A 72089-nucleotide genomic window follows, 5' to 3' on the forward strand; every position below is an offset into this window, starting at 1 on the left:
TTGTTATCCGGTTCAGACGACGTAACAATCTCCACTTCTCTTCGTACAAACAGTAACAATGAAAAAATAAAAAATAAAAAATAAAAAATTAAAAGTAAAAAAGGATAAAATTGGAATTTTAAAAAAATTGTCGGGGTATTGGGATAAACGTAAGGGTACGGGGTATAATTTTCCATCAAGGAATGAGTGAATGGATTGGAATACTACTTCCTCTCTCGTAACTTATCCAAATTATTGATCATAAATTTGTAATTTTATACTGGTTAAAATTTTAAAATAGATGGAATAAAACCTTTTCCACGTAGTAGTATTAAAAAATCTAATGAAGTTGTCAAAAAGATATTATACATTTATTAAATTAATTTTATTAATACTTTAGAGTAATTTATAGAGTAATAATTAAATAACATGATAAAAATAATAATTAATTATATATTAAAAATGAGATTGAAATTCGTTTTGAGGTAAATTTTATTTGTTAAAATAAGGAGTGTTCAAAATCCAAATGATCCAATAGAAAATTGCAAAATCGAACTAAATTAAATCGAAACCATAAATAATCGCATTTGGTTCGGATGTGTTTGAGTCATTTTTTAACAAACCGCACGGTTCGGTATGCGGTTTGTATTTTACAAACCGAACCGAACCAAACCAAACTGCATTATGTTACAACCCTCAAACTTCAATTAACTTATATTCAGCTCAAACTCAAACCTATTATGCCTTAGCCTTACAATTACAAAGGATTTTCTCTTCCTCACACTTAAGGTTTCAGTTTAAGTCTTCTCAAATTTTTCATAGCGGTATTGCACCTTCTTCTCATCTTCTTTTCCAAATACATATCACATATTCTTTTCTAGTCTTTCATCTCTTAAGTTCTTTCCTTTTCATCTTATTATTTTTATTCTACTGTTCTCTCTTTCAATTACGTTTTTAATGTTCTTCTTATCTAATTGCATCTCTTCTACTATTTCTTTTTCATCTTCTCTAATATTTCATCTCTTTTTTTTTTCTATTTCATTATAATGTTTTTAATATTATTTTATGCTACTATTTTATGTTTTTTATTCCACTTTTATCTAATATTATTTTTGTATATTAAATAAAAAGTTGTTATCCAAATATGATGAATTTTGTTTTTATCCGATAACGCATAAATGACTAAATACAAAGTTATGTTGTCATCAACATGTGTATGTATGGCTCAATAAATTTTTGTAAAAAAAAACGAACCAACCAAACTAATTCAAACCGCATAAGTTTGGTTTGGTTTGGTTCATTTTTATTTCTAAAAGCCAACCAAACCAAATCAAACCGCACACTTTTTCCTCTTGCGGTTCGGATGATCTTTTACGTTAAAACCGCTCAAATCGCACCGCGAACACCCCTAGTTAAAATGATACTTATTTCAAAATTATTGAGAATAACATTTACTTTGAAAAAAACTATATTTGTTAAAAAAAACACTTATTTTGAAACTATTTTGGTGTGGAATAGAAGATTAATGATGTGTTATTGTGAAGCTCTCCGGTACATTTGTGCAAGTTCCTGGTACGGTGGAACGGGGATGTGTCTATAATGTTAACACTCCAACACTCGAAATAATGAGGTCACAAAGGTGTAACTTTGCGAGAGTGAATGAAAGTGTGTACATGTTATGGTGTCAAAACGTTATGGCGATTAAAATTGTCCCCGATGAGTGCAATGTTAATTAAGGGAGATTATTGGATTGGATCCAGCAGCTTAAAATGAGCAAGCGACTTCATTTTCGCGTGTGTCCTCTTGGCGAGAGTCCACATGTTCATCAAATTTGATACACTGGTGTATTGGATTAGGTATTCTCGTATTGGGTCGGTCTTATTAGGTATTTTAACTGCCCCGAAAAAGTTTCCTCCATGTTCTTGTCTCCAGGTATGGAGCCATCATTCAGATGGAAGCATACACGGGCCTTAAAGATTGTTTTCCTTCGTTTCCTTTAAGTATCACGATAAGTCCCCACCTTAGAGACGGGGTTGGAGACTAGGCAGGGCAATGGGGAGGGACGGGGACGGGTTTTATCTTTCCCATACCCAAACCCAAATTCTAGTGTGTGTGTGCGTGTGTGTGTTTTCCATTCATTTCTCATCTCAATGTCTCTTGCATTCATCTCAGTTTCTCTCTTAAATCCTTTAAAAATCAAGTCTCATCCAAATCCCAACTTACCATTTCTCCATATCCACACTTCAAGTTCAACATTTTCATCTCTGTATGCTATAAAGAAGGGCATTTGGCTTGATTTATGTGTTGGGTTTAGTGAAAATGTGGTAATTTGATATTCTTTGTTCATATTTAGCTCACCACTCATCATGTCACAACAAAATTAATTAGAAGTTGCAAAGAACAAAGGCTTTAACTGTGTTTCTAAGCGGCCAAGGGGTGAAAGTTTAAGAGCCCATCAGATAAATGATATGGTGTATGTCCTTCACAAGGTTCGTGAGGTAATTCTAGAAGAAGAACAAGTTTTCTACAGACATAATTTCTTCAACAACCCATACAATAGAAACAACTTCATTACTAAAGTTGTAGTAGAATAAGAAGGTTTGACATTCTTTAACTTCTTTGAAAGACATAAGTTAGCTACTTTTTTGGGTAGCGCCGTTCATGGTACGTTTCCTGAGAAAAAAGAACCAAACCAAATCATAGTAAAATTCACTCGAACTAAACCGAACCGTTTCAGTTTACTAAGAACTGAACCGAACTAAAATCATTGGTTTGGTATACTACATCGAAATTTCGAACCATATCAATCTACTTGGCTATTCAATATATGATCCAAATCTTTTCTCTGATATTCCTTGAATGGTATCTCTTTTATTGGTTTAGCCTGTTTTGAGCATTGTGTCATCTATGTGAACTTATGTGGATGTTTAATTGTGTTTAATTGTGTTTCATTGCGTCATGTTTTTCGTTTTATCATTTTTTGTCCCTCTTCCTTTTATGATTTTTTTCAAAGAGAGGAAAGGGTTTCATATGAGCTTGCTCATGCAAATGAGTGTTAAATGCAAGGGGAGCATAACTCTATGAGAGTAACTCCAATACTCATATTTTTCCAAGCATAGAAAAGGAGGGAGATTGAAATTGCACATGCATTATATCAGTTTACTCTTGGTTTTGATGATTTTCCTTTAGAAATCTATCTTATTTTGAGTTTTCTCATTAATCTCCTCACTCACAAAGTCAAAATGGGTTTCCAAGCATAAAATGTAGGTTTGAATTAAGTGACCCTTAAATGAATCGAGTCAAGGAGATTCATGATTCGAATCAAAAATTTATTTTTGCTGAATCGATTCAAAGCAAGTTGTAAATTGATTCAAATGACATTTTTTCAAATCCATGTGATCTATGTTTTTGTGATCCAATTCACACTTAGAATTGAACCAATTCATATATGACAAATTTAAGATGAGATTTCCTCTATTTTGTGATCTGATCCAAACCTTCTTTTAAATTGATTCATTAGCTAGATCTTTATGGCATGTTCTCATTTTGTTTTTGTGATCAGGATCATGATTCGATTAAATAAATCTCGTGATCATGATTATTATCAGGATCATGATATGATCATTTAAGGTAAATTTTGAATATTTTTTAAAAAATCAAAATTAACTTTAAATAAGATCATTTATGAATTTTTGCACCAAATATGTGTTATCTCTCAAGCAAATATATAAAGGTTATTTTCATTCTAAATAAAATACATATAAAAAAATGGCTAAATACCCTTTTTGGTCCCTTAAGTATACCCCGGGGTCCATTTTGGTCCCTTATCTTTAAAAAGTTCCAAAGTGGTCCTTTTATTATTCAAAAAGGTCCACGTTAGTCCTTTCCGTCCAATTTTCCCAAACGGCGTCAACTTTTGAGTATGTGGCATCTGACATGGCACATGTTTGTACGTGTGGCATCTCTTTAACATCAAAGGTAATAAAAATTTCCAAAAACATTTTAAAATTTATCCTAAGCTAGGATTCGAACCCAGGACACATTGATTGCAGCACAACATGTTTACCACTATACCACTTCACTTTTTGTAATGTAATTTACAAATGAGATATGTGTACTGTAAAAGAGCAAGAAACCCAGAAAAAAGGGTATTCATCACTTTCATCGCTTTCACACTCACACTCAAACATTATTATACTTTCAGAAAATGGATATTTTGTCAAACAAAATTAAAACCTAGTAAGAAATCCAGCAAGAAACCCAACAAGAAAAAGGGTATTCATCACTTCAACTCAAATCTATTTCCCACTTCACACATCTCGCCAGCTATTCCTCACCGGATTTCTCCGCCGCCGGCCAGAATCCAACAACAACAACACCAAAAGATAACCCCAACCTCCTCTCTTTGGGGATGGTGATTAAAGAAGACTGGAGAGATGAAAATGCTATGGGTTAATGATTTTGGTGGTGATGATAACATCACATTGATGAATATGCTTCTGGGTAACGTGTTGTTGATGATGATGAACAAACATAACAAAAAAAATTGAGTAATTAAAGATAAATAAGTTAGGTTGTTTTTATGTTTTTAGAGATAAATAAAATTGTGTTGTTTATGCTTTTAATTATTATCAATTGTGTTGTTTTTATGCATTTAATTAAAGATGAATTGAGTAATTAAAAATAAAAATGTTTATGGAAAACGTGTTTTTGATTTTTGATTTTTGGTTTTTTTTAAAGTGTCAAAAATTAATTTAAATAAAATTTATATTTTAATAAATATTAGGCTTAATAACACTTTTGGTCCTCGTGTTTTGACCAACTCACGAATCTGGCCCTTCCATTTTAAAACAGAACAAAGTAGTCCTTGAACTTGTCTAAAAGATGCAATACTGGTCCTAACCCCCAGTTCCACTCCAAAAAAACTGATGTGTCCAAATTAAGGGACTGACTAGACATTTACACGTCATTAAAACTGAATATTTTATTTAATAGTATTTAATTTAACATATCAGAAAATAAAGAAAAAAAATTATAACAAAAAATCATATTTAATTGAATTCTTTTCATTATCTTCATCATGTTCATAAACACTGTTGCTAGAAAGGGACTAGGGTTAGAGATTTGTGACCCATTCACGTTCTTTTTTCCCTTTTCTATACGAACGGCGCTGCGCCATTTTCCCCCGTCCCCGATTCCGGCACGCCACCCTCCGTAAACTCTTCTTCTCCGATCAACTTCTGACAGACAAACTCTCCCTCGCGCAGCCTCAAATCTCGTCCTCCTTTCTTTCTCGATTCTGGCTTTCTCGTTTCTCTCTTCTCCTCTGAGTTGCGTTGTTAGCTTTGTTGTGTTGGGTTTAACATGCAGGTTTAAGGATGATGATGTTATTTGTTGCGGTTCGATGATTCTGTGAATCGGTTTGGTTGATATTTGGCTCGGTGAGGAAATGTTTTGTGGTGCAGTGAAATGAAGATGATTGAATTTAAGGGTTTTGGTTCTGTATTCTGCGGCTGTGTTTTGCAGATGATGAACAGTGATCTCCCCTCTCTCCGACGTCTTCTTCTCCGATCTTGATCACCTCTCTCAATCTCTAGTCCGTGCGTTTTTGGATTCGTGTCGTTGTGGCTCGATTGTTGTTGAATCGTTGTTGTGATTAGCTGCTGCAAGTTGTTTTGAGGAATGGAAGATTTATGTTGTTGTTGGCGAGTTCAAAGATGGTGATGGATGTTGCTTCGTTTGAATTCATGTTGAACAGATGATGCTTTTGTTGACTTAATACAGTAACTTTCTCTAACATGAAGCTTGAAGGAAGAAAATGAAAGAAAAGATGAAGATGTGATTGAAAATTTTAAAGAAGAAGGAGGTTATTTTATTTGAGGAGATTAGGGAAGATATTATAATTCTGAATTAATAAATTACATCAATTATTTAGATGATGAATTAATAATTTATATTCCAAATATGCAATGCCACGTAAACAAACATTTGGCCACGTCACTTAAAATTTGGACACATCAGCTTTTTTGGAGTGGAAATGGGCGTGAGGACCAGTCTTGCATCTTTTAGACAAATTCAGGGACTGCTTTGTTCTGTTTTAAAATGGAAGGACCAGATTCGTGAGTTGGTCAAAACACGAGGACCAAAAGTGTTATTAAACCTAAATATTATTATATAATTAGAAAATATTGTGTTTACATTTTTTTAATAACCTTGAGGATAAATGAAGGCCAAGTCACATGCCAGCTTACAAACAGGTGCCACGTCAGATGCTACTGGATAAAATTATTGACTTTGACTAACGGTTTGGACGGAAAGGACAAACGTGCACCTTTTAGAACAAATAAAGGACCAGTTTGGAACTTTTTAAAATTGAGGGACCAAAATGGACCCAAGGGTATACTTAAGGGACCAAAAAGGGTATTTAGCCTAAAAAAATCAAGTGATATAGCTAGAAACACAACATCATCTCTTTCAAGCCTCTATTTTCTGTTGTTGAAATTGCTACGAAGACCTGCAAAATAAAAACTGATGAGATAGTCTGAGACGTGCTGACCGCACTGTCCTCAAGGATTTTCCGCGTATTATGCTAATCCTCCAGGATTTAACAGACTCTTCTCGAAAAATCAAGGATACAGAAACTTGCAAGAAAAATTATCTCCAAAGAGATATTGTCACCCAAAATACGTTAATTTTTTAAAAGAAGACTCTGGTAATTTTTCTCGTATATCTCTCTAATTTTCCATCTCAAAAAACTATATTTTTAGACCGGTTGTTTTTTCCTTTTAAAAAGAAAACTTTCCTATAAAAATTATTATAGGCATTTAAGACCCATTCCACTAAATGGAACGTTTCACATAGTAAGGTTGACGTTGGCAATCAAAAAATCAATTGGATTCAAAATCAAAATCATGAACATAAATATTCAACTTACAACAATAATTTTATTGAATTAAATTTACTATTAAAAACAAATCAACCAATTCACCATTCTTGACTGTCATTAAAGATATTCAATAAAAACATTCTAAAATATTTTGATTTATTAACTGCTGTTATGAAAGCACACGGTTAATTTTGAAAATCTTATAGCCTTTCATTTGTCATTATATTAATCACATGGAAACAAAAAGTAATGAATATTATTCCTATTCATAATTAACATATTCATGAAATTTAAAAATATGGATGAATTAAAATATTTTAATTATTATTTGTAAATGAAGGTTATATCAAAATAATTTCTAACTGACTTTAATAAAATATTTTTAAAAAAATTTAGTTACTTCTTTTATTTTTATTATTTATTTTTTAATAATTACAACAATCCCCACATATTAAAAAATAAAAAATATTATAAATTATTTATTTTTGGGTTAACAACATCGATGGATGCCTCAAACTGGTGTAGCAAGTTATATGAACCAGTTCTAGAATGATAATACTTAACACATCGTGACATTGGTGTAGCAAGCTATATGAACCAAAGACACTTAATGTATGTTAGAGGTATATCACTCGCATCACACCCCCACAGTTCTTGCTGTTGACGTTGTGGTGCGCTATTAGGCCGTGCGCGTGACTGGCTTTTCTGATGAGTGCTCTATAGATTTTGCCAAGATCCATACAAGCGGCCCCACTTAACACTCACGTAGGTGATTTCATCAAATGTATGCTGCAAATCATACACCACCCATAAGGGATATGAAATTCATTAAAAACTACAAAAGTTTATCCTCTATTTAATGCAGTTTCTAGCACTTTCTCACTCACACCATAAGAAGGAGACAAAGGAAAATTAATTAATTAATTTTTGGTGCTAGCAGAACTAACAAGTAACTTGTTATTACCCATATGAACCTTCTTCATGGGACCTCCAATCACAAAGGTTGGGTTCCCATCACTTGTTAATTTCAATCAACTTAAGTCCCATTCCCCTTAATGTGTCACAAATTACTTTCCTCCCAGGGGCTTTGTTAGAGGGTCAGCCAAGTCGACTTCTGACTTCACATAATTGATCGATATAGTTCCATCTTTTAACAGTTGTTTTACTACATTATGTCTCAATTGAATATGTATATTTTTACCATTGAATGACTTGTTCTTTGCCATGGCTATTATCGATTGACAATCACAATGCAACGACACTAATGGAGTTGGTTTTATTCCTAAAGGAATATTAGCTAAGAGGTTTCTTAACCACTCAGCTTCACTACCAGCCGATTCCAGAGCTATGAACTCTGATTCCATAGTTGATCTAGCAATAATGGATTGTTTGACTGATCTCCATACAATTGCACCTCCACCGAGTGTAAACACATAACCACTAGTAGATTTTGTCTCATCTGAGTCAGATATTCAATTAGCATCGCAATATCCTTCTAATACAATGAGAAATCCACTATACTTAATACCATAATTTATGGTACCTCTCAAATATTTTAGAACTCTAGAAAGAGCCTCCTAGTGATCCTAATTTGGGTTATATGTATATCTACTCAATCTACCTACTGCATATGCAATACCAGGTCGAGAAAAATTCATTAAATGAAGTAAGCTCCCAATAATTTGAGCATATTGAGTTTGATCAATATGATCACCTTTATTCTTCTTTAATTGAGAGTTAGCATCATAAAGGGTACTCACCAACTTTGAATCATAATGACTAAAATTTATTAGAAGTTTCTAAACACAATGTTCTTGAGATAGTATTATACTATCATCCTTCCTTATGATTTTAACTCCCAATAATACACTCGTTTCACCCATGTCTTTCATTTTAAATTTGGAAGCAAGAAAATTTTTAGTCCTAATTACAATATCAATACAAGTACCAAAGATGAGCATGTCATCAACATACAAACATATAATCACACATTCATTATTCACAAATTTAGTGTACACACATTTATCAACTTCAATTGATGAAAATTCGTCACTAATCAAAACTTGATTAAACTTTTCATGCCATTGTTTTGATGCTTGTTTTAAACCATATAATGATTTAAGAAGTTTACAAACTTTATTTTCTTGACCAGAAACTACACATCCTTTGGGCTGTGACATATAAATTTCTTCTTCTAAATCTCAATTTAAAAATGCCATTTTTACATCCATTTGATGAATAACCAATTTATAAATAGAAACAAGGGCTATTAAAATACGAATCGAAGAAATTCGGGTTACTGGAGCAAAAGTATCAAAAAAATCAATATTTGTTTTTGAGTAAAACCTTTTGCAAATAATGTAGCTTTATATTTTTCAATAGAACCATTAGGAAAATATTTTTTCTTAAAAATCCGTTTACAACCAATTGGTTTTGCTCCTTTCGGTAAATCTACCAAAATCCATGTATGATTTTTTGAAATTGAGTCCATTTCAATTTTAATAGCTTATTTCCAAAATTTTGCATCAGGAGAAGAAATTGCTTCATAAAATGTTTGAGGTTCATTGTCAACAAGATATGTATAAAAATTACTTCCGAATGATGTCTCGTTTCTTTGTCTTTTACTTCTTCTTAACTCATCACTTGAATTTTCACTTGAAATATCTAAAGGTGTTTTATCAACAACACTTTCAACTTTAAGAGGAAAAACATTTTCCAAAAAATCAACATTTTTAGTTTCAATAATAGTGTTATTAGCAAGTACATCACTTTTAAGAACAAGAAATCTATATGCAGCACTATGTTCGGCATAATCAATAAACAAACAATCAGATGTCTTAGAACCTATTTTCCTTTTCTTGGGATCAGGCAACATGACTTTTGCTAAAGACCCCCGCACTCTTAAATATTTTAAATTTGGTTTCTAACCTTTCCATAATTCATACGGTGTTTTACCGGTAATTTTATGCGGAATTCTATTTTGCAAAAAACAAGCGGTTAACAAAGCTTCACCCCAAAGGTTGTCTGGTGCATTTGAACTAACAAGCATAGCATTCATCATTTCTTTTAAAGTCCTATTTTTAATTTTAGCTACTCCATTTGATTGAGGGGAATAAGGGTGGTTACTTCATGAATTATTCCTTCTTTGTCACAAAAATCATTAAAAGAAATATACTCTCCTCCTCTATCGGATCTAACTCTTCTTATTTTTCTATTTAATTGATTTTCTACCTCATATTATATAAAATAAAATTATCAAATACCTCCTATTTATGTTTTAACAAATAAAATTTAGTGAACTTTGAATAATTGTCTATAAAAGTTATATAATATTTATTTCCTCCTCTAGATACAGTTTGCTTTAAATCTCCTAGGTCGGTATGAATTAGACTAAGAAGATCAAATTCACGTTGCACATACATACATGTTTTCTTTGTTAATTTTGATTCTAAACATATATCACATTTACCAGATTCATTGTTATTTAAAGTAATCATATCAAAACTTTGCATTCTATTAATATAAGAATAATTAACATGTCCTAGTCCAGCATGCCATATATCATAAGAATCAATCAAGTAAGCAAAAGAGGAAAATTTATTATTCATAACTTCAGAAATGTTCAACACAAAGAGTCCCTGATCATAATAACCTTTTCCCACAAACACATTATTCTTTGTCATTGCAATCTTGTCGGATTCGAATGACACTTTAATCCCACTCTTGCTCAAAAGAGCCACATCAATTAAATTAGTCCTAATGTGAGTTTTAACATAACTTTTCCTTTTCCTGAAACTCCAACAGTTCGAGAATCACCAAGATAAACTTGTTCTTCTTCATCCCCCACAGTAGTGTAGGAGGTAAAGGCATCTTTATTTACACATATGTGCCTAGTAGCCCCAGAGTCTACTACCCATTTGTTCACATCAGTCACAATATTTGCTTGAGCAATGACGGCTGCAATAATATCATCTCCTTCAGCCAAGTTAGCCTTAGGAGGATTGTCATTCCTCTTGCGATATCTGCACTGAGGTGCATGATGACCTGGCTTACCACAAACATAACATTCTCCTCTTATTTTTTAAAGTGGGATTAGTAACACGGGGAATAAAATTTTAATTATTATTATTATGACCAAGTTTATGATCGGGTTTGTGATCGTACCTCTTTTTGTGAAACTTATTCTGAGTATTATTCTGGACCAGATTTGCTCGAGAAAGAAAACTTTATGCCTTTGCAGCCTTGCTCTCCTTTCTGTTTGTATCCTCGATAATGATGTGTGTGATCAAATCTGCCAAAGGTAATTGCTTTTGCTTGTGTTCGAGTTGATTCTTGTAATCCTTCTAGGATTCCGGTAACTTCTCAATGAGAATTCCAGCAACAAATTGATCTGGCAGAGTAATGTTTTCAGTTTTCAGTTCTTCCAACAACTTATTGTACCCGTTGATCTGAAACTTGATATCTTTATCTTCATACATTTTCCAATGGTAGTAATTCCCAATAACAAATTTTTGTTTTCCAGCATCTTCGGCAGTATACTTTAGATTCATCGAATCCCATATCTCTTTTGCATCCTTGTAAGAGTAGTAGACATCGAAAAAATCGTTAGAAAGATTACTTAATATTGTGTGTCAGCATACCTTGTTTGCACGTGTTCATTGATCGATAACTTTTTTAGTTGCAGACGACGCTAGTTTTAGTTCGGAGAGAGCCGAGGCAACACCGTGCATGTCAAGGATGGAGTGAACACGCTCATACCATCTGCGAAAATTCTAATCGCCGAAAACTTCAATCTTTGACACATCGGGGAATGGTTTTGCGTAGTTAATCGTCGGCACAACAAAAGTTGGTTGTTGTGGAGTCTTCACTAGAATTGTCTTCGATGGCCATAAATCCTTGAGATTGTTGTTGAAATTGCTACGAAGACCTGCAAAATAAAATCTGATGAGATAGTCTGAGATCTGCTGAGCGCACTATCCTCAAGGATTTTCCGCGTATTATGCTAATCCTCCAGGACTTAACAGACTCTTCTTGAAAAATCGAGGATACAGAAACTTGCAAGAAAAATTATCTCCAAAGAGATATTGTCACCCAAAATACGTTAATTTTTTAAAAGAAGGCTCTGGTAATTTTTCTCGTATATCTCTCTAATTTTTCATCTCAAAAAACTATATCTTTCAGACATGTTGTTTTTTCCTTTTTAAAAGAAAATTTTCCTATAAAAAATTATTATAGGCATTTAAGACACATTCCACTAAATGGAACGTTTCACATAGTAATATTGACGTTGGCAATCCAAAAATTAATTGGATTCAAAATCAAAATCTTGAATATAAATATTCAATGTACAACAATAATTTTATTGAATTAAATTTACTATTAAAAACAAATCAACCAATTCACTATTCTTAATTGTCATTAAAGATATTCAATAAAAACATTCCAAAACATTTTGATTTATTAACTGCTGTTATGAAAGCACACAGTTAACTTTGAAAATCTTACAGCCTTTCATTTGTCATTATATTAATCACATGGCAACAAAAAGTAATGAATATTATTCCTATTCATAATTAACATATTCATGAAATTTAAAAATATGGATTAATTAAAATATTTTAATTATTATTTGTAAATGAAGGTTATATCAAAATAATTTCTAATTGACTTTAATAAAATATTTTAAAAAAAATTAGTTACTTCTTTTATTTTTATTATTTATTTTTTAATAATTACAACTTCTTCATCTTGTGCATGGAGAATAATCAACCTTTGTGTGTGTGTGTGTGTTTGTTTGTTTGTTTGTTTGTTTGTTTATGTGTGTGTCTATGTGTTTGTTTGTGTGTGTGTGAGTGTGTGTGCAATGTGATGATGATGATTGATTGTGAGGAAATATTAGTTATAATTGTTGTTGAATTGTGTAGTTTTCAAGATGTTTTATCTACTAGTGGAACTCAAGATTAAAGTTCCTTAGAAGAAAAACAGAGAGTTCTTCTCCATTGAAGTGGAGTTTTTTGTATCTATCAACCTATTGAAGAAAGGATTAAAGGCTTCCATGCAGGATTGAGTGAAGATTGATGTGGTGTTAATATTGAAGTCCATAAAATGATGAAGATTGGGATCAAATTAGTGATTAAAGTGCTAGTTCTAACACCCCGAAATCTAGAATTCTTTATTTTAATGATTATTTGTGATTTATTGTGAATATTATGTGATGTGTGACGATATGTTGTAGGGTGTAGATGATAATTAGAAATCATTTAGGTTTAATAATCTTAGTTTACGTTATTAGAATAATAATAATAAGAACTAAATTAGAATAATAGAATAATGAGGTGAAAGAAAGAATAAGGGCATATTGGTAAGTGTGGGCGATTAAGCGAGGGTATGATGGTAAAATGCTAATTAGGGACAAACAAATTAATAGAAAAAGGAAAATATGGGTATGAAGGATTCATTCTGTTTGATCATGAAAAATTGAGAGAACATGAAAAAAGAGGCTAGGCCAGAGGAACCAAGAGGAGACAACCATCCCTTAGAGCTTGAAGAGAGATTAAACTTGCCAAGAATTCAAGGTAAGGGTGGGTAATTGTGGTTGATTATAACTGTATGAGGGTAGGATAGATGTAGGGTTTTGATTCTTGTTGATTGTTGTTAATTATAATGATTAATGATGAAATTGATGAAAACCCATTGATATTGATGTTGGATGATTATGTTGTGTGGTGTTGTTGATGATAATCATTCTTCCGTATCTTAATTGTTTGATAATATATTCTTGAATCATATGTTGAATATATGAATTGATGATTGCATGATGTATTTATGATGTTAGGATCTCTAAACAGGTGTTGTAGGTTGTTATAAGTGTTATATAATGGTAGTATTTCGAATTATGAGGATGAGACTTTTTACGGAATCGAATTCGGAGGTCGGAAAGCCTCCAAGTGCGAAAAATCATATTTTTCTGGTTTGTCGTCTGGAGGAGTTCGTTGTAGCGAACTAGTAGTGAAAGTACCAAGTTTGTTGTCCAGAGGAGTTCGTTGTAGAGAGCTAGCCGCAAAATTACCCGTTTTGCTTTTGGGGGAGTTCGGTGTAGCAAACCAGTAGCGAAAGTACCTATTTTGCTTCTGTAATGAGTTCGCAGTAGCGAGTGATGGTAGAATGGGCGTAACGTTTGACCCGTAAGTCTGAATTGAATGTCGTTTGAAGTGTTAGAAAGATAATGCACTAAACAATAACATGATATAATTAGATGAATTATTGGAGTATCATTCCAGTACCTGATGTGTTTAGGGAGGTGGATTGTTGTGCGTTATGTGTGTTTTGATAACTTATTTTATGATGAATTGATGAAGATGTTGTGATGATGTTATTATGAGGATATTATGATGATATCTTGATGATGTTGTAAATTTCAAATATATATGTATATACATGCTATTGGTAATGATGAATATGATGCTGAATACACACTTGACTATATGTGTTGTTGTTGTTGTATGGTGAGAGTACATGCATACATGATGAGGGAACTTCGGTTCTGTTCATGATATAGCCTCGTTCTATGGTGATAGATCGAGTGCGAGTAGCAAGAATTCCTTGTCCAGGGATTTTTGTGAAGCGTTACTATGGTGATGGTAGCGATTTGTGATATGCTCCGGTTCCAAGAGGGAATCGATCCTATGGTAGGGATCATGGAAGGAAATGAACCAGGTGTTCATAATTGGTACCACATGCATTGAGTCGTGTAATTTCATAACATCTTGTGTGACACTGCATAATCATATTGATGATGTGTGTTGTGCTATGATTTTGCAAGGATTTAATTGTTGGATTAATTTTTTGCTTAACTCTTTTGTGAGATTATCCTGTTATGAATTTGATAGTTTGAGGATGTACTATGATGATAATTCCGCTGTGATGTTTTAAATGATTATTGAAGTTGCATGAACACCATGAATGTGTATAATTATGAAGAATTATTATTAGGGTTAATAGATATTTTTCCCCCTTCCATATGAGGCCATTACGGAAAAAAAACCTGTAAAAAAAAAGTCAATTGGATTACCCTAAAATTTGGAAAAACTCACTCTTAAAACATTTCCCAGGCCAAGTCACCCAAAATGATGATGTGTCAATTTTTTTCTTATTTTTCCACTTTTTTTAAATGCCACATGTGTTTAGTCAGTTTTGCTTGGACCATTTTTCCCTCATGTTCAATTCATAAAGGGGCCAGCACTGTTGGGTGGAATCCCTAAATTTCCCATACGTACAAGGAGATCAACTCTTCTCCTCCTCCGATCGAATCAACTCTTCTCCTCCTCTTCTCCTCCTCCGATCGAAACAAATGGTGGTGACTCCCTCCGATCTATTCTCTTCGTTTCGACCTTCGTCCCACTCTCACGCGTCCTCCGCCTGTATCCTCTCTCAGTCGTCGTCAGCAACCTTCTTCTTCGCTTTCATCTCTCATGTTTCGCATATTCGAGTTTGTCGCGAATTGGTGCAATGACTCTGTTATGACAGGAAGTTGTAAAATTGAAGAATGAAGGAGCGGCTTGAGTTGCAGGATGTGAAGTCGCTTACGTCGCTTTTGCATCGGCGTAGAAGGTAATTCGATCTTGATGAAATATTGCAACATTTGTATTTGTGTTGTTGAAGATGATGGGGACCGCGTTCGGTTGTGTTGATATGAGTTTGAAGATGGTGCGTCTTGCAATTTTTTTTGAGGTTTTGTTATTGAAGATGGAAGGAGGAGGTTTTCAAAATAAAGGTGGTTCTAACATAAAACTAAAAAAGAAAATCCAAAAAGTGAAAGTTATCTCAATTCTTCTTCTTCACTGTGCGTGTTATAGATTTTCCAAACTGTTGTGAGCAGGTTGTAAGGTTGGAGGGGTATTTCTTCTTTTTGTTGTTATTGCTAGGTTGAGGTTGATTTGGGAGTGAGGTCGTTGAAAATGGTGGTGGTTTATGGTGAGGCAGTAATGAGAATGTGGAGGATTTGAGTGATTTTGTGTGAATGATAGGTTTTGGTTAAGATATGTTGGGAAATTTAGGGATTTTGTGCTGGCCTTATTGAATTGAACGTGAGGGGAAAATGGTCTAAGCAAAACTGACTAAACACATGTGGCATTTTAAAAAAAATGGAAAAATCAGAAAAACATTGACACATCAGCATTTTGGGTGACTTGGCCTGGGAAAGGTATTAAGAGTGACTTTTTCCAAATTTTAGGGTAATTCATGTGACTTTTTTTTTACAGGGGTTTTTTCGTAATGGTCCCATATGGCAGGGGGCAAAATAGCTATTAACCCTTAATATTATTGTTGTAACCTGTGTTTTGGAGCAGGATAAATTGATGTGTTTTTTTATGAAGCGTGACTCCCTTGTGTGGTGATTTTAAATTTATTTATTCGTAAATTGTATGTGAATTTAGAAGGGTGTTACATTAGTTATGGTTACCTGAGTTGTAGATAAGATTTAATCAAGAAGCAAGAAAAATATAGCTTGGGTTAAGAGGTTTTATCTTTTTTTAATTTGTTGTAACCAAAAATCTAAATCAAATCATATAGTGGAAGAAGGAAATTTAAATGGTTTACCATAAAAAAGAGAATTAGGTGCATGTGTAGATGAAAGTACTGAACTAGTATAAATCCTGGTGCACTTGTTTGTTAGTAGTATCAACAAAATAAAAGTAAGTATTTAAGATTATCATTTCCGCAGGAACTGATGCAACTTCAAAAGCTGTTAAAATGTTATTATGATTTTAAGAAGGGTTTGTAAAGGTTTATTAGTTGTAAAAACTTAATAATGAAATAACTGTAAATGAGATTGATCTTTTGACAAATAAGAAAGTTTGTTAGGGTTAGATTTCATCGTCCTATTTTCATGTGTTATCATGATCAGTAATATGAATTTCTAATTAGCAATTAATATTATCACACATCGCTCTGCGTTCATTGTTCATTTCTAAATTAGCAACGTGAAATCAATTGTATTGCCTAATAGACGGTCTCTCAGCCTATTAACTAATAAGATATCATTAAGATCCAATAGTGTTTGTGGATGCTAAACCTAAATCTATCTCTAGTGTTTAGCATCTAGCAGATAAAAATCTTTGATTTAATAATGAAAAGTATTTCTCAATATCACTTCAAAACCATGAAAACATGTTCTAGTTAGACACTCCAAAACAAGCATTAAGAATGAAGATGATCATCAATATTAAAGCATAATTAGAATTACATAAAACATCATGATCAAGATGGATACGTGAATATTCAAACAACTACGCCTAACCCCAACAAAAGACAAATCATGCAATCTTACTTATAGTAGCTATATAATGATGATCTAGAAAAAAGAACTTGAATAACATTTCTATCAATTTATTAGACAGTGCTTCACCTTTAATCTTCTTCTCTCTTTCTCCCTTGTTGTATTAATGTATTTTTAATGAGAATAAAGCACAAGTTCCCTGCCAAGGTATCCTAAGTGAATGGTTGAAACTACTATTTATAGAGGTTTATAATAGCAGTCGAGAGAGATTGTCAGCTCATCCAAGTGTGCCTTGCTTTACTAAGCAAGGTCTTGTTTTTCACCTAGCGAGCCAGTTTTCCTTCATCTTGAAGTTACTTGACTTGTAACAAATCTTGGAAGCTATTTTGCTTCACTAAGAGAGATTTTCTTCTTCACTTAGTGAGAAACCTTTTGGTTCACTATGAAGTAATTTTGTCTAGAAGAAATGTTTGAATGCTTTTTCCCCTCCTTAGCTCGCCCAGCAAGCTAAATCCTTCGCCTTGCAAGGATATCTCTGCCTGGGTTTTCCTGTACCTAGTTGAGCGAGCTTTTTCTTGGCATGGCGAGGTACTGCCTTTTTGGCTATGCGAGCCCCTGTTTCTTCTAGCGAGGTCTCTACCACTTTGCTTGATAAAATTTGTGATTTCCTTGAAAAAATATATTTGAGCTTATGAAAAACACTGTTAAAAATCTCGCGCAAGTGTTTTATCGACTTTTCATGATAAATTGAGAGTGTTTCAGTTGATTACTAGTGATTTAAGCTAATAAGTGCTTATATAAAACTATGTAAATTTGACACTTATCAACACTCTTTCTCCCTTCATCTCTCTTTATATTTCTTGTTTAGTTTTGGTTGTTGTAGGTTTTCTTGCTGTGATTTGAATTTGTGTTTCTTTGATTTCTTGCTTTCATAAAGATTAACTGTATAAGCTTAAGTCGGACTAGATTGGGTTTTCCATAAAATCTTATTGTTAATAATACTGTCAAATTTTGATTAGAGATTGTTTGATATTGATTAATCAATAAATATATGTCATTTCTTATTTGATCTTATGAGAATTGTACCGAACTCTAGTGGATCGAAGAGTATCTTCCTGTTTCGATAGAGAATGTGTCGAAGACCTTCATTCTGTAGTCGAAGTGTGTTCTAGTATGTGGGTGTCGAAATGCTAAGGTTGTTAGTATTTCGAATTGGGCCTGTTTGTTATGTCTAATTGGTTAAGTTAACTTGTACCTTAAGTTAGCTTGTAATGAGTATTTGCGAAAAAGCCTATTAGTTTAGTATGTTATGTTTATTATAAATAGCATACTAGTCTCTCATCATTGCATACAACAAATCTTAATTTAGGGTGAGAGTGTAATTTGTTATTCATGTAACTTGTAATTTTGATTGAAAGAGAAAATAAAGAATAGCAGTTATAACCGATTCTTATTGTCCTTCTTGTTTTCCTATTGTGTTCTCTATTATACTCTGTTCTTGCCATAATTTTCACAACAGGTCTATTAAAGGTTAATTAGCATATTGCTTCTCTTTGATCCTATATCATTTAGTGTGTATATATTATTACCATCAAACAATTGAATTGTTTCATAAAAAGAATGTGATATTTTCAAGTAGCTAATTTGATCAATACTTTATCTATACTCTATCTGTTATGATCCCAAAATAATGAATCCTAACATTGTTTCATAAAAAGAATGTGATATTTTCAAGTAGCTAATTTGATCAATACTTTATCTATACTCTATCTTTATGATCCCAAAATAATGAATTCTAACATATTTGCAATGTGTTTCAACTTAAATATATAATTAGTTCCACTATAAAGCTTACACTTTACACTTGTGTGTACTTCTCAAAAATATTAGTTGTGCAAGTCAAAAAATTAAAATATAATAAAAAATAAATATAATATTTTAAAAATTATTATTATTTTGAGATTGGTTAAAATCAAATAAAACACTATTAGTATTATTTTTTTGAAACAGAGTAACTATAGTTGAGTTACTCAAATATTTGCTCCCCGCATTAGGGGTGGACAATCAGTCGGTTTGTGTCGGTATCGGATCGATACCGGGCCTAAAGCATAAATCCGACACAAATTGCAGTTTCATTTTAATGACCCAATTTTGACTCAAAAAAAAATCGATTATCGTCGGTTTGGGTTAAATCGGTTAAGCGGATAAGTCAGGTGGGTTTTATCGATTTAATATTTATTGGAATAAACTCATTAAAATGACTATTTTTTTTATAAAATTTCACATTATTTTTTAATTGTACAAAAACAAACAAAAATTTTAGAATAATTAAAGAATAACAATTTTTATTATTGATTATTATTATTATGTGATAACATTTCTAATATTATTGAAATTATTTTGGTCATTATCACATTTTAAACTACAAGTTAAATAATATTTAAAATTTTATAGGGCATGTTCTTATATTAGTGTGATAACACAGCGATATCGTTAAACTATAAAATGATAAAAATTTGACAATATTGTGACTTTTATTTTTATAATATGTTAGTTTTATAATAAAAATAAATAAACTAAATATTAATTGAGTTTGGTCGGATTCGATTTTTGACGAATTTAAAATAATCATCTGAGCCCGACCGAAACAACCCTACAATATCCAAATTAAACAACTAAATCAACCCGACACTCAATCTGACCCGATCCGATTACACAAAATAACCAACGGATCGGTCAGTTTAAATCGGATTGATAAATTTGTCCACCCCGCATCAACTCTGTTATCTCGAAAAATGCTTCCATTGGGTTGTTACTTGTTAGCCTATTGTTGAGTCATTCTTTTCTTTTGTTCTTAAGTCGTCTATTGTACAGTACTACATGTGAATCAACTCTGTGATTTGACTATAAGGATATGATATGTGGTGTAAGTTATGAATATGTATTGTGGTCTATGTTATGAATCACAATCGAAATAATTTTAAAAGTGAATATTTTTGTATATATAGGCGGCTAGAATGGTCTTATTTATAGAAACTCTCCCAACTCCCATTCCAAACCGATCCACCGCTTTCGCTCATAATCGCCTCACTAACCAAAATGTCCTTCTCCGTAGATAACCTATATAAATCATGGTATTCATCCTTTAGACTCTTCCCTTCCATCCACGGATCCTTCCAAAATGCAGTTTTCGTTCCGTCCCCAATTTCTGTAGACAAATTATTATCAAACCAATGTTTCCTAAAGCTACCATCCTCCTTGTCTAGCATCTGCAGTCTCTCCACCATAATGAGCTGAATCTATCCACCTTTGTTACCTTAAACTCAGCCTACACGGTACTTACTCTTCAAGATTCTAGCCCACAACATGTCTTTCTCCGTATGTAACCTCCACTTCCACTTTCTTAATAGCGCTAAATTAAATGCCTTTATATTTTTAATCCCCAAACCTCCTTCCTCCTTCTCCTGACAAATTTTATCCCATTAAACCATGATTTAATATTGAATGAAAGATTACAGGTCCTTCTTTTTTTTTAATCAAATGAATGTCGACATATTCTAACTTCCAACATGGATAATAATAATAAAAAAGTTAATTAATTATTATTATTATTATCATATTATTATTATATAAGTCAACTATCATATAAAATTATATCAATACATGTCATAGTTTTAAAAAGAATAATAATAGTTATAGTAGCTATCATATTTTATATTACACCACTGGAAAATATAAATTAAGATTTTAAGTCAAATTAACCTGGTTAAATTAGAATGAATTGTTGGAATGAAATTGTTACTGCATAGCACAGGTCTTTCAAAAATAGAATAGAAACTGGAATTACCTATTTTAACATGTTTTTTACCCAAACACCACCATGGTCACATATTGATTCGTGACATATCGCATGAAGTACTCTGATTTTTGCTTCTATTCACATAATTTCTCCCAGTATATATTTAGTCAAAACTTACCAACGTTGAATATTCATTTCTTCTGCTTTCTTTCATTTCATTTCAACCTTGAATCGTTAGAACAATGCTTCAACTTGAAGTGCTTCTTCTCTATCTCTTACCCGTTCTCTTGTTAATCCTTCCCATAATACTCTTCTTCTTAACAAAATCAAACAAGAAAGAAAAACAACTTTCTTCATCTTCAAGCAACAACATCACAATCCCAAAATCATACCCACTTATCGGCTCTTACTTATCTTACAAAAACAACTTACACCGCCGCATCCAATGGCTCTCCGACATCATCCAAATCTCCCCCTCCGCCACCTTCCAACTCGACGGCGCCTTAGGTAAACGCCAAATCATCACCGGAAACCCATCCACAGTCCAACACATTCTCAAAAACCAATTCTCCAATTACCAAAAAGGCACATCCTTTACAAACACCCTCTCCGATTTCTTAGGAACCGGAATCTTCAACACCGACGGCCAAAACTGGAAGTTCCAAAGACAAATCGCAAGCCACGAATTCAACACCAAATCAATCCGTAACTTCGTGGAACACATAGTCGACACTGAACTCACCAACCGATTGATCCCGATCCTCAACTCATCATCCCAAATAAACCAAATCCTCGACTTCCAAGACATTCTCCAACGTTTCACTTTCGACAACATCTGCAAAATCGCGTTTGGTTTTGATCCAGAGTATCTAACTCCGTCAGCGTCAAGTTCAACTAACCGAACCAAATTCGCACTAGCATATGAAGACGCAATGGAAATAAGCTGCAAACGTTTCCGTTTACCGTTACCAATCATATGGAAAATAAAAAAATACTTCAATATAGGTTCGGAGAAGCGTCTCAAGGAAGCAGTAACAGAAGTAAGAGAATTCGCAAAAAATATAGTACGAGAAAAAAAACGTGAGTTAGAAGAAACATCATTGCTTCAAACAGAAGACATGTTATCGCGTTTTTTAAGTTCTGGTCATTCAGAAGAAGAGTTTGTTACTGATATGGTAATAAGTTTTATATTAGCAGGGAAAGATACAACTTCAGCTGCATTAACATGGTTTTTCTGGCTATTATGGAAGAATCCACATGTTGAGGAAGAGATAGTGAAGGAAGTGAGGAAAAAATCTGAGTCGTTGGTTTATGATGAAGTGAAGGAAATGGTTTATACGCATGCGGCGTTGAGTGAGAGTATGAGATTGTATCCGCCTGTGCCAACGGATAATAAGGAAGCTGTGAAAGACGATGTTTTACCGGATGGGAGGTTTGTGAAGAAAGGGACGATAGTGACTTATCATGTGTATGCGATGGGGAGGATGAAGAGTTTGTGGGGGGATGATTGGGCTGAGTTTAGGCCGGAGAGGTGGTTGGAGAGAGATGAGGTGAATGGGAAATGGGTTTTTGTGGGGAGAGATTTGTATTCTTATCCGGTTTTTCAGGCTGGGCCTAGGGTTTGTTTGGGGAAAGAAATGGCTTATATGCAAATGAAAAGGATTGTTGCTGGGATTGTTGGGAAGTTTAAGGTGGTTCCTGAGGGGAATATGGATGAACATCCTGGTTTCATTTCTTTTTTGACTTCGCAGATGGAAGGTGGGTTTCATGTCACCATTCAGAAGAAGGTTCCTTGACTGATTCATGGTTGGTAGCATCATTCACGTTAATTATTAATAGTAATTGATAGAAGAATAAAGCAAATAAAGTTGACTTGTTTGTTTGCTTTAATGTTTAGATTAATTCTACAATCTAGAGGCTTGAATTTTAGGATTGAATATGTATACAGTACGTATGATATAGCACATTTTGTTTTGTTTGTTTGTCGGCTGTCGTTGTTGGATGTTGCTTGAGGGATGGTGTCATGTTTTATTTATGGTAGGTACTTGGAGTTTGATAAACACTTTGATAGAAGTTTCATTGAATTTGTATTCATCATTCATTTATTTATTACTGTTTAATTTTCTGAATATTAATTTATTTTTAATGTATTTATATTTGAAATAAATTTAAGAGTACTGAAATTTATAAAACACTCATATTCTCACCACACCCTACCAATACCATTACACTCCAACATGTATAAACACATAATTTATTTTAATTAAAATACATAATAATTAAATAAATACACAAACAATTCAATTAAATCAATTAATTGAATTTGAAGTGTTACACACCCCGTTTAATCCCATCCAAAAGTGGGGTAGGACAGGCCAACTTAAACGTCCGAGTTCAAAAATCAAATCACTCAGAATATTGCCGCGCTCCCGCCCATTTTTAAAGTGGATTAGTCAGGATGTGTCAACTTAAGACACTGAGCCAAAATCCTTAGTCCAACCCGTCAAAAATGATGGGTCTAACGGGTCAAACCTGCCGTTTTGTCACCCTTAGGAAAAATGAGGGACCGCCTATTCCTTTAAAACAGCTCAGAATATTTCCTACTCTAAATTATTATATTTTTTAATATTTTTTTTCTTCTGTTATTATTTTAAAAATGTAAATATTTATATTTTAATAATTTTGTTGTTATTTTTTAAATATTATAATATTGTATATATAATAAAAACAAACAAACTTTCATGCGAACTTAAGAGGGAAAATTCTTAGGTGGACACGTACCTAAGAAATTGTTTTACACACAACCAATCACAGAATTTTAATTAATTAAAAAATAAATACTGATTTTTCTCTCTCCTTCATAATCTCAACCACCCCATGAATCCAATTAAAAACAAAATTAAAATTAAAATAAATTAAAAAAAGGCTCTTTCTTATTGGTTGTGCCTAAGAATGTGGATTTAGGGTCGTGTCCATGCAAGAATTGCTCACTTAAGAGTGCCATGCAAAGTTATAGATCCACATGTCAACTTTACGACATACGTACTCCAAACAAACATAACTGTTAATATCCAACAAACAACGAAGGCCACAGGAGTGAAGAAATTCCTTCATCGATCAAACTGCAGAATCAAAGTAAAAAAAACAAAGCCGAAGACACAAATTATATATCCTTCATTACACCTTGTGGTCATTGGCTTTTGATTTATGGATGACATACAGACAGGTAATAAAACATTTGTTAAGAACAAAATTTCATCGGCATCTATATAAATTTATCCATTTGTTTTTTCATAAGTTCCTATAGCAATGTAAATAACGGTATTATATATTATGATTTATATTCCTCACACAATCCAATGTTGTTCATTCAGATTATGATGCCAACCCCAGCTTTACACAGATCTTGGTAATCTCATCTATTGGGTTGATATTTTTCATAGCATTGCATTATCACCTCAAAAAGATTAGAGATCAAAAGATCATTCCACGTTTAAGATTATCGCGCGCAGGTCACCCCCCAAAACTCGAAAGATTCTCTCATTACGTAGGTAAACAAAAATACGCATTCTATTCAATTACATACATGGATGGATCTACTATTGTTTTATTTATCATTTGGAAATTGGAATGAATCTATATGTAATTTTCTTTGATTTGTTACAGCTAGGCAAATGGGGTTCAAGGATAGACGAATCGGTCCTGATCTAAACAGATTGGCTTCTGAATACATAAGCAAATATGAGGGGTTTGAAGATGATATATATGCCTATTTTGAGAATGAACCAGATGCTGATTCACTTTATGTCAAGTTGGTGGAAGAGTTTGAGAGATGCATTCTTAGTTACTTTGGATTTCATTGGAATCATTGTGATATATTGATAAGTCAGGTATCAGGGATACTTAGTGAGAAATACCAGAGATGTTAGCAGCAATACACTCTAAAACTGAGATGTTTTTGGCTTTGCAGGTGTTGAGCTCGGAAATTTCTGAGCCAAAAAAGAAGTTAAAGAACATAGTTATGGCCGCCACTAGGTGTGTATTTCTAACATTCTCTATGAACACCTAGCATACCTTTATTTTAAAATGAGATGAGAATCATTATTATGTTCCAAAGATTTGGATTTGGTGCAGTAGTTGTTCACGCAAATCCTGATCTCGATCTGGTAGCACAATCTAAGTATTTCGATCTCATGTCAATAATCGAGATCGTTTACCACGTAGAATTACTACCGCAAGAAATTCGGTCCATGTTCAAAAGAGTCGCTAATTCAGAGAGCATATTTTTTCTTTGCACAGGGATCAAAGGTTTGAGAGAGTTGCCAAGAGTCTGAAGGTGGCTAGTGTTTTTAATACATTAGTGGAAGAGATGAAAGCGATGGGTATTGCAGTAAATGATGACTCTCAATGTACAGAGGTAATGGCTCCTGTAGCTCACAGTGATAGGAGCCCGGTCCTCCTTCTAATGGGGGGAGGTATGGGAGCTGGCAAGAGCACAGTACTCAAGGATATTCTCAAAGAGTAAGCAATTACAGCAAGAAATTACAGTTTCTGAACAAAAGCTAAACATTACTTTGTTAGTTTAATTCTGTATAAAGTCTGCTCATAATGGATTGTTTGAGTATATATTAATCTTTAACTAGTTTAGATTCTCCAAAAGGAAGTTCATAAATGTGTTGTTTTTTTTGTTCCAACTATCATTAGTGCTTATCTAGCTTTATAGTTTTGATGTTCAAGACTCATCATGAAATTGTCAAAATAAACAGTATAAGAACCTAATGTTGTTTCTTTATGAATGAAATTTAAGCAGACCTTTCTGGGCAGGAGCTTCAGGAAATGCCGTAGTCATTGAAGCGGATGCCTTCAAAGAATCAGATGTCATCTACAAGGCACTTCGCTCAACAGGCCATCATGACATGATTCGAACGGCCGAACTGGTGAGATAATTGAGACTCTTCTCCACTCTTACCTGCAACTTTATTTCCTGTTTGTAGACTGAATGAGAGTAGATACACATATGTGCTTAATAAGTTGTTTTTATAAAATATCTTGAAGAACTTTAGAATATAGACTGAAACAATTTAATCACATCATAAGTTATATTTATAAACCTTTTCAAACACATGCACATGTATATGTACTGTAAGATTTCTTCTGAACAGTCCTAATAATCCAGCAGTCATCATTTCATAACTGTAGCTTGTAAGTTGTAAATGCTTTTCATTATTGCATCATGGAGTCTGGTCCAAACAGGTACACCAATCATCCACAGATGCAGCATCATCCCTCTTGGTAACAGCACTAAATGAGGGTCGTGATGTAATTATGGACGGCACACTCTCCTGGGTTCCATTTGTTGTGCAGACAATAACAATGGCTAGAAATGTTCACCGCCGCCGTTATCGCATGGGAGTTGGCTACAGAGTCAACAAAGACAGAAGCGTAACTGAAAACTATTGGGAACGAATTGAAGATGAAGAACCTGAACAAATTGGAGGAAAAAAGAGAAAACCATATAGGATTGAGCTTGTTGGAGTAGTGTGTGATGCTTACCTTGCTGTTGTTAGAGGCATAAGGTCATCTTCAATCTTTCCATTTGACAATAACTCACAAATCACAAGGAATGAATTCCTCTTAGATATTAATAACTAGAATTGAATGTCAACAGGAGAGCTATCATGTGTAGAAGAGCTGTGAGAGTAAAATCGCAATTGAAATCCCACAAGAGATTTGCTGATGCATTTATGACATACTGTCAATTAGTAGACAATGCCCGTCTATACTGCACAAATGCATTGGAAGGCCCAGCCAAGGTACAAAGTTCCAACATTATGTTTCTTAACATGTGTTCTAAGGGCACAAGTTAGCATTGTTCTAATAGTATTTATCATGGTTTCTTTTTTATTGTATGTTTAACATCTGCTGCTGCTGACATTATAACTGATGTAAAGTTGATAGGATGGAAAGATAGAGACAGAACCTTGCTGGTTGATCCAGATGAAATTGACTGTTTGAAGAGGGTTGCAAAGTTAAATGAAGATGCCAACTCCATATATGAACTCTACAAACAACCCAACCCAGCTTGTGAAGCCGGATCCGTATGGAAAGACATTGTATTATCTCCTTCAAGGTTGAACATCCAACAAGAGCTCAAATTTTCAATCCAAGAAATTGAGCGCTTGAAATGAGAACTTCAAGGAGCACATAAAAGTTCCCACCTACGCATCTTTTCAGACAAGGATAATCAGATGAAAACCATCAAGAGCAGACAAGTAAACCATGTTGAAATTTGTGACATAAGATTTTTTGTATGTTTTATCAATGTTAGCTAGTTACCTGTATAAACAAACAGCGTGTAGTCAGAATTTTGTAGCAAACTGCTCATATGCAGTCAATGCCTGTAGAGTACATACTGCACAACGGTCAAACCAATCAATCAAACAACCTACATGGAGAAATTCTTTAATAAGGGAGGGCTCGCATAACAAAAGTGGCATGCATCTACAGTAGGTATATCTCGTTATTAGAGTATATCAGATTAGAATCAGTAAAAACGGTTGGTTAGTTAGTTACTATTAGAATGTCTGAAACTGTAATTTGCAATTATTCATAGATGCAGAAAGTATAGAGATGTATGAACAGAATACTGAATTAAGCTTCTCTGTTTTTATTGAATGAATTCTATTACAATTACAATAGAGGCTAATAATATTTATAGGATGCCTAAAGGATAGGGAGAGACTGACTTTAGCCAGTTTACTGATTGACATGTGCCAGTCAGTTAGTTACATCATAGCTTAGTTAGAGACATTACAACAGATTCAGTTACATGGCTTAACATAATCAGTTAGACGGTAATGCTTCAGTAAGACAGGGTCTGAATAAGGGTAGACTCCTGTATTTTTGCTCAGTACTTGACCTGGAAATAACATGTTTCTTAGCCCACCATCTAACCAAATTGGGACCTAGGAACACACAGGCCCCAATCAGCATCACAGAAGGCTTGCAGAGTGATAGGATATGCAGGAACTGGTCTGAGGAGTAGACTAAGTTGAATGGTGCCTTTGAGGTAGCGTAGGATTCTTTTAACTGCTTGCCAATGTGAATCAACAGGGTGACATACCCTGTTGACAGGGAAGCAAATAGTAGGCCTGGTGATGGTGGCGCACTAAAGAGCTCCCACAATGGATCTATATTGAGTAGGACTCGGGAAGGTATCAAAGCCTTCCTTAGAAATCTTAAGGCCAACAATCATTTTGAGGGAAGAGGTTTAGCTTCCTGCAGGTTGGTCTTTGCTAGTAAGTCCCTAATGTATTTTCCTTGAGAGAGAAGTAGGCGCCCATTTGGTTGAAACTTAACTTCAATACCTAGGAAATAGTCCAGATCTCCCAATTCCTTTAGAGTAAAATTGGAACTGAGATAGGTAACTATAGAAGTGATAAGCTGAGTATTGTTAGCCGTGAGGATGAGTATAGTGTTTTTAGAATAAACAAAAAGAGAGGGGTCACATTTACTGGCATAGAAGCCAAGTTGCAACAGTGTACTTTTAAGTTTGCCCTGGGAGCCTGGTTGGGACCATTGTGGAGTTTGCATACTAGGGACTTGTTTTGGGACTAGGAGGTGAGAAAAGCATTATTGACATCCAATTGCTTTAGTTTCCAACCTTGTGAAAGTGCAAGAGGGAGGATGGTTCTGACTGTGACAGGTTTGATGACTGGTGAGAAAGTTTCAGTGTAGTCATCACCATATCTCCGATGAAAACATTTAGCCACAAATCTGGACTTATACTTGTTGATGGACCCACCAGGGTTCTCTTTCACTCTTAAAACCAACTCGCAACCAATAGACTCTGCCATGTGGGAGAAGAACAAGAGACCACGTAACGTTGTTGAGAAAGGCTAAGTAAGATTAAATGGAGCATGTTTTGTGGTTTTACGTTCTGCATGAGCAATTAGGATTCTAGGATTGACTCTTGGGGAGATGATCACAAAATACAATAACAGAAAATCAAGAGAATTCAGTTGAGAATTCTCTCATCAATCTCTTGAAAATTTAGAGTTCTAACATGATATCAATAGAAGCACCCTACAGTCCATAGGCCTCTAGTCCTCCCACCCCAGTGCAGCGCATTGAATTTTCTTTCCCAACGGGCAAACACTCAATCTCTGCCATATCTGAAAAACTTGACTCAGAAAACTATATCCTATGGTGTCAATAGATTGAACCTATAATCAAAGCTCATAAACTTCATCACTTATTACTAAATCCTGCATTCGAAGTTCGGGAACAGTGAGATCAAATACTCCCTTGTGTGGTTACAATCAACCATCTCTCGCAATATGCTTTTGTCACGTTATTAGTTGTAAAAGCTCATGGATGCTTTAGGAAAAATCCATGCATATTTTCAACAACACACAGCGCGAAGCTATTTCAGCTTCGATCGAAACTCCGACACACAGCGGCGAAGCTATGTTCCAGTTCTGCTACCCAACATTGTTATAGCACCGATTTCATGTTAAATAGAGTATTCTGGGACAATAATAATTCGTTTAAAGCCTGTTATGCAATAGCGTTTACAGCACCGCTTTTTAACAAAATTTTATACTAAAGAGAGTACTGTGGGACAATAATAATGTGTTCAAAATCTGTTATGCAATTGCGCTTAACAAAAGTTCAAGTAACTACTAAATATATCAGAAACATTAAAACTTTTCTTTACGGCTAACCATTTCACCCCACCATAACTTTATGATATTACATAGAAATATAGTATTATGTACTTCATAAAGAGAGAGATTGTGTTGTATTGTATCTTTATTTTCAGGTATCCCTTACCTTATGTATGGGCATCATAGATTCTTGGACTTTTCCAATCATTAGATAAGGAAAACCAACTGCCAAAACATATGCGCTCCCTATTAGTTCCAAACCAGTGTCACATATAGTGCAACATGCCACACTTCACCTCAATTTTGCTGTATTGTAACACCTGTTTGTTGTGTTGCTCGCTGGCAGCAGTACCCTGCAAAATAACACCTCATTGTAACAATAATCCTGTCATTATACTAGTAAATGTTATAATTGAGCACCTTGATTCATCATTTTATCTCAACTCTCCTGATTTATCATATGATTTCTTTCATTGCATTATTTAAATTATATAGCCTAACTAATCCAAATTTCTGATAAGAAAAAACAGTTTTTTCAAAGGATGACTTGAAACCCACACATACCTGTTTTCTCAGTTTACAAGAAAACTTGATTATGTTTACCATATGATTCGGATCATGCAAGATTTTTTTCCAAATAGACGCAAAACTTCCAAAAACATAGACCACGGTTGTGGCAATTTTAAGCATTCAAGTCAAACCAAAATGCTACCATAATAACTCAGTAGATCTCCACAACAATTAATGATGAGGCTTACCCCTGGTTCATTAATTTAATTATTCCTGGTCAATTAACTACCATTTAAATGCATTCAGTAACACTAACAGCTAGCATGCACAACTAAAAAAAAAATTTATTCGTTTCATTTTCCCAGAACTCTCCACACAATTACCACCAGAGAAAATCATATTAAATAGATCTGTAGTTATTAGTAAATTCCATTCCAAGAAAACAGCGATACAGCAATCCATAGGTACAGGTAGCACCAAGAAGAATTGAAGATGGATAAATTCAACATGACATCTGCAATAGTTAGGAATAACAAATTGGCATCAACGAAATTATTAATGCAGTTAATCATAATTCCAAAAGAAGTTCCATCCAGCAAAAACAGAACAGCACTAATATCTTCACGTTAATTTATCAAAATCGCGATCCTTTCAAGGAAGGGACTATAACTGCGATCATAATATCATATCTTAGATTTTTTTTAAACATCTATTTTAGTAAACTCTGAGTCGCATTTAACAATGTAAATAAACAACCGGAAATTTACAATACTGGTTCAGAATACGCCCTTAACCCATCCGTGTGGAAAATGCCCAACTAGTGGGATATCGCTTATTACAGCATTTGTAAAAGCTTCCCCGTTGATCCATCCAGAGTGTGATCGTCTTTGCATCTTAACCTATTTGGAAATATACAATTTGATAACCTTGCTTCACATCATTCTAACCCTTTACTTTGAAAACAACATAAAGAAGAACGGGAGCAATTTTTTGTAAAACATTTTGAGCACCCAAAGATTACCTGTTAAATAATTTCAAAATTGTATATTCCTATAAAATCCAAGTCACGTAAAAGCTTAGGCAAGTCACGGACAAAGGACGTATCAAAGAAACCAGAGAACTCAAATTAGTTGTTATTTAAAAGGTTGAAGTCATTACTATGCAGTGAATTAAATTAAAGGCTATTTGAACCAAAATATTTGACCTCTGAATTGTCCAATCTTAAAAATCAGTTTAAAAACAAGTAAATGGGGAAAGCAGCCAATACTACACAGCAAAACTGAATTTTGAGAGCTTGCCCGAATATTTGCCAAAACATTTGAAGCAGCTTTACTAACAGGGACTATAACATGGACAGTAAGATCCTATCTGAAAAAATATGAGTATAACCAAACATATTCATATATGCATATAAAATAAGCTAGAGAAGAAAACATGACCTTAAATCATCCTCGGAAAATTTAACAACTCAATGTATAAAGGCATAACATAAGTTCTAGTAAAAGGACAACATGGTGTTGCAAAGCTCTAAATATAATGGGACTCATAGAATGGTCAGATCAATTGTGATTATGAAAGGTTAATTTCACCACTGAAACCCGTGAAATAATATGACTACAACTCTGACCATTTCAGTTCCTAGAAGAAAACAACCTGGACAAAATGACATAAGTTCTTAAAACCCATAAAATTAAAACACTACTAGCAAACAGTCTAATTACTAAAGCAGCGGGCAAGACAGAGAAATAGAGACGTCAAAGTAGCAAATAACAACGGGAACAGAAACACAGGGTAACTCACAAACTTCAAATCTGGTCACCTGACTCAATACACCTCCATCTGTGGAGTGTCAAATTGTGGAGTATCACTAGTTACAGCATCTATCCATGTTTCATGTTTCCCTGGCAATCCCATCACAGCATAATCTTCAGAATATATGGGAATGCAAGGTAATGTGGAGAGATCATTCGATCCTGCAAGCAGCGCTATTAATAGTGGCAGCGGCGGTGCTATAGCATAGCAGAATTTGAATTTGAATGCTATAGCATAGTGAAATAGCAGAATTTGAATTTGAATGCTATAGCATAGTGAAATTTGAACAACCTTTAATTTCTGCTATTTCCGATTAAAAAAACGATCTGCAAATAAACACAGTTTTGACAACAATGCTTCACATCACCCTAAGCTCAGAAGCAAAGCTTGTATAGCCCACATTATCGCCAAAATATCTGAAGCAGCTTTGCTAAATAGTATAGTTTTTCCTGCTTTTATCTATGTAAAAGACTTTAGAAAACATGCAAAATCTATAGTCATTTTTTAAACCATGCTCACATGTGCTAACATGTCCTTAATGCTCACCTGTTCAATATTTTCATTGAGACTACATATCAAGCATGTGCCAGTCAACAAAAAAAACATCTAACATGTTCAGATCAACCTCATGCTTCAGATGAATCCCCCCATGAAAACCCTAGCTTAATTAGCTTTAAATTCTCAATGCAGTAAATTAGACAACATCAAAAAATGCTGCAAAAGAGGCACAGATTTAAAATAACACTCCCTTGAATTATTTCATGAAATCCGTCATTGAAACTCCAGTATAGAAGTAAATCCCTTGAATGAAAAGCAACAACGTATGTTAATGAAGTAAGAACACGGCAAGAACCAAAAAGGGATTTTATACCAAAGGTGCATAGATACTAGATCTCAATAAACCAACATTTAGGAATTTTATACCAAAGGTGCATAGATAAAATTCAATCACAAAACCCAAGGATTCTTCAAATGTCACAAAATCAAAAATTAGGGATTTTATACCTAATTGCATAGCTGAGTAATGCAATCACAAACAAGATTCCATAAAATCAATAGGAAAAAACCAGATCTATTCTATTCCATAGTAAAGTAATGCAATCACCGCCAAAAGGAATTTTATGCAAACCCTAAATCAATACAAAGAAATGAACAAGATCTGAAGAAAATCACCGATTAAAACACAATTTTATTCCTTTGAGCAACCTTAACACAAGATTTAGAGATTTATTCCAATACTACATAAATGCGATCTAGATCTGAAATCAGTCCAATTCAAAAACCAGATCCATTCAATTTGTAAAACCATTTAACCAAGATTTAAAGATTTACCATCAAGGATACAAAGAGAAAATGAAATAGAAAAGATCTGCAAAAATTCACATTGAAACTCTAAAACCCTTCTAGCTTTCATTTATGTTTAGCTCAATAATAGTCGAAAATTACATAGCTAGAAAAAACTGTGTACCAGACAATGAAAATAAAAGTTTAATAAATTGAGAATTTTTTGACAACATCTGTGCCTAAACCGGATACCAAAGAAAAATTTACAGCTAACGCTACAAACACTAGCTTCACTAATTACCCTCACACCATTCACTTCCTCCCTCCTCTCTTAGCCGCTGCCTTCTTCACCGGAGTCTTTGCCTTTGCCGCCGCTTTCACCGGAGCCTTCTTCACTGGTGCGGCCTTCTTCGCGGCAGGCTTGGGTGCTGCAGCTCTCCCAGGTGTAGTCCTCGTCGAAGTCCTAGCAGCCTTAGCAGCAGGCTTGGCAGCCGGCTTAGCCTTAGCAGCTGGCTTAGCCTTGGCAGCCGGCTTCGCTTTAGCAGCAGGTTTGGGCTTAGCAGCTGGCTTCGCCTTGGCAGCGGGTTTAGCTTTGGCAACTGGCTTAGCCTTAGCTGCGGGCTTGGCTTTGGCAGCTGGCTTGGGTTTAGCAGCTGGCTTGGCTTTGGCAGCTGGCTTGGCTTTTGCGGCAGGCTTGGCTTTGGCAGCTGGCTTGGCTTTTGCGGCGGGCTTAGCCTTTGACTTAGCAGCTGGCTTAGCCTTGGGCTTGGCTTTGGGCTTTGCAGCAGCGGGCTTCTTGGCGGGCTTTGGAGTAGAGGACTTCGCTGGTAGCTTGTAAGATGCTTTCACCTTCACGAGCTTGTCAGAAGCAACAAGCTTCCTGAGCTGAACCAACAAAATCTTCTTGAAGCTCGAAGGAAGCTGCTTGTACTTCTCTTCAATGAATTTCGCAATCGCGTACTGGCTCGAACCGTTCCTCTCCTTCAAAGCAACAATCGCTTCCTTCACCATCTGAGTCATTCAATTTCAAAGAAAAATCAGAACATAATCACAAAATGGGAATAACGATAATGAATTACATTGAGCAGAAATGAGTAAGGATAAGTACCTCTTCATAGGTGGGGTGGGTTTTGGGTTTGGCCGGAGCTTTCTTGGCCTTGGGCTCTTTGGGGGCCTTCTTGGGCTTAGCAGTGGGCTCTTCGGCTTCATTGACAACTGGTGGGAGAGTGTCAGCGGCGGCCGGCTCCTCCACGATGGGCTGCTCGACTGCGACGGTGGTGGGCTCTTCAGACGCCATTGCTTGAACTTGAAAATGGGGGAAGTGAGAGAGAAAGATTGGATATGATAATTGTTTTCTTGAAAACGTTGAAATTTTTGTTGTGAGAATTAACGAAAATTACGTGGTTTATATAATATGTGAATTGAGAACAACATCCAAATGCTGGATTCTGATTGGTCCGTAGCTCTACACAAGGATTGATCCATTATTGAAGTTTAAATGTCAACCCTTGGATGTAACACTATCGACGGTGCGTGTTTCCTTTGGAGGAAGCATAAATGGGAAATTTTAGGAGAATGGATCTTGGAGGTAATAATTTAGGTGTGCTTTTAAGCTCGAATGATTTGATTGTATCTCATTGGTTTCTTGATGGATTTGAGTGAGGTTTTTTGCAAATGGTAGATTATTTTGTGATCTTTCTAATGAATGTTTAAGCGTGGTAAATGGTTTGGTAATTTGGGAGAAATTTGGCTTTGAAGCCACATTGGTTTTGATTAAGGTTTCTTGTGATGGGATCATGGTTTTTGGATAATTTAGAGGAATGATTTGAACTTGGATTAGATTTTAAGAGTTGTATGTGATAATAGGCTAAATGATGAATCCGTTGCATCGAGAATTTTGAAATTCCGATGAGATTTGACTACTTAACTATTGATTATAAGGCCACCAAGGTTGAACAAAATTTATCAATGAACATTGGTTGATATTTGTAATGTATAGAACAATGAATTTTTCTCAAACATTTTTCTGATGAATGATAAAAGTTGAAATTCATTTTCACATATAGAGTTTTGTTACTGTTTAGAGGTGTTAATGATGATATTTTTTTAACTTTGAATTCTTCAAAATCAATTATAATATTTGTGGTATACTAACATATTAAGAAGTGTTTTTCTTTATATGTGTATCATGGTTTTTGAGTTAGGATTATGATTCATTTTCTCATGAAAAAATTAAATTGATTAGACTATAGACTTTGTGATTATCTGTATTATGTGGTGATAAGCTAAAGTTTGTTAGTTAAATTCATTATTGTCCTTGTTTGAACAACTTGTGAGCTCAAATAACACATATTTCACCTTATTTGAATTCTAACACATAAAACTTTGATTTTTTTTTAGCACAATGCTTTGGTATTTAACCACCAAAATATTAATGATTCATACATGTCCACCAAATTATTAATGAATAATGCTCAATTATCTATTTAAGTTTGTGTTATAGTGGTTTATAGAGGTATTGTCTAATAAATCAATACAACATTTTTACCCATTTATAAATTTCATTGTTTATTGACAAAAACTCGTGATAATGGCATGATGGATTGAATCATACCCATTTAATTATATAGAATAAATACAGTTTAAAACACTCGTACAAAATGATAGGCTAAAATTAAAGTGAGGAGTTATCTTCCATAATAAGTAATCAGAACATAAGTCATATGTGTAAATTATGAATGAATCGCCTGAATCATAAATCGTTGACAAATTTGATGCACAATTCAATCATTCGAATCATTTTATTGAACTTGATTACTTGATCATTGAGTTAGCTGTAGAACATCTGTTTCTTTTTATACATAGTCGCGCTAGCTCACAAATATGTTACTTTGGGAATCGAAGTAAGATTATTTTCAAGGGAAAAGATCATGTTACAAACTCGTATGACATCGTGTTGATGATCCAATTCGATTTTTAGAACCTTGCATTCATCATTTCAAATTCAAATATTGAGATACATTGTTTTTTCTCTTGACTAAAAGATAAGTTAAGTTTGAATTCAAACTCGAACATTTCTCCCATTTTAACTGTTACACACATTCATATCCTAATTAGTCAAAAATTTAATACTATAAAGTGGGAAAAAGTAATTCAAATCTTTATTTTTATCATTTGAATTAATACTTTATGGTGACATTTGGGGGTGGTTATGAGTTTCTTATTCTCTTTTATTTTAAAACTTATGTTTGAAAAACAAACACATGTTTGAGTAAAGAGGAATTAGTTTTTTTACCTATATTAGAAATAATTTTAACTTAAATCTTGAAATCACTTGAGTGGTTTTTAAAATTATTGTTTTTGCTTTTACGATTTACCACTAACATGTCATCACTAGTAGTTAGCGACTACCATTGTCACATCGTCAACCAACAGTTTGACCATTGATAAATATCACTCACACCACCTTCAATCACCATTCTAGCCACCAATTATCGCTTCAACCACATTTGATCATCACCAAACACTCTTTAACAACCACCAAATCATTATTCGGATCATCTGCATCTACTCTCATCAATCACCATTCCGACAATCACCTAAACCACAATCGGTCATTCTATGACCATCATCATTCATCACTTCATCCACGTTCAATCACAAACTTGGTCATAATCTACCATTACATTTACTATAACGGCTATCACTGATCACCACTTTGACAGACATCTACCGCCTAAAGAAACCACCACTTTCATCCATAATTATTAAAAATCGGTACCAAGGGACACGGTGTGAACGTCGAGTTCCTACAGACGCATCAATGTTTTGTACCTGTCGACCTCAAGTTTGTGACACTGCGGCTACGGGCTATTGTTCACTTTGGGTGTAAGAACCCTCATGACTTTGTCCTTTAAAAACGGCGTCTCATTGGGTTGAGGTGTATGTGTGTTATGTATAAACTATCATTATCCTCGATTCTCAAACAATATGGGACTATTTTAGCCAACCCGAAACACTAGGAAGGCATTTCCTCGAGTCAGGAAAGAAAAGTGAAGCACTTAAATGATGGGAAGGCATTTTGATGTGCATGTTCCCCATTACTTTTGCAATTGATTCAAGGCGTTTCCACTTTCGATCAAAAGTGAACAATGTCCTCATAGGCCAACCACGATTGCTAAGACTCCTCTGGCTAATAATTGTCCAACAAACCTTGGGGACAATTGTTCTGAATCGGTTAGAGACCCAAAAGCTAAAGCATACTCCAATATCAATCTATTCCAGATGACCTAACGTACAAAAGCCTTCATGCATGTCACACAAGATACATTATTCTGATCTCCACTTTTACTATATTCATCTTGAATATTGAATTGACTTGGGCGTTGGAGTGATAACCTTGCAAGTCCACTCTGCACAACCGTATCAAATATCAGTATGAGGTCAAAATCATTTACCATCAATACACATCAATTTTGGCTCTGCAACGGAACAAGATTAATTAAAATAATAATTAAACTTTTATAAAATAATAAATAAATATTTTAATATAATATTTCAATAAATAAAATATTATTATGAGCTTAAAGTGCATTATCGGTATAAAATATTTTACACGGTCAGTGCATCACAACCCTTAAAAATGTTTTATATGTGATTTGAAAAAAAATTCAATCGTCCACAAAAATTAAAAATTATAATTTCAGTGACAGTGTAAAACTGTTTCGATGTATTTTTAATAAATTCTATTATTCTATTATTATCGTAAGTTTTAACATAGGTAATGTAATTCAGGAGTTAGAAAAAAAAAAAGTAATGTTATCCAGACATTTCTAGATAATTCTCTCAACAAGTAGAGAAACGGTAATATTATCATTAGATAGTTCTTTCAAAAAATATGGTGTCAAAACTGTCATTTTAAATTATTTATAGGTTTTTTTTTATTATTTTGTGAACTCATGGTAAAACGAAATAAAATGAGATTTGACTTTTCAAAAAAAACATCGAATTTAAAACTAAAATCCAAAACAAATTTAAATTGAATAACATAAATTATAAACGAGATCCAGCACGGCGCCTAAATCATTTATGTTAGATTTTTTTAAAAAAACATTAATTATAAGTTTATTTTAGTTTTTTTCGCGTATTAATTAATAATAAGTCAAATATAAATATAGACAAATATGTAGAAATTCAATGTATGTTCAAAAATCAGATAGAGATAATATCAAATTCAAATCTGAAACTTTCGTTAAAAAATAATAAAAATAATCTTTTTAGAGTTTATGATATCGTGTATCCAAGTCAGCTTTAAATAATAGAAGAGTTTATTCAGTAAAAGTATTTAAATGGATAAAAATATAAAAGCAATAAAAACTAAAAGATTTGGTCACTCTTTTTTAACATTAAAGTTACAATTACCTTTTTTATTGGTTAATTCAAATGCTTTATATTAATTGTATAGATTAATTTTTCAAATTAACTTTAATTTATTTATGAAATTAACAATTTTTTAAAAATATTATTTATATGTACCGACTAAAATCAAAATCTCAATCAAATAATTAAGATATTCAAAGATAACACTTCAGTCAAAATCTCAATCAAATAATTAAGATATTCAAAGATATAACACTTTGGTCGTATTATACTGATAAATTTTTTAATAACTTATTAAATATTGCATAATTTACTAATCATTAGTTGATTTAGTGGTGATTGATGTTGGATTTGGTATGAAGAATCACGGTTCGATCTTTGCAACTGCGATCGAGAGGGGACTTGACTCATTTGATGTCATGGTTGGCCTTTCGAACCGGACTATACCGGTAGTATAAGCCAAAAAAATTAAATATTGAATAACTTACTATTAAATAATTTAAAATTAGAATTAACTCATAGTTATTTAATTTTTTAATTAAAATATAAAATAATTAAATTGGAAAGACTATTTTATTAAATTAGAGAAAATCACTAGAAAAAAAACTCTTTTTCAAGTAATTTAACAATGATCTACTTTGACCGATGGTGGCAAAAAGACATGTCGGTCATGTTTAGGTCTCTCCCGCAAAAGTCTTTTAAATATAAGACATGGCAGAGTGGGCATAGTTAAGTGAGAGGACCTAAAACTTCTATCCGCCCTCCAAAAAAATGAGGGTAAGACGGAGAATACGCGGACTTTGCACATTTTAGGCATAAAAATGTAAAATTTTATGTTAAAGCTCGTGCTGCAAAAGCCCGCAAAAATACACGGTGGAGCAGGACGAACATATTAGAGATTGCGAGCCTAAAATCTTATCCCACCTCACAGAAAATTGGAGACAAAACGAACATGTTCAACAGGTCGGATCCGTTTTGCCTCCCATAATCTAAACACATAAACTTTTATTAAGGTGGAGAAAGGCATTGTAATGTCGTAGTGCTCTTGATAGAATATAAAATAGTTAGAGGTTACTAATAATGATATATAAAAATTTCACTAGATAATTTTTAAAAATAAAGAAATAAGTTAGCTACCTTTTTAAGAATTTTCTTCATCTCTCTATATAACAATTTAGTTTGTCCACTACTTTAAGGATGATAGCTTGTAGCAAATGTGTACTTAATCTTATATTTAGCCATAAAACTCTTAAAAAATTGCAAACATGGGTTCCTTCATCACTAATGATGATTTTTTGGGTGTCTTGTCTAGAAAAGGTTTTCGATTAAAAACTTAGTCACTACCTTAGCATCATTAGTGGGAGTTGTTATTTCCTCTATTCATTTAAAGACATAATTTGCAACCACAAGTATGTAAAGATTACCAAAGGTAGGAAAATGGTCTCATGAAATTAATGTCTCACACATCAAACAATTCAATTTCAAAAATATTAGCGAGTGACGTTTCTTGTTTCATGGAGATATTTTCTACCCTTTTGGTGTTTATCACATATTTTCATGAATTTATTAGTATTTTTAAATAGAGAGGGCCAAAGATAACCTTGTTGAAGAACTTTAGCAGCAATTTTGGTTCCTCTCGAGTGTCCTCTATAAGGTGCATTATGACAGGCTAGTAAAATATGGTGTGTGAAGGTTGAAAAACACTTAGAAGGGGGGTTGAATAAGTGGGTTTTAAAAAACTTTATGACGAAAGGATAATCAGAACACAACTATTTTTATCCTGGTTCACCTTCTCAATAAGGTTACCTCCACTCCACCCTCAACAAGGTGCTTTGCCTCTCTCAACCGAGGTCTTAATCCACTATAATCAGAACCTGATTACACTTGCATGACCAACTGCCGTGACTCACAATACAATGCACGAGCCAAACTGCTGGTGACTAGCGTTCCCGCACAAGCCAACCGCTTGTGACTAACCAATCTTCTAAGACTCAACTAGTCCTAGACTTCTTGAGACTTCTGACCCACTGGTATCTCAAGGACTTAGTTACCACGTAACTTCTGTTGATAGTGTATAGTTTGCTTCTAGAAAGTTGTAATCACCACTGTGATATTTCACTAAGATTTAGTATAGAACAATAAACTCATAATATGAATAAGGTTTGGAAGGACAAAACCATTTAGGTTAGAAATGTAGGATTCCCATCCTTGCTTATGGTAGAGGTTTATGTAATAGTTACCTCTTTTAGCTAGCCATAGGTTTTATTCTTTGGTGACAGTGAGGGATGTTTGGGACGACATGCTGGAAGGAAGTATTGATGAGAGAGCAGAAAACTGATAATAATTGAATGAATGGATGTTAGAAAGGGGAGGCTTTTTATAGAGGTTGATGAGAAGAGAAAACGTCTGGACTAGGTAATCAATGTATGAACTCGATGCATTATGGAATGAAGAGAATGAGAGAAATATTGCAATGACCAAGAAAATAGTAGCGTTATGATTGAAAACATGTTAGGGATAACGTAGAGAATTAATGCAACAGTTACCAAGAATTATTACTCATTTTGCTTTACACGCGCGTCCTTTCAGATTTTGAACATGTGCTCAATAATCTCAGGTTTACATGAATTTGCAGTTTTATATGCTGAACTTTTGATTCATCTTAGAAAACAGACTTCTGATCCAGGGGGTCAGATATTTCTAGATGATAACTTTGTAGTTAGTTTAACTTGCACTTCAGAATTTAATCATTATTTCATTCAGGACACAAATCCATACTAATGTTCTTTAGAATGAACTTGAATTTATCTTCAAAAAGAGGTTTTGTGAAAATACCATCCCATTGATGGTCTGTATCAGTAAAGTTTAAGCTTAATATCCCTTTCTGAATATAGTCTCTGATGAAATGATGCTTAATTTCTATGTGTTTAGCTTTAGAGTGAAGAATAGGATTTTTGGAAAGGCATATTGCAGAAGTGTTATCACAGAAAATGGGAATCTTACGCTCATAGATGTGATAATCTTCTAACTTACTATTCATCCAAAGCATTTGAGTGCTACATCTTGCAGCAGCAACATATTCAGTTTATGTAGTTGATAGTGCAATGGTGGCTTGCTTTTTGCTATACCAGAAGATCAAATTATTTCCTAGAAACTGACAGCTTCCATATGTACTTTTACGTTCAATTCTATCTCCAGCAAAATCAGCATCACAATAACCTACTAAGTTGAACTCTTTAGATTTTCTCTAACATAATCCAACATTAGTAGTGTTAGAACAATAATTGTTCTGATCAATATTCTTAGTTTTGATGATAACAAGTATATGAATTTTGTATGATATAATGTAGTACTCTAATACTATGCAATTTTCGTTTCAGGAATTATATAAAGAGTATGCACAGAATCAGCGCAAGAAGCACTGACTCAGAAGGTTCAGCATGCAACATCAGAACATGGTCTGGCAAGACATCAGAAGATGGTCAAGCAGAATCAGAACATGGGTCTATGGAAGCATCAGAAGAACTTGAGATCAGAAGCAGAAGCACTGAAGTTCTCATGGTATCACGCTCAGAAGCACTTCAAGGTCAGAAGACAAGAAGATGCTATGCACCAAGCTGTTTGACTCTGATGATATTCAGACGTTGTTTACACAAACATCATATTAGAAGCAAGTACTAGACTGGCAGGCTACGCTGACTGACAAAAGGAACGTTAGAAGCTATTAACGGCAACGTCAGTAGACACAGCGGAAACAAGGCTCGAGGTAGTTGACAAAAGAGTGAAACATTAAATGCAATGTTGTACGGATTACGCAAAGCATTAAATGCTCCCAACGGTCATCTTCTCAAGTGCCTATAAATATGAAGTTCTGATGAGAAGCAAGGTTACGAATTTTGAACCCTGAACCAAACTTGCACAAACGCTGTTCAAATCAAAAGCTATCAAACTTCATCATCAAGCTCACTACATTACTGTTATAATATCTTAGTGAGATTTAAGCTTAAACTTAAGAGAAAATCACAATTGTGATAATAGCTTTATAACAAGCATTGTAACTCTTAAAAGAATTTGTTTACATTAAGTTGTAAGAACTAGAGTGATCAGGTTGTTGATCAGTATACTCTAGCAAGTCTTAAAAGTTGTCTGAGCAGTTTGTTCCTAGAGTGATCAGGTTGTGATCAGGATACTCTAGAAGACTTAGCAGTTGTCTAAGTGGAAAACCATTGTAATCAAGTGTGATTAGTGGATTAAATCCTCAGGTGAGGTAAATCACTCCAAAGGGGTGGACTGGAGTAGTTTAGTTAACAACGAACCAGGATAAAAATCATTGTGCAAATAGTTTTTATCTTACAAGTTTTAAAGCTACACTTATTCAAATCCCCCCTTTCTAAGTGTTTTTCTATCCTTCAATTGGCATCAGAGCGCCGGTTCTAAGGTGCAAGCACTTAACCGTGTTTAGAAAAGATTCAGGAAGAGAAAAACACCTCAGTAAAAGATGGCTGGTGAAATTCCAACAAACACATCTACATCTACATCTGGCTCTGCTGAGCAATACAATGGAAATGGTAACAATGGTTATACTAGACCACCAGTATTTGATGGTGAAAACTTTGAATATTGGAAAGATAAACTGGAAAGTTACTTCCTTGGTCTAGATGGTGAATTATGGGACTTCTGATGGATGGTTACAAACATCCAGTAAAAGCTACAGGCGTAAGGCTTACCAGACAAGAAATGGATGATGATCAAAAGAAACTTTTCAAGAATCATCATAAATGTAGGACTGTTTTGCTGAATGCTATCTCTCATGCTGAGTATGAGAAGATATCTAACAGGGAAACTGCCTATGATATATATGAGTCATTGAAAATGACCCATGAGGGAAATGCTCAAGTCAAGGAGACTAAAGCTCTTGCTCTAATCCAGAAATATGAAGCCTTCAAGATGGAGGATGATGAAGATATTGAGAAGATGTTCTCAAGGTTTCAAACGTTAACTGCTGGATTGAGAGTTCTGGACAAAAGCTACACCAAGGCTGATCATGTAAAGAAGATCATCAGAAGCTTGCCCAGAAGATGGGGCCCAATGGTGACTGCATTCAAGATTGCAAAGAATCTGAATGAGGTTTCTTTGGAAGAGCTAATCAGTGCCTTGAGAAGCCATGAGGTAGAGCTGGATGCAAACGAGCCTCAGAAGAAAGGTAAGTCTATTGCATTAAAATCTAATTTTAAAAAATGCACTAACGCTTTTCAGGCTGAAGAAGTAGATTTTAAAGAATCAGAATCAGAAGAAGAAGATGAACTGTCCATAATCTCCAGAAGGGTAAATCAACTCTGGAAGAGCAAACAGAGGAAGTTCAAGAGCTTCAGAAGTTCAAATAAAGTTGAACGAGGAGAATCTTCTGGTGGTAGAAGATCTGACAAGAAGAAGGTCATCTGCTATGAGTGCAATGAGCCTGGACACTTCAAGAATGAATGTCCAAAACTTCAGAAGGAGAATCCCAAGAAGAAGTTTCATAAGAAGAAAGGTCTTATGGCAACATGGGATGATTTTGAATCAGAATCAGAATTAGACTCTGAAGGAGAGCAAGCCAATCTTGCACTGATGGCCACAGTGGATGATGGATCAGAATCTACATCAGAATCAGATTCTGAAGAGGTATTTTCTGAACTATCTAGAGATGAATTAGTTTTCAGTTTGACTGAACTTCTGGAACTCAAGGCTCATCTTAGTATCAAATACAAAAAGTTGAAAAAGCAATTTGAATTTGAAACTAAGAAGCTGGAATTGGAAAATTCTGAACTGAAGGAAAAAGTTTTAAAATTATCCAAAGATAGTGGATCTCCTTCTGAATCAGAAAAATCCATTCCTAGTCTCAATCATATTCTGAAAGAATATGACTCGAGCTTCAAAAAGTTCCTATCTGGAAGTATTGGCAGAAGTCATCTTGCTTCTATGATATATGGTGTTTCTGGAAACAAAAGGTTTGGTTTCGGCTATGAGGGTGATACCTCACATAAATTTGAACCTGTTGATGATTTGAAAATAACATACAAGCCATTGTATGATCAGTTCAAATATGGCCACGCACATGATATTAGGCTCATTTCACATGCACAGAGTTTTAACACTGTACACACCAAGAAACATGTGACACAACCTAAGTAATATCATGCTGACAAACTTAAAGAATATCATGCTGTTCCTCCTGTTAAGTATTATGCTAAACCCAAGTTCAATCAGAACTTGAGGAAGACTAACAAGAAAGGACCCAAGAAAATGTGGGTACCTAAGGAGAAGATAATTTCTGTTGCAGATATCCTTAGCTGCAAAGAAGTCAAAGCACAAAATGTCATGGTACCTGGACTTTAGGTGCTCGCGACACATGACGGGAAGAAGGTCTATGTTCCAAGACCTGATGCTTAAACCTGGTGGAGAAGTCAAGTTTGGAGGAGATCAGAAGGGCAAGATTATTGGCTCTGGAACCATAAGTATTGGTAACTCTCCTTCCATAACTAATGTACTTCTTGTAGAAGGATTAACGCATAACTTATTGTCCATAAGTCAATTAAGTGACAATGGTTATGATATAATCTTCAATCAAAAGTCTTGCAAGGCTGTAAGTCAGAAGGATGGCTCAATCCTATTTACAGGCAAGAGAAAGAACAACATTTATAAGATTGATCTTTCAGATCTCGAGAAGCAGAAGGTAACTTGCCTCATGTCTGTTTCTTAAGAGCAATGGGTCTGGCACAGAAGATTAGGACATGCTAGTTTGAGAAAGATTTCTCATATTAACAAACTAAATATGGTCAGAGGACTCCCAAATCTGAAATATAAATCAGATGCTCTTTGTGAAGCATGTCAGAAGGGCAAGTTCTCCAAACCTGCATTCAAATCTAAGAATGTTGTCTCTTCCTCAAGGTCGTTAGAACTTCTGCATATTGATCTGTTTGGCCCAGTCAAAACAGCATCTATTAGAGGGAAGAAATATGGATTAGTCATCGTAGATGATTATAGCCGTTGGACATGGATAAAGTTCTTAAAACACAAGGATGAGTCTCATTCAGTGTTCTTTGAATTCTGCACTCAGATCCAATCTGAGAAGGAGTGCAAAATCATAAAGGTCAGAAGTGATCATGGTGGCGAATTTGAGAACAAATTCTTTGAGGAGTTCTTCAAAGAAAATGGTATTGCCCATGATTTCTCTTGCCCTAGAACTCCTCAACAAAATGGAGTTGTAGAGCGAAAGAATAGGACTCTGCAAGAAATGGCCAGAACCATGATCAATGAGACCAATATGGCTAAGCACTTATGGGCAGAAGCAATAAACACTGCATGTTATATTTAGAATAGAATATCTATAAGACCTATTCTAAATAAGATTCCTTATGAATTGTGGAAGAACAGAAAGCCCAACATTTCATATTTTCATCCTTTTGGATGTGTGTGTTTTATTCTGAATACTAAAGATCATCTTGGTAAGTTTGATTCTAAGGCACAAAAATGTTTTCTTCTTGGATATTCTGAACGCTTTAAAGGCTACAGAGTATACAATACTGAAACATTGGTTGTAGAAGAATCAATCAATATCAGGTTTGATGATAAGCTTGGTCTTGAAAAGCCAAAGCAGTTTGAGAATTTTGTATATATAGATATTGACATATCAGAAGATGTAGAACCAAGAAGCAAAGCTCCAGAAGCTGAAAGTCTCAAAAGCAATGGATCAGAAGATCAAGTTGCTGCATCTTTAGAAAATCTCAGAATTTCTTAAGAGCCAACAGTCAGAAGATCTTCTAGACTCTCCTCAGCTCACTCAGAAGATGTGATCCTTGGAAAGAAAGATGATCCTATCAAAACAAGATCATTTATAAAGAATAACAATCAGAAGCAGTGATCAGAATCAGAAGGTGTAAAGTTCCTTCAGAACAACACAGCTGTCATCAAGTAGTTTCTGATGGTGAACACGTGTCTGTACGGTTAGTAAAAAGCGTGAGGAATCTGATGGGACGCCGTCCTAGGTAAATGTGTTAAATCATTTCTTTTACCATGTTCTCTCACCTAACGTCACTCATCATTTAATGCAATTGATTTCTTTTGATTCTGTAACTGTTCATTCTCAAAATTTTATTGCATTCTTTTTCAAATCCGTCTCTATAAATACTTTTCAAATCATAACGTTTATCTTTTCGTGCTCCCAAATCTGCAAATGCTCCTTCTGCAATTGTCTCTAGGCATGTTTTTACTCCTCCTTCTGAACCTCAAACTTCTACCCAACCACCTCCTTCTGAACCACAAAACACCTTCACCATACCAAATCCTCCTCCACCTTCTCTTTCTACTCCTGTTTTTAAACCCTACACCACTAAATATCTATCCCCCAACTCCTTCTGATAAGCCATCCTCATAAACCCCCATCATAATTATTCCATCCCCACCTACTCCAATCACAGATATTCCTTCCCCCTCAATCATCCCCACAAATATCCCATCTTCTTCAAACACTGCACCTCCACCTTCTCTATCCTCATCCTCTAACTACCAGAAAATCCAACCCTTACTGCCTTCTCTACCCTGACTACAAATTCACCTTCAACCCACCTGAACCTGAACCCCATATCTACCTGGAGTTGTTCAGAAATGAAGTGATAAGCAGGCTGGACCTTTTGAAGGATGCTTTCTTCAATGGTCTTGATGATGTTTCTACAAGAAACCTCTGGAGAAGCTTTCGCCAGAATTTTCAAGTAGGAGCTATGAGAGTTCAGAAGAGACTAGTGGTTGCTGCCCCTGGCTATGCTGGTTATCTTCTGGAGGGTGATAATGGTATCTACTATCATCCCATCAGGAACAGTGTTGCTGTTGAGGAGAAGAGGTTTGTGGATGAGCTGGAAGAAGCAAGAATTGCTGCTGCAATGGAAGCTAACCCTTGCAGGGAGATTGTGGTCTGGAGACCTTAATATCCTGTTCTGCTTGGAGACTTCAAGACACTCTTTGAATTTCTGAGGGAAAATCCTTCTGAGGAAGACCCAAGCTTGGTCATTCCAGAAGTTACTGACCCACCAGAAGTTGAAGGTCCTTCTGCTCCACGGAATCTTGTTGCCATTCTTCAGGCTCTTGAGAATGGAGATTCTGAGGTTCTTGTTGCAGAGTATGGAGATGCTTCTATGGAAGAAGCAGATGCTGAAGATCATGTTGCTGAAACTATTCCTGTTGAGGAACATCCTGCAAATGATCTGACTATGGAAGTTGCGGATCAGAATGCCATCCCTCTGGAAAGAAGTTGTGAAACTTCTTCTGATGAACCTTCCCGTCTTGCAAGGACTTTGGAAGTCATTCAGAAGAACCAGGATGAGCAGAGAACGATCAATGCTGAGTTTCGTGCTTTCATGGAGAGGCAGAATGAGAGCAACAATGGGATTCATGATATGCTGGCCAAGATCATGTCAAAGCTAGGGTCATCTTAGTCATTGAGTCTTAGATTGTTTTCTTTTGTTTTGCTGCATCTGTTTTTCTATGCATCTTCCCTTGCCCTCCCTCTTGTACTTCTGACAATCTTTTTCCTGTGCTTAATGAAATTATCCTTTTCTTCTATGTGTTTGTCTTGTTTTGTTTTTCATCTGAATCTTTTGTGTTTTTTATGTTATGACAAAAAGGGGGAGAAAAATGTGATAAATGATCTAATTTATTTTATCAGTTGCTGGGAGAAAGGCTTCACATTTCTAACAGAACTTGCAAAGTTCTATGTCTTTTGCTGGGAGAAAGGCTCCACATTTCTAACAGAACTTGCAAAGTTCTATGTCTTTGAGTGTTATTTTGCAGGATTTGAAGATCCTCTTTAAAGCTCAACATGAGAAGCAAAGAAATGAGGAAAAACAATTCTATAAAGAATCAAGCTCATGGAAAATGAAGCAAGCTGAGTGCTATAAAGCTTCAAGAATCAGAAGCAAGAAGGAAGAATATTCTGATATTCTGATGATAGAATATACTTTCATTCTTATTCCTTTTATGTTCTGATGCATGTTTTTAGTTACAAAATATGCTCTGAAACATCATATTTGTTTGCTCTGATACATACTATATGTTCTGAAACATATTCTATGTTCTGATTCATTCATGCTGACTTTGGTCGTTTAGTTTGTTCTATAACATTTCAGGATGTAAAGATGCTCTGATGATGCTCTGGTACATTCAGCAATGTTCTGATACAATCTAGCATGCAATGATTCAAGAAGAAATTCAAGCTCTGAAGCTGTCCAATGGAAGCAAGAATCAGAAGCTATGAATATTCTGAAGATCTAGGAAATTCAAGTTCTGAAGCTGTCCTATGGAAGCAAGAAACAGAAGCTGTGAATGTTCTGAAGATCTAAGCATATGTGAACGTCTCAACTGAAATACTCAGGGAAGTCTTTTATTTATAAAATTCTTCTAGTATTTATTTCAGGGGGAGATTATTTATCTCAGGGGGAGATTGTTAATCTCAGGGGGAGACATATTCACACAATGTCTATATGCTTATGCTATAGCTGTGTAATTGTCCTTAGCCATCTCTTTTTCTGATCGCAAATTCATATCATTTATGTATGTTTTTGTCATCATCAAAAAGGGGGAGATTGTTAGAACAAGAATTGTTCTGATCAATATTCTTAGTTTTGATGATAACAAGTATATGAATTTTGTATGAGATAATATGGTACTCTAATACTATGCAATTTCCGTTTCAGGAATTATATAAAGAGTATGCACAGAATCAGCGCAAGAAGCACTGACTCAGAAGGTTCAGCATGTAACATCAGAACATGGTCTGGCAAGACATCAGAAGATGGTCAAGCAGAATCAGAACATGGGTATATGGAAGCATCAGAAGAACTTGAGATCAGAAGCAGAAGCACTGAAGTTCTCATGGTATCACGCTCAAAAGCACTTCAAGGTCAGAAGACAAGAAGATGCTCTGCACCAAGCTGTTTGACTCTGATGATATTCAAACGTTGTTTACACAAACATCATATTAGAAGCAAGTACTAGACTGGCAGGCTACGCTAACTGACAAAAGGAACGTTAGAAGCTATTAACGGCAACGTCAGTAGACACAGCGGAAACAAGGCTCGAGGTAGTTGACAAAAGAGTGAAACATTAAATGCAATGCTGTACGGATTACGCAAAGTATTAAATGCTCCCAACGGTCATCTTCTCAAGTGCCTATAAATATGAAGTTCTGAGGAGAAGCAAGGTTACGAATTACGAACCCTGAACCAAACTTGCACAAACGTTGTTCAAATCAAAAGCTCTCAAACTTCATCATCAAGCTCACTACATTGCTGTTGTAATATCTTAGTGAGATTTAAGCTTAAACTTAAGAGAAAATCACAGTTGTGATAATAGCTTTATAAGAAGCATTGTAACTCTTAAAAGAATTTGTTTATATTAAGTTGTAAGAACTAGAGTGATCAGGTTGTTGATCAGTATACTCTAACAAGTATTAGAAGTTGTCTAAGCAGTGTGTTCCTAGAGTGATCAGGTTGTGATCAGGATACTCTATAAGACTTAGCAGTTCTCTAAGTGGAAAACCATTGTAATCAAGTGTGATTAGTGGATTAAATCCTCAGGTGAGGTAAATCACTCCAAGGGGGTGGACTGGAGTAGTTTAGTTAACAACGAACCAGGATAAAAATCATTGTGCAAATAGTTTTTATCTTACAAGTTTTAAAGGTACACTTATTCAAACCCCCCCTTTCTAAGTGTTTTTCTATCCTTCAAGTAGTACCTTTCAGATACCTTAGAGTTCTCTTGACAGCAGTCAAGTGTGATTCTTTGGGATCTAATTGGAATCTTGCACATAAACATACACTAAATAGAATATCAGGCCTAGATGCAGTTAGGTAGAGTAATGATCCAATCATACCTCTGTAGAGCTTCTGATCTACCTTTTTACTTACCTCATCCTTGCCTAAAATACAAGTAGGATGCATTGGAGTTTTTTCTTCTTTTGATAATTTGAATTTCTTCAGAAGTTCTTTGACATATTTTGCTTGACGAATGTAAGTGCCTTCATAAGTTTGGTTTATTTGAATTCCTAGAAAGAATTTTAGTTCACCCATCATGCTCATTTCAAATTCTTCTTGCATAAACTTAGCAAATTCTTTTCCAAGAGAGATATTAGAAGTTCCAAAGATAATATCATCCATATAAATTTGACAGAATAATATATCACTTTTGAATTATTTTTGAAAGAGTGTTGTATCAACTTTCCCTCTTGTGAAACCTTTCTCTAGGAGAAATGAACTAAGTCGTTCATACCAAGCTCTGGGAGCTTGTTTTAAACCATATAAAGATTTCTTTAATTTGAAAAGATGTTCAGGGTAAATATGATCTTCAAAACCAGGAGGTTTATGAACATACACTTTTTCTTCAATGTAACCATTTAAAAATGCACTTTTAACATCCATTTGATAAAGAGTTATGTTAAATTGAGCAGCATAAGCAATTAATAATCTAATTGACTCTAATCTGGCGATTGGAGCAAAGGTTTCATTATTGTTAATGCCTTCTTGCTGACTATACTCTTGAGTAACCATTCGTCCCTTGTTTCTGATGACTTCTCCTTGCTCATTCATTTTGTTTTTGAAGACCCACTTTGTTCCGATGATGTTGAATCCTTTAGGTCTTAGAACTAGATCCCATACATCATTCCTGGTGAATTGATTTAGCTCTTTTTGCATAGCAATGATCCAATCTGTGTCTTGGAGTGCTTCATCTACTGAAGCTGGCTCTATCATTGATACTAATCCAAATAATTAGTTTTCATTATTTCTTAAGTATGCTCTAGTTCTGATAGGACCGTCTTTCTTGCCCATGTTGACATCTTCTGAATGATGTGTAGTTAGTCTTGGAAATATTTTCTATGAGTTTTCTTCAGAAGTTCTCATATTTTCCATGGTTGATGAAGTTTCTGATGTTTCTTTGTCTTATGAGTCATCAGGAATCAAAGGTTGATCTTCTATATCTGCAAGATTTTCAGTCTGCTTTGGCTTTTTATGACCAAGCTTATCATCAAATCTGATATTGATTTATTCCTCAACTATTAATGTCTATGTGTTATATACTCTGTAGCCTTTTGAGCGTTCAGAATATCCAAGCAGAAAACACTTTTGAGCCTTAGAATCAAACTTGTTCATATGTTCTTTAGTGTTAAGAATAAAACAAGTACAACCAAATGAGTGAAAAATATGAGATATTAGGTTTTCTTATCTTTCATAGCTCATAAGGAGTCTTATCAAGAATATGTCTTATGGATACTCTATTTTGAATATAACATGTAGTGTTTACTGCTTCTTCCCAGAAGTGCTTAGCCATATTGGCTTCATTGATCATTGTCCTAGCCATTTCTTGTAATGTTTTGTTTTTACGTTCAACAACCCCATTCTGCTGAGGTGTTCTAGGACAGGAGAAGTTGTGAGAGATTCCATTTTCTTTGAAGAACTTCTCAAAGAGATGATTCTCAAATTCTCCTCTATGATTATTTCTGACCTTAATGATTTTAGATTCTTTTTCATTTTGAATTTGTTTACAGAAGTCAAAAAATACAGTATGTGCTTCATCTTTATGTTTTAAGAATTTAACCCACGTCCATCTGTTGTAGTCATCTATAATAACTAAAACATATTTGTTACCAATTATTGATGCTGTTTTCACTGGACCAAATAAATCAATATGTAGAAGTTCTAAAGGTCTTGAAGAAGAAATAACATTTTTAGATTTGAAAGAGGATTTTGAGAACTTTCCCTTCTGACATGCTTCACAAAGAGCATCTGAGTTGAACTTTAAATTGGGCAATCCTCTTACTAAGTTGAGTTTGTTAAGCTGAGATAATCTCCTCAAGCTAATGTGTGTCAATCTTTTGTGCCAAACCCATTGCTCATCATTTACAGACAGAAGACAAGTAACTTTTTGAGATTTAAGATAAAAAAGATCAATCTTATAAATTTTATTCCTTCTTTTACTAGTAAAAAGAATTGATCCATCTTTCTGACTTACAACCTTGCATGATTTTTTATTAAAGACTATATCATAACCATTATCACTTAGTTGACTGATGGACAACAGATTATGAGCTAATCCTGCAACAAGTAAAACATTAGTTATAGAGGGAGAGTTACCATTACCAATAGTTATTGATCCAATGATCTTTTCCTTTTGGTTCCCTCCAAATCTGACGTCTCCGCCGAATTTAAGTTCCAAGCTTTGGAACATAGGCCTTCTTCTCATCATGTGACACGATAATCCAGAGTCCAGGTACCATGACTGGTGTTTTAACTTCACTGCTATGGGCATATGCAACATAGACAATTTTCTTCTTAGGTACCCATATCTTTTTGGGTCCTTTGATGTTAGTGTGCTTGAAGCTTTGTTTTAGCTTGGGTCTAGCATAATATTTTTTCAGAGTAGGATGTATATTTAATATTGTGAGTGTGACCAAATTTAAACTGTATGTGCAAAGGTTTATATTTTATTTCCATGTCATCAACTGATTTAGGTATATATGGCTCCTTGCCCCGAGGTGTTTCATAGCCAATTCCATTTTGATTGCTTCTACTAACATCATAAATCATTGAGCCTATTTTGCTTCTGTTTATGCTTTTAACAAGAAATTTTTGAAAACTATCATCATATTCTTTCAGAATATCATATTTTAAGGTGCTATCCGAATCAAGAATCTTTGTTTCCTTTTCTTCTATTAGTTGTGTGGTGCTTTCTTTAAGTTCAGAATTTTCTTGTTTAAGTTTCTTTGTTTCAGTTAATAGATCAATCTTTAGCTTTTTAAATTTAGTTCTTAATCTATTATGTCTTTCTAAAAGGTCTAATAAGCTTTCTTCAAGCTTTTTTCTAGTAAGTTCAGAAAATACATCATTTGATTCAGCTTCTGAGTCTGAATCATTTTCTGTGGTGGCCATGTATGCTATGTTGGCATGATCATTTTTTGAGTTGTACTCGTCGTCAGATGATTCAGAATCATCCCAGGTAGCCATCAGGCTTTTCTTCCTTTCAGGTCTCTTCTTAGGCCTTTCTTTTTGCAATTTAGGACATTCACTTTTGAAGTGTCCTGGTTCATTGCATTCATATAGCACACATCATTTCTTCTGCTAGGCCTCATGTATTCAGAGGTTTCTCTTTTATATTTTGGTCTTCTGACATTTTTGAACTTCCTTTGCTTGTTCCTTCAAAGTTGATTTACTCTTCTGGATAGAAGAGACAACTCATCTTCTTCCTCTGACTCGGACTCACTTAAGCATTCTTCCTTAGCCTGCAAAACATTAGTTTCAGATTTTTTAAAAGATTTAAGAGCTATAGACTTACCTTTCTTTTGAGGCTCATTTGCATCGAGCTCAATTTCACGACTTCTTAGAGCACTGGTGAGTTCTTCAAGGGATACTTCATCAAGATTCGTTGCAACTTTGAATGTTGTAATCATTGGTCCCCATCTTCTTGGTAGACTTCTGATAATTTTCTTTACATGATCAGCTTTGGTGTATCCTTTGTTTAGAACTCTTAGACCAGCTGTTAAGGTTTGAAATCTTGAGAACATGGCTTCAATAGTCTCATCCTCTTCCATCTTGAAGGCTTCATACTTCTGGATCAAGGCTAGAGCTTTTGTTTCTCTGACTTGAGCATTGCCTTCACGAGTCATCTTGAGTGACTCAAATATATCATGTGTTGTATCTCTGTTTGTGATTTTTTCATATTCTGCATGAGAGATAGCACTTAGCAAGATATTTCTAGATTTGTGATGATTGTAACCATCTACGACAATATCCCATAGATCAGGATTTTGTCCTAGAAAGAAACTTTCTATCCTATCTTTCCAATATTCAAAATTTTCTCCGTCAAACACAGGAGGTTTTATGTAGCTGTTGTTGTTGTTTGAATCATTTGCCATAGTGTTTTCCTTCTAGATCTTTTTTTGACATGGTTAAGTGCTTGCACCCAGAACCAGGCGCTCTGATGCCAATTGAAGGTTGAGAAAACACTTAGAATGGGGGTTGAATAAGCGGGTTTTAAAAAACTTTACGACGAAAGGATAATTAGAACACATCTATTTTTATCCTGGTTCACCTTCTCAATAAGGCTACCTCCAGTCCACCCTCAACAAGGTGATTTGCCTCTCTCAACCGAGGTCTTAATCCACTATAATCAGAACCTGATTACACTTGCACGACCAACTTCCGTGACTCACAATACAATGCACGAGCCAAACTGCTGGTGACTAACATTCCCACACAAGCCACCCGCTTGTGACTAACCAATCTTCTAAGACTCAACTAGTCCTAGACTTCTTGAGACTTCTGAGCCACTGGTCTCTCAAGGACTTAGTTACCACGTAACTTCTGTTGATAGTGTATAGTTTGCTTCTAGAAAGGTGTAATCACCACTGTGATATTTCACTAAGATTTAGTACAGAACAATAAACTCAGAATATGAATAAGAGAATTTAGCTTCTGAGAGTTTTTCTTCACACTTTATGATTTATCAGAGTTACAGCGTTCTTGTGTGATCTTTCTTATTTCTTTCTATTTTGCTCGTTGTGTTGTTGTTGTTGTATATTTGTTCTTCAAACTATCATGACTATATATAGCTTTTAGGATTTTTGACCGTTATGTTTGAAGCTTTGTTGAGTTCATTCAGCATTAAATGGTTTGCATGTTGTCCTTGCTTTTGCTTTCTTCAAGAAATTTGCATGTGGATAGCTTCTTCAATCAACCCTGGAAATTACGCTTTTGAAGTCTTGCAGCTGTTTTACTAATGATTATGTCTTCAATGTTTAAATTTGAATCAATTTGTGTAATCTTCTGATTAGCTTTTGTTCTTCAACTTCTGTTGTGAGTATGTCTTCACCGTGTTGTATCAGAAGTTGTTTTTTAGTTGTGTTAGCTTGAATCATTATTTATAATCTTCTGTTCAGCCTTGTTCTTCAACTTCTATTGTAAATATGCTTGCATCGTACGATATCAGAAGTTTCCCTAGCTTTACGTTCTGATTCTTCAAGTTCTGATTGTCGGTACTGGTACATCTTTTGAAATTAGAAACATATGATTAGAGTACCATGTTTGCTTTATACAAAATTTGTTTGCTTGTTATTATCAAAACACTAAAATATAATTAGAACCAAACTATGTTCTAACAGTGTGCCTTTGGATAATCCACGCATCTTCTTAAAATTTGATTAACACACTTCTTATAGAACACTGGCTCTTCCCATAAATAGTTATTTGAATTACAGAAGAATCTCTTTTTTTGTTAAGAGTTGAATTCTGGTGGGACATATCTACTAACCAAATAGTTCACAATAAATGCATACCATGGTGTCACGGCAAAAGTCATCTAAAGAAATTATTCATCAAGAAATTCTTATGTGATAGTCTCTCTATCATGCCTCTTTACTTCATCAGGAAGTCTTGATGAACAATCTGCCACCAAGTAGGATCTAAACTTGTCAAAATCAAACACAAGAACTAGTAGTTCATTTTTTGTGGTGGTGTAGTTGATTTGATCCTCTATTAATGTCTTGCAAGCATAATAGATTGTGTGATACACTTTATCGTGTCTTTGGCTCAAAACAACTCCAATAGCAAAGTCAATTGCATCACACATTATCTTAAAAGGTTTTATCAAGTCATATGCCTTCACAATTGGTGCAAAATTTAACGTTTTCTTTAAGGTTTTGAAAAATTTTCACTGGAGACATATAGCACGTCGAGTTGCACTAGTTGGCATAAAGGTTTTGTGATTTTTGAAAATTCATTTATGGACCTTCTGTAAAAGAAAACATGACTAAGAAAACTTCTTACGCCTTTGATGTGGGACGGTGGTGACAATTTTTCAATTACTTCAATATTTGCCTAATCTAATTCCATTTTTTTTTTGAAATTCTATGTCCCATGACAATTCCTTATTTTTTCATGAAATGACACTTCTCTCAGTTTAACACCAAGTTGTTTTCTTCATAGATTGCGAGTACTAGCTCCAAGTTATCTAAGCATTTCTAAAATGATTCTCCAAACACACAAAAAAATCATCCATAAACACTTATGTGGAACATTCAATAAAATAAAAAAGAAAGTCATCATACATCTTTGGAAGATTGTTATTTTTTTATTTTTGGATTGACTTGTTTTTATAGGAAAATGGAAAGAAAAATGTCGCAAAAGTTATGGAGCACATCTCGACTCATTTGGTTCAGTGTTTGATTTTAGAGGTTACTGCAAAAGATGGTTTAGGTTTGTTCGATGTTTAAGTTTGTTCAGGTCTAAGTTTTTGTTAGAGTTGTTTGACAGAAAGATTTAGTTGTAATAAACTTTATGAACAAGATGTTGTATGACATCTTGACCCAGGCATTATTCTACTACTCAAATTGAGTTTTTGATGTTCCAAGTACTGGCTAATTTTTGTAGGAAACTTGTCGAGCAATATGTTCAGCACATGTTGTGTGATATATTGGCATGCAAATTGGGTTCTAATTATCTTCGGATTATTTTTAGATTTGTTTCAATTTTAATTTCTTCAGAAGATGCTCAATATTACTTTTGGAAGAAGCTTGTTAATCCAAATCAATTTCAAAAAGATTTTATTCAAATAAGAAGATTTGATTTGATTTGATTGGATTTGCATTGAAGAAATGATTTATTTTAATATGCTTTATTTTGTCTAAGATTGTGCAGATATTGATATGTAAGATATTTATTGAAGATTTGATTAAACAAAGATTCCATGAAATATTTAATTGGATTTAGATTTGCACTTAATGAAGAAAACTCCAATCTCTATTAAAGAAGGTTTAAAGTATGGTTCAGCTTGTGGAAGAGTTTGCAAACTGAATCCTCTACTTGAAGAGGTTAGAATTTTATTCATATCAAGTAAATATAATATTTGAAGTGTTTAATGAAGATTTGGAATTTGTTGTTCGCAGAGTGCAAGATGTTGAGCATAATTTCCCAGATATCATGTATCAGTAAATCATGGGTTGCTTGCTCGGAGCTTAAGATAAATTGAAGTATATATGTTCCTTTTAAGATTTGTTTCCTTTTTTGTTATATTAGAGATATAAGTATGTGAGCATGTGTTTAGATATGGAAAATATCTATTCTTAGCAAGATTGCTTTTGGTGTGCTTATTTGTTTAAGATTTATATCAATCAAGGATCTTAATCTTCCTAATAAAGGTTTGATTTATCATGTGTGTTTTTGGAGGGAGTGATATGAATCAAATACAATGAGAATAATTAAGATATTCAAATTTATTTAAGGTGATCAATCTAGATTGGGAATCATCATTAGTGAAGATTGATCTTACGTGCTTTTTCAGAAGTCCAACTAAATTCATTACCTAAATCCTTATGAAATTTTAGAGTTTGGCTTTTGTGGCTATATAAGGAGTTCATCTCCTTTGAATACTCAAAGATTCGAAGAAATGTCTACTATATAGGAGATTGTTAGTTAAGTCTTGTTTTTGAGTTTTTGGTTGTAATACCCTATTCCTAATTCTATAAGCTTTATAACAAAGTATTTATATTTTGATTGTTTCATATTTTCAAACATATTGTAATTATCCAAACACGGGAGTGTTTGAGTGAAACTTTGAGGGTTATCTTATTAAAAGGAGCCTGAATGAATTTTCACGGGTACTATTATGAAAGTGGCCTTGAATTGGGAGAGTTCAGAGTAAGTCCATTTGTCCTTCTGACTATTGGGAGTGGAGTCATTCTATAGAGTCTTGAATAGAAATTCACTGGTAGTATTAGAAAGAGCGGCATTTGTAACGCATGTTTATTTAATTAATTACTTAATTTAATATTTTTGGGTTATTTATTGATGGATTTCGGAATGTTTGTGAATTATTGGAGTTTAAGTATTTTAATCGGAATTAATTAATTAATTAGTGATGGAGAAAGAAGAAAGTGATGGTTTGTTTGGGTTGTTGTGGTGGTGGACAGTAGTATTATTGGGGGTGTGAGTTGATCCCAACTAGGATTATTAAGCTAAGTCCAAAGGATATAATAAGTTATGAAGGAATTAGGTTTTATTAGTAAGGGAAAAGTAAGGGTTAGCCTTGGAAAAGAGAACAAGAGGCAGTTGGAGAAAGTGCTCGTGGGGAAGTTGCAGAGAAAGATACGAAGAGTTGTTGTGAAGAGGAAAAGTTGCAAAAGAGGCAAAAGTTGGAATCCACGGCGAAGCTCGGATTCAATCGGAGAATTATAGAGCGACCTCCAATCCAAGGTAAGAGAGAGGTTCAAACTTTATAACCGGTATCATGATAAATGATATGTGGGATTTTTTAGTGTTGAAATTCCTACTGTGTTTGGCTTATTTTGTTGCATGTGTTTGATTGTTGCTGTTGCGATGTTTTTATGAGACCGGTAAGAAATTCATTTGAATGATTGTTATAGAAGTTGTTATGTATTGATTTAAGATGTTTGATATTCATACAATTGAAGGTTGTATTACTATATCGATGGTAGAAGTATCAACCGGATGAAGTCTGGAAATTGTAGAACAAATAGGAAGAATAAAGGAAATTGCCGTGAGAGAAGAAGAATGGTGGCGGGGCCCCATAAATAAGGGGTGGGCTCCCCAGCGAATGGCTAACAAAAGAGAATTCTGGTGGGGGCCACCTACTTATGGGGTGGGCGCCCCAGACCACCAAGAGAAGGGACGAACGTCCCATAAAGGAGTGGCGGGGGCCACTTAATTCTTTTTCCCCTAAATTATCTTTTTGGCCTAATGATCATATAGCTAATAATAATTAGGTAACTGATAATTTTAGGAAACATTTTAATATGACTTAAGAAGTGAGTAATTGAAGGGTTGGTACAAATACCTCAGGAACAATATTTAGTAAAGACTGGAATAATATTTGGTAGTGTGGTATGAGTTTAGCAGGAATAGTATATCATTAGCATGGAGATATATTGGTAACGAATGCACCTGTAGCTAATGACAAACCAAGCAAATTATTAGCTGCATAATGAGAAACGATTGGCAAAAAATATAACTGAAATCGACACAAAAGTAGTAGTACATTAGGGTCATATTATATCAGTAATAATCCATATGCCATGTAGTTTAACCAAAAGTCATTTCCTAATTTACTAAGGTGATAGTAATAACAGATGTTATCTAATTTAAAGTCAAGCCAATGGAGTTGAATAAATTACTAACAGTAACAGTGTTATAAATAAAATAGCAGGGATCTTTAATTAGTATTCAATACCTGTTAGTAGATATAAATTCGTAGGAGGATTATTAATTTGGCAGGAGGATAATGTAGTAACGTATAGTGACAATGTAAATTTTATAGATAGCAGTACAGAGCGAAAGGGTTGGCAATTTTAGCAGACGATTAATGTACCGGGTTTAGTTAAATTGTCTTAATGATACACAATTAGTATTCATAGGACTTTAAATAATAGTATTGGTATATAGAAGTTGTTGTGTTGTTGTTGTTAAACTGCAAAACTTGCAGGAGGTGGTGATTATATGTTGTGTTGTCTCTATTTTAATGGAAAGATAGTTTTATAGGCTATATGGCCAATGTTGCTTTGTCGTTAAATTGCCATGAATTATTTGTTGTTGATTTTTAAGCTTAGGGATCCCATCACAATGTTGGTACGAATCATGTGTGGGAGCTCGTCATCCACCTTGAGCCCCTTGAAGATGATTGCATTCCGTAATACCCATATGGAATATATTGTTTCAGCAGCAGCAGACTTAAGGATCAATCTTCTCCAGCCTTTTCTAGCAGTTTCCTCACATAACCACTTATTCTCATTATTCTAGGCAAGCGGTATTCTATCAAAACCAATCCAGTTCATAATCTTCTTCCAAATAGCTCCAGTGATCACACAATCAAAGATGAGATGTTCTTGGGTTTCCTCCTTCTTGCAGAAAACACATTCCCCATCTGTTATAACTCCAAATCGAGTCAGTCTGCTTTTTGTAGGTAACCTATCCCATAACGCAAGCCACATGATGAATCTTGCTCGAGGCCTCGCAGCATTATGATAGAAGATTTCATGCCACGGAGTAGGGGGCTTATCACCTCTAAGCTCATAATACATATGTTTGGTTATGTATTTTCTAGTATGGAGAGAATTGTTCCAATAGGTACTATGATTCAGATCTTCTCGGTAGCTCATCGTCTTTTTCATAATCCAAGAGCAGTTGGTAGGTATCCTCCACATATCAATAACATGTCCCTTCAGATAATATACATGCATCCATATAACCCACAGTTTGTCAGCCTTGGCTGGAGATTCCAAAGAAGCTTAATAATTGTTGCTTTGTTCCAACAGTTCAGCTTCACCAGGTTCAGCCCTCCAACTTTTTTAGGTTCACATATAGCATCCCATGCTATTGGAGATTTCCTACTAATCTCACCATTGCTACTCCAAAGGAAACTCCTGCAAATTGCATAGATATGATGGATCACCTTTTTTGGCATTGGATATACTTGAATCCAGTCGGATGTCATATCATTCAACACACTCTAAATAAGTTGTCTATGCCCGCGTAGCTCAGTATATTAGTTGTCCAAGACTGAATCCTCCTAACAATCCTATCAATGAGAGGTTGGTACAAGGCAATGTGTAGTTTTTTGCTGGTGATTGGAACCCCAAGATACTTAAACGACAAGTTACCTGCAGAAAAACCAGTGATAGCCAGGATATTAGTTTGATCATCTATGTTAACTCCCCCAAAGAAAACCTTACATTTATGAGGATTGGCTTTCAATCTAGTTGCTTGGGAAAAACCTTTAACTTCCTCCATAATAAGCTGAACAGATGTAGTGTCACCCCTAGCAAATAAAATTAGGTCATCCGCAAAGAAAATATTGGTAATGCCTAATTTCTCACACTTAGGGTGGAATTTAAATTGAGGCCTACTTTGTAGCTTTCTCAAACATCTATGCAAATACTCCATATTTAGTATAAAGAGGAGGGGAGAAATGGGGTCGCCTTGTCTCAACCCTCTCTTGTCCTTAAGGATTTTACTTTGTCTATTATGGATAGAGTACCTATAAGACATAGTGGTCACATATAGCATAATCCATTTTGTAAAATGAGAAGGAAAGTTCATTTCTCTCAAGATACACTCCAGGGCATACCACTCAACAATGTCATATGTATTATGGAGATCCATCTAGATAGCACACCTGGGAGACAAATATTTGCAGTTATACCTTTTAAGGAGCTCCTGAGCCATGAGGATATTGTCATGAATCACTCTACCAGGGATGAAGGCAGATTGACTGGGATCCACCAGGCAGCCAATGACTTTGCTCAGTATGATAGTTAAGATTTTTGAAATGATTTTATACAATGTGGTGCAGCATGCTATTGGCCTCATGTCCTTCATTTCCCTTGCTTCATTGTGTTTTGGGATAAGAGTCACCAGTGTGCAATTTATGGCAGGGTAAAGTCTATCAGCCTGGAAGAACTCCTTTGTTGCATCTATAACCTCCTTCTTAATTACATGCTAGCTAGCCTTATAGAACTTAGCATTGTATCCATCAATTCCTGGAGCTTTGTTATACCCAATGCTTTTTAAGGCATTAGTAATTTCATTCTCAGTGATAGGTTGCTCTAACTCCACTCTTTGTTCTTCCCTCAATTGAGTTCCATTCCTTAGGGCCATGATATCCACATGATCCAGGTTATCTGAAGCAGTCCCCACCAGGTTGGTATAGAACTTCAGGATCTCCTCCTCCAGGTCTTGAAACTCAGTTAAAAGCTTTCCATTCCGATCTTCCAGCCCAAGCAGACTCTTCTGTTTATTCTTTTGATTCACAATAACATGGAAGTATCTGTTGTTACCATCCCCTAATTGCAGCCAATCCACCTTAGCTTTTTGGCTGAGAATTTTCTCCTCAATATCAGTCCCTTTGATAATCTCATCAGTCAAGTACTTGGGTTGTTCAATAAGATCATTATTGAATTTATCTTCCTCCAGAATAGTTTGAACTTTCTCAAGATGATCTCTACTATGTTGAATTCTCTTAACTCCATCTGTGGTGACTCTATTGAGTGAAGTCATGACCCTTTGCAACCGGATGAGTTTCCTCCAGCAGATATACATAGGCCTGCCCTCTATAGGGATTTGCCAATTCTCCCTTAAGGTGTCCGTGTAATCTTCTCTATCAGTAACACAATTGAGAAATTTAAAATAGGGTCTAAATCTGTGATCAGTGATGCTACTGTCAAGTCTCACCTTTAGGGGGAGTGATCTGAAATATGAGGCTGCAGCACATCTATCTCACATCTAGGGAATGCAATATACCACTCTCCATTGCAAATAGCCCTATCAATTTTGCTATAGATAGCTCATTGACTGTGCTTGTTAGAACAAGTGTAGTGGCTCCCCCTAGTTTCATGCTCATAGAGGCCAATGTCATTCATCAATTCTTCTAACTCAATGTATTCTGCTCTATGAACCTCATTACCTCCAATAAGGTCATGTAATTTCAGAACATTGTTGTAATCCCCAATGATCATCCAAGGGCCATGGATTTGTGGGGCTAGCATATGAATGTTTTTCCATAACTTTCTACGGTTCTCCAGTTGACTATGCCCATAGACTAATGTGAGGTTAATTTGGACCCGATCATGTTTCATTAGACAGTGGATGTGTTGCTCAGATTTTTGTTTGATATTAATATCCCAGTAACCTTTATTCCATATAAGCCAAAGTCTCCCATTTGGATGGCAATTATATTTATCTACATAACTCCAAATATTGCCCATCCAGTTGCAAATCTTATTGGCATTATGTTCCTTCACTCTAGTTTCTATCAAAATACAACAAGTTGTTTGAAGCTTCTTGAGGTGGGTTGCAACCTCCATACACCTTGCCTTCTTATTCAGCCCTCTCACGTTCCAGCTGATAATCATGGGACAAGGAAATCCCCCTCCCCTCAGTTTCACCATTTATGAGGAGATTAAATTCATTATTACGTTCCAGCTGGTTTTTGTTACATACTAATTCTTCATTACAATGTTTTGGGCTGAAAATGAAGAGTTTTCTATTATTTGGATACACTTGAGTTGCATTTAAACCAAGACTATGTGACATAAAGCAAACTATTCAGAGTACCAATAGGTGGTAACCAAGGCTGCTGTCAAATAATTTTCCCAATGCTTTTACTGTTCACTCTTTTTTTCATTATATTGTCTTTCTCCCTCAACATCTCTCTATTCTTTCTATACTATTCTTTTCTCTTTTCTATCAAACATCACATTTTTTCTCTTTTCTCTGTAAAATCAGTGATTTTTTTAGATCTGTGAAAAAGATAAGTGAGGTTTTCAGATATATGAAATTAAAGAAGATATTATTTTGTTGTTTCATCAATATATGTTCTTCATGGTTTTGTTGATTTCATTTTGCACAGATCTTTTCTTCTTACTATCTTAAATATTTTTTTCTAGGTTGTTTTACTATGATATGAAACGGCCTTCTGGTGGATCTGAAATCGAAACCACCAGATCTAAAATCAAATCGTGAGCAATATATGTGTGTTGCAATGCTGAAACTATGATGTTGCGGTTTTTTATTCTTTGTCTTTTGTGTTTTTCACATTTCACCTTCTTCTTTTAGATTTCACTTTGCTAAACTTTTGTGTTTTTGATGTATGAAACAGGAGCGATGCATAATAGAAATAATAAGGGTTTTGCATTATTAAATATTTATACTGTTAATTTTAATGGGTGTTGAATTGGTTTTTTTGTTGTTGTAGCATATGAATGGTTTTTAATGTTAAGAGTATGATTATATGATATGAACTTTTTTATTGTATTTATAGATACTTTTTATTGCATTTGGTAACCTCTTATCACTGCCTCCAAAAGTTGATGTGAAACTTCATAAATTGAAAGCCATACACATGGGAAATTCAAGCTAGCAGTAACATTGACTAGGATATCACAGGTTAGTCAGTAAAATGAAATTAAGCTAATATGGTGTTTTATCAGAATATTTTTTTAGAGTACTTTTTGACATTTAATATTTGAAATAAATTATTAATTTTTTTCTCACAAATCTCTTTCATAAAAATTTATATTTGCAGGGTTTATCAGTTCTCCAAGTACGTGACTTAACCCCGATTTTATATTTGCAGCAAAAAAATTATATCAGAGCATATCCAGATTTAAGTAAGAGACACTAATAACACAACTAAATGCGGTTGTAATTGTAATATTTCTGGAGATACTTATAAAACATTTATATTACAGATACAATGATACAATTTCTAACATGAATTGTTTAGTGAAATTTGTACATACCATTGTTTTATGCAATTTGCAATTGACAACACTAACGTGAATTTTAATTAATGCCAATTTAATTTGTATAAATTTGACAGGTTGTTCTTGCTCCAGTCACACTTGGTCTTCTTCTCAATACATTTGCAAAGCCAATTTTATCTATTCTTCCGCCTGTGATGATATTTGTTGCTATGATTTGTACTTCATTATGCATTCGCAATCCTCTTTCTATAAACAAAAAGTAAATTTTGTCCGACGAAAGTATTATTTGGTTTTTATTTCATGTTGTTGCCTTCATCTTTTGTAATGTGAGAACATCAATGTCTTACCATTTCTATATTGTCCTAACTTTCTTGTGGAATGCATCTACAATCTCTTTTGTAATGCAATACAACTTAGGATTTATTCACAATTTTTTAATGTATTTGAATCGTTACTAAACAATAGTTTATGCATAAGAATAAAAGTATTGCTGAATTTTGATGTATTAATTTTTTTTTTGATAAAGATGTGTTATGTGGTGAGAAATTAAAGTTAATTTTTTTTATAATAAGTAAAATAATAAACTTTATAGGTTTAAAAATATATTTAACATATAATTTAAAATAGAATGTAGTTGAATCAAACTGAACAATTCTGTTATAATATTTTATCTTAATTTTTTATTTATAAAATATTTATTTGATTTTGAATATGAATATATTATGTATGAATATACTTAGTAGATATTGATTGTTTTATTTATAAAATATTTAGTTTCCTTTACTTAAAATCTCTATTATTATATTTCTTCAGACTTTTTAAAATTGTTATTTAATTTTAATTTGTTGATATTGATTGCCTTTTTTTATAAAATACTAATTTTGTTATAAAACTAACTAAAACAATAAAGAGATCAAAGAGAGGAAGAGAATGGAGAAACTAATATTGTATTATCTTCTTCCAAAAGTATCATTTACATCACAATGTGGATCTTATTTATATGATCCAAGTGAGATGTAAAGTCACATATATTAATGGAGAATAGGAAGATGAAAAGAAGAATAAGGATGAACATCCACCTTAATATTTATTCATAACACTCCCGCTTGGATATCCATTGAAGATATGCCTCGTTAAAACCTTACTAGAAAAAACCCGATGGGAAAAATTCTGGTGAAGGAAAAAGAGTACAATATCGAATTGCCTCGTTAAAAACCTTATCAGGAAAACCCAATGGGAAAAAACCATGGTGAAAGAAAAAAAGTGCAAAACATATGTATTTCTCCCCCTCATGCAAACATTTACATGTGAGACGATATTATTTGTAGTAGTTGCTTAAAATTTCTTCTTGGAAGTGACTTCATGTAGTGATAATAGTTATGCAGGATTTGATGAAGTTGTTGCCATGAGTTGTTTCATAGATCTCCATGAGATGGTTGTACCATCACATGTAAACAAATAACATGTTTCTGATCTACTATTGTGAGAATCTGACAAGTAACCAGCATCTCTAAGATAATGAAATATATGTTTGACTTTGTTTAAATGTCTTAGTGTAGGCGAATAATTGTATCTTGGTAATAGATTGACCACAAACGATATATCGAGACGTGTATAATTAGCAAGGTACATTATTGCTCAAATTGCACTAAGATATGGTACTTCGGGACCAAATAATTTTTGTAATCATTTTCTTGAGGCCTGAAATGATCTTTCTCTACATCTAATGATATAACAATCATTGGAGTAGACAACGAATGAGATTTGTCCATATAGAAGTGTTTCAACACTTTTCTATATAACCTTCCTGATGTACAAATATTCCATTGTCCAAATTCTCAATTTGTAAGCCTAGACATAATTTCGTTTTTCCTAGGTCCTTCATCTCAAACTCTTTCTTTAAGGAATTTATAGCTTCTGGAAGCTCTTTAGAAGTTCTAATAATATGTATGTCATTCACATAGATAACTAGTATTGCAATTTCTTTTCCACATCATTTTATAAAAATACAAGTACAAATTGAGTTATTTGTATATTCATCATTTAGTAAATATTCACTGAGGCGATTATACCACATCCATCCATGTTCTTTCATCCCATAAAGAGACTTGCTCAATTTGATGTAGTACTTTTCTCGAGATCCACAATTACGTGCCTCTGGTATATTGAACCCTTCAGGGAGTTTCATGTAAATGTCACTATTAAGTGAACCATATAAATAAGATTTCATTACGTCCATCATGTTCAAATTAATCCCTTCATGTGTTACAAGGCTAATTAATTATTAAAAATCGATTGAATCCACTACAGATGAATATATTTTTATCAAAATCAATCTTAGGTCTTTGTGAAAATAATTGAGAAATAAATCAAACTTTATATCATTCTTTTCTTTTTCCCAAAAACTCATTTATATCCAATTAGTTTCACACCTTGAGGTGTTCAGACTACAGGTCCAAAAGTGAGTCACTTGTAAAGTGAGTTTAATTCTTCTTCAATTGAATATATTTATTTTGGCCAATTCTCACTTAGTCTACAATCTTCAATAGACTTTGACTCATGATCCTCGTTATCATTGATCACTTTTAGCACTATATTGTATACAAAGACATTGTCAATATTGACTTTATTTGGTTATCTCAATTTCGGTTCCATTCCATTTCATCCATGACATAATTTATCGAGATCTCTTTATTTCATATTTCAAGTACTTGATTTGTTCTTCAGGAACTGAAAATTAAATTAGGTCAAAGTGTTCTTAGCATTTTCATATCCTTACTTGGGTCATATTTAGTTTCTTTTCTTAGTATAGGACTTTTAACATTGGAACCGACTTTCATACCACGCTTCAGGCGCAACAGCAACTAATTTGCAATATTATATTATCCAATAGGAGAATCCACTTCGAGTGGAGTATTAGATGTCTAAAGAATGGATCTTCGGGTCCATTTTCTTTTTATGAACATATATTACATGATATTCAATATCAATTTTAATAATATATGTGATACTTATACAGGAATTTCTAAAAAAAAAAACCAGAAAACAAGATCTTAGTCTAATTAGTTGAGAAAATAATTTCACAAATTTCTGTTTGTGAGTAGACACATATGCATGATATTTTAGTCGACGCAAAAGTTAATGGCATAAAATTGAAATTTCTCAAAAAAAATTTTCCTTTAGAAACACACAAAACTTTATTGGATTGAAGAAACTTCTGGTTCTTCAATATAAATTATTCGCATCATATTATATTCGAGATGACCCAATCGGTTTTACCAACGACATATTTAAGTGTAATTTGTAAACTATTGATTTATAATGACATATGCTTAAATTGTACTAATATAAGTGTAGTACAAGCCCGAGAGAAAAGACGATAGCTTTTCTATTATACATTTTATGTCCAAATTCATTTGTTTAATACAAAGATATTCAATACCTCCAGTATAATTCATGTGAATTATCTATGACGAAAATATTTGACAAGACAAAAAGAGAACATAAAAAAAGAAAATATAAAGGATTAAAGTTCATTCGAATCTCGACTCTATCAAAATATGAGCTTACTTTCGTGTGCCTTTGAGATGGACTAACAAATGCCATCCATACATTATACTTGTAAAAAGAAAAGAATAGTATAATTAAGATTTATATGAAAAATCTAAGCGCTATTGTAACAGCTTTAGACTATTGATATATTCTTTAATAGATCGCAATGTTTTAATTCTCTTGTTAAAATATTAATATTTAGAAATAATGTGAATAAAGAAATTGTATCTGCAAACGTTGATCATCATAATAATATCTCATGATTTAACACTTTAATCATACACATGCATATGAACATATTATCAAAATCATATCACTAAAATTATATCATCATATATATATATATATATATATATATATATATATATATATATAGAGAGAGAGAGAGAGAGAGAGAGAGAGAGATTTATAATTCTCATTATGAAATAATTTATACTTTAACAAATTTAATAAGTATATTACAAGTTTTTTTACATCGAAACACAAATTTCTTTGTGAAATCCTTCTGAAATACTTCACTATTATTGATCCAATCCATCTAGAATTCGATAATATAGGTGATGCAATCATTTTTCAAATTTTTAACATAATAGATGCAGTCCTTCCGTGATTCATTAATATTATGATAAAATTCTTATAATATTATAGATCCAATATTTTAAGGTGTGAGAAATCCTTATTTTAAAATTTTAACTCTTCAGAAATTATATATCACAAATGATCTCCGTAGTGTTAAAAAGAAACAGTTATTTGCATAATCCTTCTAGGAAGCTAAAAAAAAAAAACCTTAAAAGTCATGTCACAAATATTCACATCAATTAAGAAAAATAATTCTTTAAGCAATCCTCCTGAGATATCTTAACATTAGTTTAAGAGAGATTTTTTTTTGTGTAGTTCTTCAGGAACTCAATCACAATCACAATTTTTTTTATAGTTCTTCAGGAACTCAATCACACTTTGTAGTTCTTCAGGAACTCAATCACAAATCTCTTACTAATAAAAAAAATAATATTTATAATCCTTCACGGATGCTTGATAAGTTCTTCAGGAACTATATAACAAACTTAATACTATCTTTAATAGATATTTGTTAAGTTATTAAGGAACTTTATAACAAACATGTTGTTTTGTAATCCTTCAAATATTATTGATAATTTAATAAGATATAATATCAAAATTCAACACGGATAATGAGAAAGTAAAATAATAAAATAATTAACTAATATTACCTCTAACAGTTAGGGCTTCAAATTTTTTTTTCAAGTTTGGTAGAGCTTCGTGCTGATAACGTGTTATAAAACTAACTAAAACAATAGAGAGATCAAAGAGAGGAAGAGAAATGGAGAAACTAATATTGTATCATCTTCTTCCAAAAGTATCATTTACATCACAATGTGAGTCTTATTTATAGGATCCAAGTGAGATGGAAAGTCACATATATTAATGGGGAATAGGAAGATGAAAAAGAAGAATAATGATGGACATCCACTTTAATATTTATTCATAGTGAATTTATTATTATATATATATATATATATATATATATATATATATATATATATATATATATATATATATATATATATATATATATATATATATATATATATATATATATATATATATATATATATATATATATATATATATATATATATATATATATATATATATATATATATATATATATATATATATATATATATATGAGGCAGATTGTAATTTTACATCTTGGCAACATTGATTAGTTTTGATTGTGAATTTATTATACATATATGAGGCACATCAATTTCATCTAGAAACTGCATTTGACTTTTAAATGTTTAGTTTTTGGGAAAAAATTGTTAGTAATATATTAAAAAAACATAAAAAGAATTTATGGTCATTTGAAAAACTGAATTAATTAATTTTATTTTTATAATGGAAAAGGAAATGTTTTTTAATTCATATTTTTAATTATATTTATCAATAAATTAAAAATAAAACTTAAAAGATAATTTATCATTAAATTAAAAATAAAATATTAATCACGACTTAAACAATCTTCAGAGATTTCCAACTCTTCAATTTTTTTCTAAATTTTTTAATATTAATTCAATATTAAGCACAATTGATAAAAGTTCTATTGTTATCAAAAATGATATTTATGATTCAAATATTTTTTATTCAAAATGGTATACGGGAAAAAATCAATTATTGATCCAAATGTTTTTATATACAAAAATTTACTATTGATCCAAATATTTTTTTTAAATGATACCTTAACAAAAATAATATTCGTATGTGGAATGGTATTTATGATCCAAATATTGTTGATTCAAAAACGGTATACGAAAAAAAATCTATTATTAATCTAAATATTTTTATATACGAAAAATGTATTTTATGATCCAAGTATTTTTATTTAAAATTGGTATACTGGAAAAATTTATTATTAATCTAAATATTTTTATATACGAAAATTTACTATCGATCCAAATAGTTTTGTAAATGATGCCTAAACAAAAATAATATTTGTATACACAAAAAAAATCTATTATTGATTCAAATAATTTTTTATACGAGAAATAGTATTTATGATCAAATATTTTTGATCCAAAAATTGTATACTGAAAAAAATCTATTATTGATATAAATATTTTTATACACGAAATTTTTTATTATTGATTTAAATTTTTTTCTTTTTTAACCTTCTATTTAAAATAAATTAATTATGTTATCAAATACGTGTAACAGATCAGAACCTGTGAGTTTGTTACTAGTAGTTTTTAAAAAGCAAATCAAAAAGGTCTTTAGGGCCCGTTTAATTAGTGTCTGTAATAGACCGTACATTGCAGGGTGCAATAAAGTAAAGCCCACAAAACAATTTTACATCCATTTGTTTTATTTTTCTTTGCATTTTCATTCTACCTTATATTTAACACTCTTTTTTTCCTAAAATTATAACTCAAATTATTTACTATAACAAACACTAAGAGTGTGTTTGGATGAGGTATTAAGGTAATTCATTTTTAGAGTATTAAGGTAATTCATTTTTAGAGTTTTGGAGTCATTTTTTATAAAATAAAATTTTTTGGGATCAAATTAAAAAAATTGAAAAGTAGGGACCAAATTGTAATTTTTAAAATTTTGAAGGACCAAATTGTAAATTTTAAAAATTAGTAAGGACTGATATGTAATTTTTTAAAAAAATTAGGGTCAATTTTATAATTTTGGAAAATATGAGGACCAATTTGTAAAATTTGAAGAAATAATAGTAACAAATACATTTTATGGAGTATGAAGGAATTTCAAATTTTTTGGTTTTTGGTGTCATTTTAAAATGATTAAATTTAACTTAGATAAAATACTCCATAAATTTCCACCATTTTAACAATTCTTCATTTATGTATCCAAACAATAAATTTTGTGCAAATCATTTTAAATTCCCGCAAAATATTACATTACCTCATTAAAATGCTTTATCTAAACACACTCTAACATATTACCACACCAAAAACACACGTATAAATAAATTAATCACTACACATACACTTATGTATTCATTCGTATCAAATAGCACGTAGATATACTTCTCATTTAGTCTACTTAAAGATGCTCATTATACTCCTATTCTTTTTTATATAAAAAAAGAATTTAATATTAGATATAAA

At 33.6% G+C, this 72089-nt stretch overlaps 4 protein-coding genes across 4 annotated transcripts in view; 2 read left to right on the forward strand and 2 right to left on the reverse strand.

The window, feature by feature from the left end:
- Positions 1-9740, reverse strand: part of LOC131621628 (uncharacterized) — a 12662-nt gene extending 2922 nt beyond the window's left edge. Inside the window, exons 1-2 of the mRNA XM_058892665.1 lie at positions 9458-9740; positions 8067-8324 (exon numbers count right to left, since the gene is read on the reverse strand). Of these exons, the coding sequence (XP_058748648.1) occupies positions 8067-8324; positions 9458-9740 (541 nt within the window). The remainder of the gene's footprint in view (positions 1-8066; positions 8325-9457) is intronic.
- An 11278-nt stretch (positions 9741-21018) lies between these two features.
- On the forward strand, positions 21019-23117 carry LOC131621674 (cytochrome P450 94A1-like). Its single transcript, XM_058892702.1, has one exon. The coding sequence runs from the start codon at positions 21183-21185 to the stop codon at positions 22734-22736; it is 1554 nt and encodes a 517-aa protein (XP_058748685.1). The 5' UTR covers positions 21019-21182; the 3' UTR covers positions 22737-23117.
- Positions 23118-23809: 692 nt separating this feature from the next.
- LOC131621676 (calmodulin calcium-dependent NAD kinase-like) lies at positions 23810-27817 on the forward strand. Its single transcript, XM_058892703.1, has 9 exons — positions 23810-24166; positions 24315-24491; positions 24607-24830; positions 24911-24975; positions 25240-25461; positions 25751-25877; positions 26194-26516; positions 26609-26753; positions 26892-27817. The coding sequence occupies exons 1-9, from the start codon at positions 24148-24150 to the stop codon at positions 27126-27128; spliced, it is 1539 nt and encodes a 512-aa protein (XP_058748686.1). The 5' UTR covers positions 23810-24147; the 3' UTR covers positions 27129-27817.
- A 5498-nt stretch (positions 27818-33315) lies between these two features.
- LOC131621677 (histone H1-like) lies at positions 33316-34583 on the reverse strand. The gene is made up of 2 exons (XM_058892704.1): positions 34324-34583; positions 33316-34226 (listed from the first exon to the last, which is right to left on the reverse strand). Exons 1-2 carry the CDS (start codon positions 34510-34512, stop codon positions 33528-33530), a joined length of 888 nt encoding a protein of 295 aa, XP_058748687.1. The 5' UTR covers positions 34513-34583; the 3' UTR covers positions 33316-33527.
- Between the last annotated feature and the right edge of the window lie 37506 nt (positions 34584-72089).

The sequence above is a fragment of the Vicia villosa genome, unplaced genomic scaffold, assembly GCF_029867415.1.
Source record: "Vicia villosa cultivar HV-30 ecotype Madison, WI unplaced genomic scaffold, Vvil1.0 ctg.000010F_1_1, whole genome shotgun sequence".
NCBI classification, from domain to species: domain Eukaryota; kingdom Viridiplantae; phylum Streptophyta; class Magnoliopsida; order Fabales; family Fabaceae; genus Vicia; species Vicia villosa.

Bases quoted from the DNA above. Each gene is read 5' to 3' on its own strand.
- LOC131621674 (XM_058892702.1), top strand. From the start codon at position 21,183: ATGCTTCAACTTGAAGTGCTTCTTCTCTATCTCTTACCCGTTCTCTTG.
- LOC131621676 (XM_058892703.1), top strand. The intron at 25,878-26,193 runs GTGAGATAATTG...TGGTCCAAACAG, and splicing joins TGATTCGAACGGCCGAACTG to GTACACCAATCATCCACAGA. The intron at 26,517-26,608 runs GTCATCTTCAAT...GAATGTCAACAG, and splicing joins GCTGTTGTTAGAGGCATAAG to GAGAGCTATCATGTGTAGAA.
- LOC131621677 (XM_058892704.1), bottom strand. From the start codon at position 34,512: ATGGCGTCTGAAGAGCCCACCACCGTCGCAGTCGAGCAGCCCATCGTG. The intron at 34,227-34,323 runs GTACTTATCCTT...TGAATGACTCAG, and splicing joins CCCACCCCACCTATGAAGAG to ATGGTGAAGGAAGCGATTGT.